At 41.0% G+C, this 72089-nt stretch overlaps 1 long non-coding RNA gene across 1 annotated transcript; it reads right to left on the reverse strand.

Annotated features, from left to right (window-relative positions):
• On the reverse strand, positions 19809-27278 carry LOC106505172. The gene is made up of 3 exons (XR_001299325.2): positions 25870-27278; positions 22904-23019; positions 19809-22073 (listed from the first exon to the last, which is right to left on the reverse strand). It is a non-coding gene; the product is annotated as an uncharacterized LOC106505172 (long non-coding RNA).

A 72089-nucleotide genomic window follows, 5' to 3' on the forward strand; every position in this document is an offset into this window, starting at 1 on the left:
CTCTCTGTCCCAGGCACAGGCTCCTAAAGGAGAGGGCAGAGATGTGTGATTTAATCTCTAGCTTGGCTACATTTGCTTCCCTGCATTCATGCTTATCCTCATTCTGACCCTTTCTGTACCCTCACACCCCTCCAACCATACCTGGCTCTAGAAAGACTTTATATCCATAAATCTCAGAGATAGCCATCTGCTTTCTTTTTTCCAGAAAAATGCCTAAAATGCTTTGATGCTTGCTCTGGCCTCTCATGCTCCTAGTTATGCCAAGTATTTCCAGAGCATATGTTGTATACCCAGTTCTTCTTCTATTAATAGAAAATTTTGCCTGATCAAAATGTTTACAGTCTTGGAGTTCCCTTCATGGCTCAGTGGTTAACAAACCCAACTAGGAACCAAGAAGATGCAGATTCAATCCCTGGCCTCGCTCAGTGGGTTAAGGATCCAGTGTTACTGTAAGCTGTGGTGTAGGTCCCAGACACGGCTTGGATCTGGTGTTGCTGTGGCTGTGGTGTAGGCCAGCAGCTTTAGCACTCATTCAACCCCTAGCCTGGGAACTTCCACATGCCATGGGTGCGGCCGTAAAAAAAAAGCAAAAAAAAAAAAAAAAAAATGTTTATGGTCTTCAAAAAATCCCATGGAAGTTGATGTAACTGAGAATAATTTTCTTATCATTACCCTACTCTCATATTTAATCACCATGTGAAGAAATCAAGCAGATTAAAAAGGTCTTTGAATCTAATCCCCTTACATCTTAAACGAAATGAGAACCCAGACAAATATAGATAGAACCAGATTTTTTTCCTCAGGGAGCTCCTGCTTTCCTAAGCCTGCTGTCCTGACATGATCCCATGGGGATTTCTTCATATTTGTGAGGGTCCATAATGCAGATTCCTGGCCACAAATGAAAATGCCCTCAGGACCCAAGTCTTGACTTTCAGCATATCAGTAACATCCTCTTCCTGGTGCTGTAAGCAGATGCACTTCAGGGAGGAAGGGTGAGGAAAGCAATGTCTTCGTATTTGTGATGTTAAAAGAAAATCTAAGGGGGTCATGAGGGTCTTTCTCTGATTCTCGTAATGTTCCATCTTAGGATCTGGATTGTGGTTAAATAGCTGTGTTCTTCACGAACACTCATCCACATGCACTTAGAATTTGCGCATTTTTGGGTACATTTTATGCTTCAGTAAGAAATTTACAGTTAAAAAAATCAATCTAATCTGTTGTCCAAAAGTCTGAGAAGCAGATGACATCCAGCCCTTGGCGAATGTACCTAGAGTTGTTCCAATATGGTAGCCACACATGGCTATGAAACACTTGAAATGTGGTTGGTCCAAGTTGAGGTGTGCTCTTAAATGTAATTATACACCCTGGATTTCCAAGACACGGTATGAAAAAAAAGCAAAATATATTATTAATGTTGTATAAATTATAAATTACATATATTGGGCTAAGTAATATGTATTAATAAAGTTAATCTTAACTGTTTCATTTTCCCTTGTTCTAAGGCTACCAGGAAGTTAGACGTTGAATATGTGGCTAATGTTCTCTTGGACAGCATAGTGCTGGGGCCTCCCCAGCTTCATATGGAAGGAAGTTCCAGGGCTAGTTCCAAGAATCAGAGCTACAACTGCCAGCCTACAGCACAGCCACAGCAATGCAGTATCCAAGCTGTGTCTGCGACCTAGCAGCAAAGCTGGATCCTTAACCCACTGAGTGGGGCCAGGGATGGAACCCACATCCTCATGGATATTAGTCCAGTTCTTAACCAGCTGAGGCACGGTGGAACTCTAGAGTCTTTTAACTCTCATACTGAGTATGAGGTGATTGTAGATCTGGGCTTTACCCACTCACACTTAACTTTTCCAATTTTCATTGAAATATCACAGAATATTTTATTTTCTAGGGAAAAAAGAATCATTATTTACTTTGATTTGTAAACTTGGGTTTAATATATACATATTATTCTTGGCCTTTTTGAAAATTAACACTCAACCAAATTGTGAGTTAATAGCAACAAATAGTGTAAAATGTTTCGGTTTTTCTTTTTTTTTTCTTTTTTTTAGGACCTCACCTGCGGCATGTGGAGGTTCCCAGGCCAGGGATTGAATTGGAGCTGCAGCTGCCAGCCACAGCCACAGCCACAGCAATGCAGGATCTGAGCTGCGCCTGTGACATACACCACAGCTCACGGCAGTGCTGGATCCTTAATCCACTGAGTGAAGCCAGGGATGGAACCCCCATCCTCTTGGATACTAGTCGCGTTCGTTACTGCTAAGCCACAACGGAAACTCCAAAATGTTTCAGTGTTACAAATAATAAAAGTAACATGTCTAAAATGGACAGATCTGCACAGTCATTATTCGGAGAATCATTAGTCCAGACCTCTATAGCTAAGGAAATATTACATCCTTTCTTGGGTTTATAGTCTTTCCCTTGGTCTACTATTTCTGCTTTCTGTTGGATTATTTTTTCTGGATTGATATTCAAGCTGTGAAAAAACGTTCTTCCATCAGCAGAATCTGGCACAATAGCAGGCTCTTCAGATAGCAGGGTTGGCATTTTCAAAATTCACTCTGGATTTGTTAAGTGGTTTGCAGCTGAGAGCCTGGATGAGCTGACTTTCCATTGTATGAATTTTAAAAATGCTCAGAGACAAGCATCTCCTTAAGAATTCAGATATTCTGTGGGCCATGTCATCAGCACATTATCACAATGTATGCTCTTTTGATTATTATAGTAATCTAAAAATTGCTAATTATATAATAGCATGCCAACTAAAACATAATTGCTGATAATACATTATTTGATGTGTATTCCTGCTATTGGCAAACTCTGAAATGAGTTACTTATTATTGCTTGTCTCTGTTTGCCCACCCTTGGAACTGTACCACCTAGCACTATAGCTGCCCAAATGTTAGACTCAGTCCAGGCTAGAATCAGTTAAGTAGGCAGGAAAATGATCATTTTCTTCCATGACAGCTACTGGGGAAACATCAATCTGTGAAAGTTTGGGAAAATTGGGTACAGTAAGCAGGAATGAGGGAAGACTTGCAGTAATTGCATTTTTTGTTTGTTTGTTTTTTTTTTGTTTGCAGAGGTTCTTATCCTTACTCTTAAACTGATTGTTCCCACTGGAAAGAGTTCACAGTGAGCACATTTGTTCTCTTTATATGTAACAAAAACCATTTTTACATTTGGTGGCCGTTGGAAAAATGAAAGACTCAGCAAATGTAGGACAAGCTTATTCTTTGAAAGCAGTGGGGCTATCAAACAAATTTCATTTGATATTATATTCCTCTACTTAATGTTTACTGTAAAGATGTTCAGAACAAAAAGAGGAGGGAAATAAGAGAAGGAAAAATGGGGGAAAGTAGGGGAGGGAGGGGGAAAGAGAATAGAATGGTCCATCTTCTGGAAGTCATGAAAATCACTGAGTTGAGTTTATCTAATGTTTTATCTCAGTGGTATTATCAAGTGTAAGCTCAGGCAAATTCTTTGGAAATTTGAGTGGAAAGAGCAAGAAGAATGATAAAACAGCTGTAGTTAAGTAATGCTGATTATTAGTCTTTAGAGCCTCTTAGGTTGGGAATCCAAAACACATTTTGATCATAGCAACCCAGAAGCCATCTCTTCTAGGCATTTATCAGCTGCCTCCCAAGTATACATTTCTTCTTGCCTTTGTTCTAATGAGACCCCAGCTTTCCCAGTAGCAAGGTTTAGATGTGACTGATCCCACCTTCAGTTCCAGGGTGAGCCCTGATTGGCTTTAAAATGTCCTATTTTCCAGGCCACAGGGCTTGGTTCAGGGGTAGGGATGTGATCCAGTCAGTACAGTGAGATACAAGTAGAAATGCTTAGGGGCTTTCTGCAGAAGAATTATGGGAACTTCCTATAAGGTACTTGCACTCTCCCCCAGTAGACACAATGAAACTAGCATTCCCAGTTCTAACTGGCAGAAGTCTTGAGACCACTATGGGAAATGACCTTGAAAACGAAGCTGACTCCATGACATACAGAGAGGAGACATAGCTGGATCCTTGGTAGCACCTCTATTTGTTAAATCACCTTTTTTTGAGATACAATTAACATAAGATCAAATGCACTCAATACATATATTTTTTAACTTTTTATTGTGAAATAATTTTAGACTTAGAGCAAAACTGCAGAAATATTCAGAGTTTCCATAGACCTCTACCCAGCCCCCTAACGTTATCACTGCTCATGAGGTTCTACTATCCATCTTTAACTTCTCACTGTCCACCTTCAAACACTTCACACAGAGTGTGATTCCACTTAACCCCTCCTATCCTTTGTGCCATTATCATCATATGCCAAGACCATCTTATCAGGATGGGGCTGAAGAACGGGTGCTGTGAAACTTAAGGAAAAAAGTTAACATAAAACAAAACACAGAGACTTTTATCTTAAAGGTGGGAACTGGGGGACTCAAGGTCTCAGGGACCAAGAGCACCGCCACAAGAAACCACACTGCTTTTATTGTGCTCTTTAGAATTACGCCAAGTGAGGAGGGGGCTATAGGTGGAGGATATAGGGTTTTTTAAAATTATTTTATAAGTTCTTTTATTATTTTAAAAGTCACATAGCTGGTAGATGGTTAAGCTTTTACTCTGGCCTTTAGGCATTTAACAATCATTAGCATTTGAGTTAGCTATCTATGCATAGCATTTCAGAGAATCCTCACTGTGCTTCCGCAAAGGGTGTGCTCATTTGCAGCACCCTTGGTTCTCTGCTAGTGCATATTCTGCTAACGACCGCTCATAAACCACTTGGCCACGAGGTTCCTCTTTCTCTTTTCTTTAGAGGACATATCATGCTTGTGCAAACGGCGTGCCAGTCTGCACAGGTCCGGCGTGGCTAAACCAACGCAGTACGTCCTCATTCAGCTGACCCTATGAATAGCTTATGCCTTTAGGTCTTTGTTCTTAAGCTTAAGTCATTTACCATCACTGTGACTGTTTTCAAGCAGGAAGATGGGGTAAAGTAAAGCAGGACAAGATGGAGTTTTCAGCAAAGAGGCTAAGAAAATATTGTAGAAAGATGTCTCTTGACAATCATACGCTTTATTTCTCCACATGGCAAAAACCACAGCTACATTCTCAGCGATTTTGTTTTGCGTAGTCAATTATTTTTAAAATGAGGGGAAATGGAGTTTCCTGGTGGCCTAGCAGTTAAGGACTTGGCATTGTCGCTGCTGCAGCTCAAGTTTGATCCCTGGCCTGGGAACTTCTGCATGCCACGGCTGTGGCCAGGAGAAAAAGAAAAGGGGGGAAATGTCATTAATATTTCCTCCCGTATTTACTACTTCCAATAGCCTTCGTATCTTTACATAGATAGGAGATGCTTTAGTTTTATAGAGGATCCTCCTTCAATGGCCTGAAGTATGAACTTGAATATGTTTTGTACGGCAGTTTCGTTGCCCACTTGTTTTCTGTTTCTCTGTTTGCCTGAGCATGTCTTTATTTTGGTCTTTTTGAAGGATGTTTTTCCTAGATCTGGAACTCTAGGTTAGCTTTATCCCCTTTTATCCCTGTAGAAATGGAGATCCTCTGTCTCCCAGCGTGCCTTGTTTCTGATGTTGTTGTTATTCTTTTTTCCTCCTGGATGTAACATCTTCCTTCTCCTCATACTGCTTGTACTATTATAAGTGTATCGCTGTTTCTCAACAGTTTCATTTTTTTTTTTTTTTTCATTTGACTACAAAATTTGGGGGCCGCTATTTCTTCAAACATCTTTTTCTTCAGATGACTTTTGTTTTCTCTTTTCTCTTCTTCTTCCCCACTCCAATCACATGTATCTGGACTTACCTGATTTTTTTGATCCACAGGATGCCTAGGTCCTGCACCCTGATAGTTTTGTTCTTTTCCATTATAATGTACTACGATATTGTTCCCTACTCAATTCAGTTTTTTTATCCTTTTTTTTTCTCTTGCTTCAGTTTGAATGGTTTCTTTTGCAGTATTTTTTTTAATTTTTATTTTTATTTTTTTTTATTTTATTCTTTTGCAGTATTTTTAAGTTCACTGATCCCCCCCTCTGCTGCCAATGCTATCCAATAAATTTTTATTTTAAATATCGTATTTTTCGCCTCTGGGAAATTCCATTTTGCTCTTTTTCAATATTTTTTTGTCCCTCCTCTTTATGTTCCTGCTTTCCCTTAGATACTTGAACATATTTATAAAAGTTGTGTTAAAGGGTTTTTCTGCTGATTCCATCACTTCTGGATCTTTTTTCTTTTTTTTTTTTTTTTTTTTTTCTATATTGACTGAATAATTCTTGGGTGTTGGATATTGTGAATACTATGTGGTTGAGTATATGAATTTTTTTCTTCCTGTGAAGGGTTTTGAACTTTGTTTTGACTGACAAAACAAAGTTATTTGCAAGTCAGTTTGATCTTTTGAGGCTTATGTATAAGCTTTTATTCAGCATTTATAAGCTAGTATAGTCTTTAATCAAGGACTAACTTAATTCTGCTATTAACTTGTGACCCTTCTGGGATCTCTGTCCGCTGCTCCAAGTGTTCAGCAAGGTCTCTGCATTCTGCCCAGTCCCAGAACCTCCCTATCCCTAGGCCTGCATGATCCCCGGGAATCGCTCAGCTTCTAAAATGTACAGATTTACACATTTCTGGAATGGTGTCTCTGCTGGTCTTCTGTTTGGCTTTCCCTCCCTGCACCATGGTCTGAAAGAAGCTACTAGTTCCAAAATGTGCTATCTCCGATAAACTGGGGAACCTATACCACAGCTACCAGTTTCCAAACCATACCCTCACTGTGGGCATCCTGACAAAGAGATGCCTCATCCCTGCCTCTCTCCTCAATCATGGCAGTTCCAGTTAAGCTGCATTATTGGAACCTAAATCGTACCTGGGACCTTAGTTGGACGAGAGTCTTAGTTTTTCACTGCCCAGCCTCAGAGCTGGGGAATGTACACCAGGAGCAGATTGGTGTGGATGTTGAGCAAACTGATACATATTTGCCACGTAAAATATGTCAAGCCATCAGAAAAACACAGAGTGAAATTCATTTAACATCTGTAACAAACCATCCGGTTTACCAAATGTTAATTGTTAATTGTTAAAACCCAACCCAGGTTCACTCTGCTCACCACAATACAGGCCAGTAAATTCAGAGGATTTGTTGTTGGGGCAAGGAATAATGGCTTTAATTGGAAAGCTAGCAGACCAAGAAGATGGCAGACTAGTGTCTCAAAAAACCATCTTGCCTCAGTTCAAATACAGGCTCCATTTATACGGAGAAAGGGGAGGAGAGGGGCCAACGGTCACTCACTCACTGTCTCCTTGCTTGGGGGAAGGGCTCATTACCCTTCTAGAACTCAGTGCCCAGAGAGCTAACATAATTGGCAACTGCTCTGTCTTTCGGAGCATTTATAGATTTTCCCGCCCGAGCAGACACCTGGAATGGCCTACCAGACAATATTTCAAAGGGGCTTAATTTAAATGTGCTTCTGGGAGCCACTCTGACCTGCAGCAGGGCAACCAGCAAGGCCTTATCCCAAGTTGCATTAGTCCCTTGACCTATTTTAGCAATGCTTCTCTTTAATGTATGATTCATTTTCTCGGTCTTTCCTGTTGCTTGTGGTCTCCAGGATGAATGTAGTTTCCAACTAATTTGCAGTGTTTTAGATACTTGTTGGGTTGTGCTAGAGACAGAAGCAGATCCATTAGCGCTTTGAAGGGAGTTAGGTAATCCAAATGGGAAATCGGGGGATAATTTCCTTCAGGAGAGCTTTAACCACTTTGGAAGCTTTTCCTGTCCTGTTAGGATATGCCTCCACCCATTCTGAAAAAGTATCTATAGATACTAGCAAATATCTGAAATTTCCTGCAGCTTGAGGCATTTGGGTCAAGTCTATCTGCCAGTCTTCCGAGGGGCAGGTTCCTTGGTGTTGGGTCCCCTCTGGGGAGGCCTCACAACAGTCTTTGGATTATTTTTAGCACAAATCATGCAGTTTTGTCATCCTTGCTTCAGATTATTTTTAAAGATATAAAACTTAACAGATGTGTTCAACAACCTGTATGTACTCCTTTGCAGATTCCATTCCCTCCCCCCAGGATAATCACACTTTTGAATTTTCATTTGTTTTATTAATATGTGCCAAGAAGATATACCAAGAACATGCAACATGGAGTTCCTGTTGTGGCTCAGTGGGTTAAGAACCCGACATAGTATCCATGAGAATGTGGGTTTGATCCTTGGCCTCGTCCAGTGGCATTCCCACAAGCTCTGGCATAGGCTGGCAGCTGCAGTTCTGACTTGATCCCTAGCCTGGGAACTTCCATATGCCACAGGTGCATCCCTAAAAAGAAAAAAAAAGAATATGCAACATACAAGTGTGCTATATCTCCAATGCTACATTTTCCATTATTTTTTATCAAAAAAAGTATTTTTGCGTGGGTGTAATCCCTCTGATGGACACTTCTTTGGTCTCCTGGTATGTAGCCCTAGCTCCCCTCTGAGAAGAGGAAATCTGGGGAAAAGACCTTCTCATTTCTCCAGCCCTGTCATTTCTCTCAGGTCCCTGAGTTTCACTGCCCACAAACCGTGAGAGGTTTGCTGCCTCTGCCCATCATTGTCTGAGGTGACCAGGTGACCTCCCACTGTCCCAGCTCTTCCCTCCCTGGACCTGCTCTGAGGTGAATATACATAGGAATCCATGAAGGTCAAAGCGGTTCGTTTGAAAGCCTATAGAGTCAGGATATACCGGCTGTCTGGGAAGGCGCTTTCACTCTGGGTCAGTTTAGACTAGACTATGTCTAAAATCAAATAACTCTCACCACTCAGGAGAATTGCTCCCTGAGCCTGCCCTACCTATGAAAAATGTCTGTTTCCACTGACATCATTTTGACTTGATTTCTTGCAAATGAATGCCTGGCTTTACAAGGCACAGAAAGCTTTCACTGCCCAGAGTTACTTCACAATGGAGAACCTCCAGTCCAATCACTCTTCCAATCCTGAGAGAAAGAGGAAGATGGACCAGCGATCCGGAAGGAAAATCTCAGCGCACGAATATTTCCCAAAGCACATCAGCAACCTAGACAGGAGGATGATCTGCTTGATACTCCAGATTTTTCTAACATGTGAATCATGGGACCTGCCCCCTCCTTTAAACTTTTTTTTCCGATATAATTCTATAAAGCATACTGTGTCAAGTGACAACCACAGCAGCAGCTGATAGTGTTTCTGTCAATAGGGAACTGTTGTAATTTGGTTGTGCTCTACAAAACTGGAGATATGATTCTAATTACCTCATTTTTCTCTCACTTTCTTTTCTTTGGTGACACAGTTATCTCTCCAGATCTGGCTTCTCCATGGAAGGAACTGATGTTGTGGTCCAGAGTGATTTTCTCTGTGTTTCTCTCTACCTTTATCTTTGTACGAGGCAATAGTTTGTCCACAAAAGTGCATTGCCCCCCTATTAAATTTGAGAAACCAAGACCTCTTAGAGACATCTAATATGTATCACTTATTTTCAGAGCTGCTTTATTCCTGAAGGCAAAAGGAGAGAGAGAGAAAGATAGCTGACCTATGTCCCCGGCTCGCTGGCCAAACCCTAAATGGTTTTTCTTTTCCTAATTTAAAAGATGGCAAAATGATTTTTCTTTTTTTAATTTAAAGGAACGTGATTTATCTGGGATGAATGGTCAAAAAATAAATGATCAGAGGCCATATACAGTCAACTTGCCCGAGAGTCTGGGTAAAGCACTGAACACGCACAGAGAGTGCAGAAGATTGAATCCTGGCTCTTAAACCGAATTTATGTCTAACTCTGGCATAATATTTTACCTCTCCGACCCTGTTTCCTCACCCATAAAAGGAAACAGTGTCTAACTTAGAGATTTGTAAGGATCATGTGAGATAAGGTTTAGATGTAGCTGGTGCATCTATTCTGTTACTCCCCAGTATTTATGTGTCCCGGAACATAAACTATTTTGAAGACTAATCTTGTACTAATGCCTACAAGGATTAATTTTTATCCTTTGAGGAAATGAAGTTGATGAAAAATTTGCAATAGAAATATTTGACATAGAATTCTTAACTCATTTTACCATTAGTGTTGAAATAGAAAAAAATTATATGTTGACCAGGGAGATACTCACAAAATATTCAAATACAAAATATTCAAATCCAGGAGTTCCCGTCGTGGCGCAGTGGTTAACAAATCGGACTAGGAACCATGAGGTTGCGGGTTCGGTCCTTGCCCTTGCTCAGTGGGTTAATGATCCGGCGTTGCCGTGAGCTGTGGTGTAGGTTGCAGACGCGGCTGGGATCCCGCGTTGCTGTGGCTCTGGCCTAGGCTGGTGGCTACAGCTCCGATTCAACCCCTAGCCTGGGAACCTCCATATGCCGCGGGAGCGGCCCAAGAAATAGCAACAACAACAACAACAACAAAAGACAAAAAAAAAAAAAAAATTCAAATCCAGAAGAAACCCAGGAAGTATTATTTTAAATGTTTTAGTATAACTTTTGCTGCTCCTAGCATGGGAAATAAACATGAAAAGAACAAATCTTCTCTTTCATAAACATTCGCCCAGGGACCTTGCCATTTAAAACTGCAGTACATCCTTCATCACAGGTCTCATGGAACAGCTTTTCCCATTGACTCCAATTATAATTTTAAGGAAATGAATTTGTAGCATTTCTTAAATTCTGTTTCGGGCACATTCTATTTCAAGTTCATGTCGCTCTGTGTTTAAGATTGGGCCCAAACAACCTTCTGTAGTTAGTTAGGAGCAACTGAATAAACTATTGTGTATCCACACAGCAGATGCCTAAAGTTGAAAAGGGAGTTCCCATCGTGGCTCAGCAGAAATGAATCTGACTAGTATCATGGGGAACAGGTTCAATCCCTGGCCTCGCTCAGTGGGTTAAGGATCTGGCATTAATGTGAGCTGTAGTGTAGGTCGCAGACATGGCTAGGATCTCGTATTGCCTGACTGTGGTGTAGGCCTGCAGCTACAGCTCCAATTTGACCCCAGCCTGGGAACCTCCACATGCTGCGGATGCGGCCCTAAAAAGACAAAAAATAAAGTTTAAAATGACCCCTATGGGCTAATATGGGAACGCTCACCCTAGTATTAAATGGCTTTTGTGTTTATACTTTTCTGAATAACTTGAATATCTATGTTTTAAAAACACTTAAACTATTAATAAAGCCTGATCAAAAAAAAAATCAAGAAAGCATAGGCAAAAAAAAAAAAAAAAAAAAAAAAAGAAAAAGAAAAGAAGAGGAAAAAAAAGGATGGAAGAGGAGATGAGGAAAAAGTGTGGCTCTAAACCTTTATCTCTTCACCTCTTACAGGTCTTTAACCCCCTTGCCTGATCTCACCAGTCTATTAACAGTGCGACTTACACCTCTTCCCTTCTGGTCTAGTCCCCTTTATCCAGCATTTCTATTTTGCTTTTCCATAGCACTTATCACCTTCAAACACACAATATTTGGAACCTATTTGTTTAAGTGCATAGAAGAAAGCCTGGCATTTAGGAGGCAGTCAGTAAATGTTTGTTGAATGAATAAATGACGTCTCTACTGAAGGTCAGTTCTCCACTTAAATGAATGATAGAACTTGCTTCATTATGTGACATCATTCATTGTTGCAGAAGGCTGAGAATTTTTCGCACTTTGAATTTGCAGTTCTGTACACAGAAACATAGCTGTGAAGTCTTTGGGGGAATGGTGCAAGAATAAGAAAGTTTATAAATACATTCTGTACATTATCATAAGTCTCTAAGGAAGTGGCACTTGAGCAAACAAGAAGGTTGAACCACCTGATCCCTTCTTTTTTGTTCTGTTTTCTTTGGGTCCTACCATCAGAACCTGCGTCCTCATGAGTGCTAGTCAGATTCGTTTCTGCTGAGCCACAGCGGAAGCTCCTCCAAAAGAGATTTCCATATGCAGCATTTTTTTGCTCCTGGAACCCATTTCTCCACAGATCATCTTGGAGGACAACTCTGCCATCAAGCACATTTTGGGAAAGGATAGAGGGGCCTGGTTCTAATTGGCCCAAAGTATCCTGCCAAGCAGTTTGGGGTTTAGGCCAGGGCTCTAAAGCCAAAGGACCAAGGTGCAGCCCAATCTTCCATGGAATGGCAGCATAGCAGATGGTCAAGCTGGGCTTGGAAACAGATGATCTGGTTTGGAAGGCTACCACCACTGCTTTCTAGTTGGGCGATTTGGGGCGAGTCATCTAATCTTCTGCAATCTTGCATTTCTTCATGAAATGGGGATAATAAAGCCCCCCTCTAAGGTAGTGGTGAGGAGTTAAATAACGTATTACATTGAAACCATTTAGCAGAGTGTCTAACAGAGTGAAATTTCAAGAAACAGTAGTAGTTGCATTTAATATTGGGAATGGTCTGTATTTTATTTGTTGGTGTTGATGTTCTTTGGGCTGGTCCAACTCTTCAGTGGGATAGGGTGTTTTACAACTGAATGGAGACCAGTTTCCAAATTTCTCTCTTGACCTGCAGGGTCTGTAATTGCAGACATCATTTCAGATCTCACCAGACAGTGGGCACAGGCTATTGCTTTCCTCCAGATCTGTGGAGAAGCTCAGGACTGGGTCCTGGTGGGCTTGTGAGTGCTGCGGGAGGCCATGGTTCACAGTTTCTTTATTCCTCCTTCCTTTTTTCTCCCTTCACATCACATGAGAAACACCAGCTGGGAGACTGACCTTTAGCCAATGTAGCCACAACTATAGTAGCACAGAGTTGAGCAGATGATTATTTCTTACACGTTGCCATTTTTTTCTCATCAAAATGTTGAGGATTCATTTTATTTTTTTTCTTTCTTTTTTTTTAAGTTAATTTTGTTTATGGTGTAATATGAGGGTTAAGTTTCATTCTTTTACATGTAGATATCCAGTTTTCCCGATGCAATTTTTTATTTCTTGTCCAGGGAGGGAAAGGCCCAGCCCTTTTTATTTATTTAGAGGATTCATTTAAAATAGCTAAGACTTTTTATAAATTCTGTAGAGAATATGCCAAGCTATAAAAATAAATAGTCCTATAATGTTGCTACATCCTTTTGGGCCCAGTGCCTTCGACTGTCTAACACCTGATGGGCTATTTATTAAGAGGAGCTCATATGACCTGCAATAATCATTACTGCAAACAATAGCTTTCTTAGCCTGGCCTAGATAACTTTGCATGGGGTTAGACAGTATAATAAATCATCCAACTTTACATGTTTCATTCAATCTAATTTTTCTTAATCTGCCTTATTCATTTTTAATGTGTGCTTACCTAAAAACACTTGCTTTTATATGCTTTTTCTGCTCATCATTGGGTGGTTTAGAGCTGTCTTACAGGATCCAGGCATATCCTTCTCACTGATTTGCTGTCATAAGGGACTGTCGGAACTACAAGACACTTCGAGACATTCTGTCCAGATTTGAAAGGAGCAGGTGAACACGTGACTTCCTCTCACATTTGCTTGTGAAAATTGATATGATAGGGCTTTTTTTTTTTAAATGAATATCCACAGGAATTTCCTCTTTTCTACAAAAACATCTTTATTTCTAGCTTTCCAGTTAATTTTTTAAAGTCTTTTTACCATTTAAATTGATTACAGCTTCTTTCTTAGAAGCTGTAATCAATTTAGAAAGAAAGAATTTGATTCAAATCAAATTACTTTGTCAGAAAGAAAATCCAGTTTGGATCCAAAGTCCCCTAAATTGTATGTGTTCTTTCATTTTTCACTCAGTCAACAAATATTTATTGAGCACAGACTGTTGTAAGACATGATGTAAGATGCCGTGAGTGAAATAAAGATAAATTAGTCACCATCTCTTTCCTCAGCAGGCATATAGCTCCATGGGTGAAACAAGATTTAGACACAAATGTTTGTAACAGCACTTACGAAGGATCATAAGGATGAGAGAAAAGGAAAGGAAATAAGGTGCCATCCATCATAACTCAGACAAGGAAGAGATGAATTCTTCCTGAGGGAGGATTTGCACATGCGGAGGCTAATCCTTTCCAGCGTTTCTGACTCTTTCAATCAATTCCTGATGATGCCTTGTTCTATGTGATCGTTGGGTTAAAAGTTAGAACCAGGCATCTCACAGGCTTACATGCTTCTGGAGAGCCCCCCAGTACACAATATATACAAAGACGTAGAAAAAAATACTAATCAAGGTGCTGATTTGGAATCTAAACGATTAAGGTCTTCTCGCACATGTACTTAGAAATAGCCCTTTTCAACAGTAATATCTACAAGTTTGACAGAAGCTTTGAAACACTAGGGAATTAATTCTCTTAAAACTTTCGAAGGCCAGAAGAAAAATGATCAAGGCCCAACCTGCACAGAGTAGAAGCCGCAGGAGTCACAGATAACAGTGCAGGCTGAAAATGTTTTGCAGACAGATGCCCTAGACCATAGCTTTGTCATGGAGGAAACTCGGAACGTATGAGTCACTTCCTCACTGAGAAGTGGGAAGGCCAACATCAGCCTGCTGATGAAGAGAAAAATTTAAAATAACCTTACTAAATTGGAGAAGTGGTCACAATCCTTTTTTAAGTGCACAGAAGATAAATGCTGGGTGGTAACTTCAGGAGAGGGAAATGAACTATACAAATAGAAGAGGAAAAGTCACTGGTTACAGGCAAGGATGTCTGAACAGAAGCCAGCAATGAAAATAGATAAGCGAGAGTCAGTCACAACACCAGCTTTTTAAAAACTGCATGCGGTTAGAATGCAAAAACAAGAACCTGGGGGGGCGGTGAGGTCATCCTCTCTTTACACTTGGTATTTGCCAAATGGCCTCGAGGACTGGGTCCATTCCTGAGTTCTGCAATTAGGTCACCAAGAATATGGGGAACATTCTATCCCTAATTTCAATGGGGATTAGAAGATAAGACCTGTGCCTAAAGAGTAAAGGTCTGAGTTGTTCAGAAGAGAAACTAGACTGGCATCTTTCACTGGAAAACTTTTATATGTGTGTGTGTGTGTGTGTGTGTATGTATGTACATATATCCTTACACATATACACACATGTATACATATGTGTGTGTGTATATCTATTATATATATATATATAATTCAGCTGTTCTCCAGTCTCACTAGGAAGGAAACAAAACTTTTTAGCTGCAATATGAATATTTGGGCTTAAATGTTCAGAGAACTGTCTCAAAGGGGGTTCAAACCCTAGTTTAGACATGTTTTTTCCTAAGTTGAAAGTCCTCCCTGCTTGGTGGGAGGGGGCGGGGGACCAAATGAGTGTGTCAAAGACCTACTTGGCAGTATCTTTCTTTTCTTGATATCAATTGCCTTGACTTTGGTAGAGATTACAAGCTATTTGTTCCTTTTATGATTTTTTTTTTGTCTTTTTAGGGCCGCACCTGCAGCATATGGAGGTTGCCAGACTAGGGCTCTACTCAGAGCTACAGCTGCCGGCCTACACCACAGCCCCAGCAACATGGGATCTGAGCCGCATCTGCAACCTACACCACAGCTCACGGCAATGCTGGATCCTTAGCCCACTGAGCGAGGCCGGGATCAAACCCACAACCTCGTGGTTCCCAGTCGGATTCGTTTCCGCTGTGCCACGACAGGAGCTCCTTCTTTTATGATTTTTAAGGCATTTTCCCCCTTCTGGTCTGCAGTAGGTAGGTTCTGTCTCCTGTCCGTGTTGATAACGATGATGCTCTGTATTTCCTGGCCCTAATCTAGGGCCCTGTCCCTCGCTGGCCTCCTCTCCGCTCTGGCATCAGCGAGACGCCCACCTCCCCTGTTCTCCTTGACCTGCTTTCATTCATCTTGACTGCACCGAAACCTGCTTCCCTCCCCCACCCATCCAGGAATACTTCTTATCGCCCTCACATTTCCCCCTTTCCCAGGTATTTTAGGACCAGGATGGAGGGCTACTGTCTTCCTTGCCCTTTTGCTTCTATTTCCATCCCACATTACTGTTTCCTCTTGCAAAAAAAAAAAAAGAAAAAAAATCCCCCTTTTATGACCTTCATGGTTTTCATCTCTATCTTCCCCTGTCATTGTCGTCTATCAGAATCCTGATGGCTCTCTTCCTTGTTATTTTTCAGTCTTAGCATCTGACCTACAAGCCCTGACATCACCCCCAGTCACTTCGGCACTCAAGTGACAATTATTTGACCAAATGCTCTCATTCCTCCAGGCCTCACCTCCAATACTCTACTCCAGGTCATCTCCTCCAGTGCACACGCATTGATTGGGCCTTGCCACCACCTACCTGCAGCTCCTCCACCTTCAGAGCCTCTGGCATCAACATTTTCTGCCCGTCCCTTGTCCCCTCTTGCTCCACTCCTTCCACTGAGACTCTTCCTCAGCCTCAACGAGACTTCTGGTTCCTTGCGCCAGGCCAGCCTCGGCCTCATAGGGTGTTGACCTCTTCTGTCCTGACTTCCCTTCTCCTCCAGCAGAGCCTGGTTCAGCGATTTTATAGCACTTTCCACCATGCTCCCGACTCCCTTGCTCTTTTGGCTTTTTTTGTTCCCCTTGTCTGACAAAAATCTCATCCTTGATGGACCCAACAATCTACATCCAGCCCCCAGCAGCTGAACCTTCTTGCCAAGAAAGTCACGCGAGAGCAGATTGGTTTTTCTGTCATTGCTTTAAAGCTCATCTCAGATGAACCCACTCACTACATTTCTGTGATTAACTCACTCTCCTTCTTTCCATAAAAACAACTGCAAAGCTTCTCCCCACCCTTGCTGACAGCTGCCCTCCCAGCACCTAGGCACGGAATGCACACCTTTGCTCCTGCCTCACTCTCAGCAGAAATCCTGCCTGCTCAATACAAAGGAAATTGAAGCTCTGACAACGAGGTCTCAGTCACTGTCTGGATACCACATGTTTGGAACTCCCCTTTTCCCACCCCCCACCCCCTACCCAGGAACCTTACACTCTCTAGTAACTTCTCCCTCAAGGAGAATCTCTAAGCTGAATCCTTTTGTCACCCCCAAGAGCCTCCCACGTCCTCCGCATCTTCAGCCGCTCAGCCATTTCTCCAGCTGTCTCATCATAGCTGAAGCACTTGAGTTTCTATCTTCACTGGCTCCCTTTTTTTCCTCCCATTTTCCACCCATTCCCCACCTCCTCCTTTTGGTGTCCCTCAGTTCTCCATTAATACCAGTCTTGCTAGGTCAGCATGACCTTCGTGTCCCCAGATTCAGGGGACATTCATGATCCTCATCTCACTCCTTTGCACAGCAGGGTCTGACACCGCGGATGCCAGTCTCCTTGTTTGGAACATGCTCTCTCCTGGGCTTGGGGGCTTCAGACTCTTGTCTTCTCCTTACTTCTCTGGCTGCCACCTCTCCTTCACTCATTCATCCTCCTGAACTTGGCCATTAACTATTCAATGCATAGTGCTAGTCCCTCTCTCGCTTCCTTTTTTTCACTCTGTGTTCTCTGCCTACACATACTGATCAATCACAGTCATTTTCAGATGACTTATGAATGCCTATCTCTAGACCAGATGTTTCATCAGAACTTCAGACCCATTCATGCACCTGCCAACTTGCCGTCTCCTTGTGGTTGTCTCCAAGATACATCTATGGTTCCAGAATTAAATTCACGATCTTCCCATCCTCCAAACGATGATCCTGTTCTGTTTCCTTTATTTCAGCAAAAGACACCCCTATCGTTCCCGTTGTAAAAGCCAAATATCTAGAAATCACCCTTAGCCTCCCTTCCTCCCTCACTCATGTATTGACTCTGACCTCTGGTCCTGTGTATTTTTAACTCCTAAATATCTCAAATCCATTCTCTACCTTAACCCAAGCCACTTCCTATCTATGTGACTTTGGTAGCCTTTCCCTGAAACTACCTAGATCACTGCATGAATGGCCCAGGAACCACACTGTCCCTCTCTCCTCCACTCAGAAGCCAGAGTGATCTTTTGGAAATGTAATTCTGAGAATACCATTCCTCTGCTTAAAACCCTTCCACAGCTTCCATTACTCTAAGAATAAAGACGAAAAAGATGAAACGCTTCAAAGTAATGTAATATTGCCTCATCAGCTATACTTGAAATTTTTTGTTTTTTTTTAAAGATAGAACTCTTTGTCTTGCTTGCTCAGACAGATGCCATGATGGCCTTTCAGGACATGCTTCTTCATGCCACAGGGCCTTTGCTCATCATGTTGCTTCCTCTGTTTGGGATTGTCACTTGCTTAGCTGACTTCCTTTGTGGCTTGAGGTCAAGTCTCCCTGCCATCAAATACCCTCAAATATTATGGTTTCCATTTTACAGTTATTGGTATGATTGTGTGACTAACGTCTTTCTCCCCTAAGTGAGGGAGCTCTGTGAGCAGAGGGACTAGGTTGGCCTGGCTCACCTCTGTCATGCTCAGTGGATGGTATGATATCAAGAACAAGGTAGAGCATCAATAAAAACTTGTTAAAGGAACAAATGAAGTTATGGATGCATGACCCTATTATTCTTTGTGTGAATCTGTATGAATACAAATTTACCGTCTACTTCAAAACTTAATTCCTGGGAAAAGGATAGTTTTCTTTAAAATCAGCTCTTAGAAAATAGAAGGAACGTGCAATAAATCCTGTCACCCATATGTTCCTCTTTGACAAGCAGAATTTTAAAATTTTTTGGCCACACCCATGGCATGCAGCATGCAGAAGATCCCAGGCCATAGAATGAACCTGCAACACAGCAGCAACCCAAGCCACAGCAGGGAGAATGCTGGATCCTTAACCTACCGAGCCACCAGGGAACTCCTAATTTTTAATTTTTTTAATCTAACAATTTTATGTCAGATTTCACTCATGGTCTATAATATTATTCCACTTACCATGGAATTTGAAGTAAAGGAAATATTTTGGTTTTCAGTTTGAAACTATTAGTTTCTCTTCTTTTTCCTTTCCTTTCTTTTCTTTTCACTCACTGATTTGCATTTAAGCTTCTTCTTTTCCCTCCTCAGCAGACTGCTTCCTACCCGGGGCTTTCTGGGATGGAAAGGGCTGCACTGGGGTTTGGAGCTCTGCCACCATGGTGATGGGCAGTTATAGTGGCTGCATTGTCCAGGGCGGTGCCTGTTACTGTCAGAGCCCAGGGCTCCTCAGCTCCAGTTCTGGTACACACTGTCCTCACTGCTGTTCTCTGGTGAGTTGTTCCTCTCATTCTAAACTTGGCTTTGCAGTCTTGAGTTATTCCTATCTTTTTTTTTTTTTTTTTTTTTTTTTGGTAGTTGATTTACAATGTTTCAGGTATACAGCAAAGTGATCCAGTTATACAGATACACATATATCTTCTTTTTCAGATTCTTTTCCATTATAGGTTATTACAAGATACTGAATATAGTTCCATGTGCTATACAGTAGGTCCTTATTGTTTATCTATTTTATATATAGTGTGTAGCTGTCCATCTCAAATTCCTAATTCTTTCCTCCCCCACCCTTTCCCCTTTGGTAACCAGGAGTTTATTTTTCATGTCTGTGAGTCTATTTCTGTTTTGTAAATAGGTTCATTTGCATCTTTTTTTTTTTTTTTTGGTCTTTTGTCCTTTTTTTAGAGCTGCATCTGTGGCATATGGAGGTTCCCAGACTAGGGGTCTAATCGGATCTGTAGCCACCGGCCTACACCAGAGTCACAGCAACGCCAGATCTGAGCCACATTTGCAACTTACACCACAGCTCACGGCAATGGCAGATCCTTAACCCACTGAGCAAGGCCAGGGATTGAACCCGCAACCTCATGGCTCCTAGTCGGATTTGTTTCCACTGCACCACCACTGGAACTCCTGCATCTTTTTTTTTTTTTTCAATTCCACATATAAATAATATCATAGGATATTTGTCTCTCTTTGTCTGACTTACTTCACTTAGTATGATCATCCCTAGGTCCATCCATGTTGCTGCAGATGGCATTATTTCATTCTTTTCATTCCTATCTTAAGCTCCCACCTGCGACATCACATCCGTCTGTATCTCCTGAGAAGGTTTTCTGTGATACTTTAAGCTGAGACAGACCTCGGTCCCCATGTGTAGGCTGGCCCCTCCTGCTCTGTCCTCCAGGAAAGGAAGGCGATGCTCCTTGTGGAGGTGACTCAGCCCCAGACCTGAGAACTCACCTGCTCCTTCCTCCTTCTCCCCAGTCAGAAGCCTGACATAGCAGCGTCTCTCCTGTCCGTGTTCTCAGGCTCTGCCCAGCCCTGTGTGGTTTCCTTCCCACACTCCTCTTCCCCGACCAGTGAAGCACCATTCCTCAGGCCACCACCTTCTATCTCCTCTTCGAACTTTGTCTCTTCTCCCTGGGGAATCTCTTCTCTGAAACATGCAGTGCCAACCCAAACCTCCTTCCTCATTTGTAGATGCAAGTATTCAACACCCACTTGCAGACTGAACCACTCACCACTGTGGTCATTGAATATAAAGGTGTGACAGGCAAAAATAGGAAGGGTGACAATTCCATAGGAAGCTCCTGTTCCCAAGGGGCTGAGATCCTTGCAGTGGCCTCTAATTACCATTATATAGGATGCATTTGACTGTATCACCAAGCTGGGGTTATGCTTCCCCTGCAGTGGGGACAGGCTGCAATAACTTTCCTCCTGTGTGATAACATCTTTCAGAAATGGTGATTCTTCTCGCACCTCCAGTATAGCCCAGGATATTAGTATGCATGATACACTCCTCTGTATATTCTCTCTTCTAAGGTTTAGAAAGAGGAAAAGTCTCTTTTCACTCTAGAAAAAATTTCCTCATTAATAATATCCATGGAGAAACCGTCATCTGAAAATCTAATGGGAGAAATGCTCAGGTTCTAACACACAAGTACATTTGATATTGAACATTGTTTTATAAATTACCTTTAAAATCAGGTACTATTTACAATTAAATGATTGCAGTGTAATTATTAATTATATAAAACATCTGTTTGCTTTGCAAAAGAAATATGATCCCTGGAAATCCTTGATTTGGTATTTAATTTAATTACTGAATTTAATGCATGTCTCCTAGATTGCTCATTTTACACTTCCTCTAAAGTAGGTGGCTAGCTTGTCAGAAAGAATTACCTACAAATTAGTTAATTAATTACTTCAACCCTTATGGAATGAGATTCACATGGAAATAGAAAAGGGCATTCTGAGGACATGAAAAAAAAATCTTCGTGGCCATCATATTTCTTGTCATCAGCCCTAAAGAAAAGTCTATTGCGGACATCTCGTCAGTAAAAGAACTGCTTGACTGATAAAGCAGGCTAACTTCAAGGAAAAAATACATATAGGAAATTTTATTATTTCTTACCTAATTAGAGCGTGAAAAATATACAGCAGCAAAAACTAACTTTTAAACATTTAATATAAAATGAATGTTCATGGATACGAACAGTGCCCACATATTACAATCGAAAAAACAGATCCAAATTAAAGACAACATCTATGCGAGGTTATTTGTATGTTTACCAGACAAAATAGTGGAAGCCTGAGGAATTTAAATCTTAATAGGCTACAAGGATTCAAAGAAGAGCTTCATGATGGCCTCATGAAGCATCTTCCTGCATATAGGGTCTCATCCCTCATTTTGAACCGTATCTAACTAAGCCTGCAATCCTAGACCTACCAATTCATGCCAGGGCTCCCCAGATCTAGAAGATGGTGCCACCACATTGTGTGTTACAGAGCCACACCACCTCCATCCAAATGCCCTTCAGCTCACAGTCAAGCAACTAAGACACCCACATTAAAATAACCCCAAAATTATTACTGGTATTGTTGCCGAAATATCAGCTACCTCTCTATACTGATGACAAATAGAAACGTGGAGACAGAGTTGGAGGAAACAGAAAAAGTAGCTTTAATTGCCAGGCAAAGAGGGCAGGCTCGTGCCTCAAGGACTGTGGCCCCCTTGGAGCGGGTAGTCAGGCGTCTGTAGTTCCAGGAGCAGGGCGTGGTCAGCTCATGGACGTCTTCCTGATTGGTGGGTGGCGAGGTCACTGGGGGTCAGCACCACCAACATCAACCTTCTGGTTCCAACCAGTCGGGGGTCTACATGCTTGTGGGCAGCATACAGTTGATTTTTCCAGCCATTGGAGGCCTCAGCATCTGGAAAACAGCTCCAAGGACATGGCTCAGGATATTCCCGAACATTCTCCGAAGAACTAACTAAAGGTCCTTAACTTTGGGGAGTTCCCGTCGTGGCGCACTGGTTAACGAATCCGACTGGGAACCATGAGATTGGAGGTTCGGTCCCTGCCCTTGCTCAGTGGGTTAACGATTCGGCGTTGCCGTGAGCTGTGGTGTAGGTTGCAGACGCGGCTCGGATCCCGCGTTGCTGTGGCTCTGGCGTAGGCCGGTGGCTACAGCTCCGATTGGACCCCTAGCCTGGGAACCTCCATATGCCGCGGGAGCGGCCCAAGAAATAGCAAAAAGACAAAAAAAAAAAGAGGTCTTAAACTTTGACTAAACCAGGGTTATGCTGTCTTTCTTGACTGTTCTCCTTTTTCTCTGTATTTGCTCACCTCTCTGATTAAATCGATTCTTTGACTAAAGTTTTTTGATAGATCAAAGGCAGGTGGAGGACATGAGTGGGATCCACTCTGGGAAGGCCTCACAGGGTCCTGCTTGGTTACAATTTGCCTACTCATCTGTGCACTCATTAAACTCCACTGGAATCCCTTTGAGGGAGCCCTGCCTTAGACTTTCGACATGCTTTATGGAAGATGCCTCATTATCAGAGGGTAGCAGGCAGACTCCTTACTTTGCATCTCTACGGAGCATTCACGCCCTGACTCCACTTCTGAGCCCATCTGGTAACCCGCCTTTCCTTCCAGCTGAGGGCTCTTCCCTGCACTTGAATGAATGCGATAATAGATTCAGCAATTTGTTGAAGAGCTGATATCACACGAGGGATAAAGATAGGACCTGGTTTTTACCTGCAGTTATGATCTTTTCAATCTCATTGCTTCAGACTCTTGTGGATTCTGGGCTGATGATCACGTAGTAGCATATTTCTGTTGCATTTCTAAGGATGCTCTCCCCAAGATCCGAGCTGGTAGAAGAATTAAATAGAGAAAATGTGATGGGTGGACAAATCGAAGTGAGTGTGATTCTGGCCTCTTGCCCGTTGCCGCTGGCACTCTCACAGATTGCAAGCTCTCGAATCAGCTATAGCTTTAAACTAAATATATTGCCTAGGGTTCCAAGGCACCTTCCTGTGAGACCCAAAGGGGAAAAAAATCAGGCCAGAATGCAACTTTCTGCCATCAGATTGTTAAAATATGAACTTTCAGAGTTCCCTGGTGGCCTAGTGGTTAAAGATTCAGTGTTGTCACCACAGTGGCTCGAGTTATAGCTGTGGCTCGGGTTTGATCCCTGGCCGGGGAACTTCTACCTGCCTTGGGCATGGCCAAAAAAATGAACTTTGCATGGATGCGGTTAGGAAATGTTAGTTTGGGGGTTAGCAGCAAAGCAGGTATAAGTCTTCTCAGCTCTGGGCCTTTTGTTTGTTTTGTTTTTTCACATCAGTAGGAGGGAAGAACCATATTTAGCTTTTGTGAGTTTAAGCAGTTCAATCCATAAAGATGTTGGAATGCTTTTAAAATGTAATATGAATGACAAGAATAATCCTTCAAGGAGTTTCCGGTGTGGCTCAGTGGTTAACGAATCCGACTAGGAACCATGAGGTTGCGTGTTCGATCCCTGGCCTCGCTCAGTGGGTTAAGGATCCTGTGTTGCCGTGAACTGTGATGTAGGTTGCAGACCTGCTCAGATCTGGTGTTGCTGTGGCTCTGGCGTAGGCCGGCCGCTATAGCTCTGATTAGATCTCTAGCCTGGGAACCTCCCTATGCCGTGGTGAGGCCCTAGAAAAGACAAAAAAAAAAAAAAAAAAGTATAAAAAAGAATAATCTTTCAAGACAAGATAAACAGAAATATAATGTGATGCTGTTAATTATATCCGTCCAAATGCCAGATTATATCAGCAAAAACTAGGAAGTGAAGAAACTGAATTGTCCTAAAATTTTTTATCAGACCCCAAAGCAAGTCAGTTATTCTTTCTATTAAAATATGATGTAATTATTGACATTAAAATAAAAGAAGGAGTTCCCATGTTGGTGAAGCAATAAGGAACCCAACTAGTATCCCTGAGGACATGGGTTCGATCCCTGGCCTTGCTCAGTGGGTTAAGGATCCCGAGTTGTTCTGTGATGTGGTCTAAAGTCCCAGATATGGCCTGGATCCCACATTGCTGTGGCTGTGGGGTAGGCCGGCAGCTGTAGCTCCAATTCGACCCCTAGCCTGAGAACTTCTATATGCCAGGGTGCGGGCCCTTTGGATAAAAAATAAATAAAAGTAAAATGAAAGAAGTCCAGGTATTTTTGATATACTGGAAGATGCTAGCAGAAAAATAAGCAGTTGTGTATAGTGAGCATGGAGGGCACCGCCCAGATCCCCTCCTTGGACGGGAGACTTTCATCCTCCTACTGCGGGGAGCACTGCCCACTGAAGGCTCAGGGCTGGGTCTCTCCCAGGAAGTGCCCTCAGCCAGAGGAGCTTCCTTACCCTTAGGACATGACCACATGGCCCCTCTCCAGGGACAGCTTCCATCCATGTATCCATGACTAGCCAATGCAGAAATACAAATGTCTACTCACCTGCCAACCCTCCCTCTCCTATCCCCCACACCTCAATTTGGAATCTTCTAGAAGGGCCACCCTCATCTCAGAGCTCCACATAGATTGGGCTGAGGCCTCTGCTGCAACTGCTCAGAGTTCTGCTTCTCCCTCAGCCCAGTCTCATGTTCCTCACGCTGTTCCTGAGTGCACTTTCTAGCAAACTTCCTGACTTGTGACCATTTGTGACTTCCAGATCGCTCTAGGGTATTAGAAGCAAAGTAAACATAGTCCTTACAGCTAAACCGAAATTTTTAAAATGAATCCCAAAATAATTATTATTTTTTAATTTATTTTTTATTTTTATTTTTTGCTTTTTTAGGGCTGCACCCACAGCATATGAAAGCTCCCAGGGTAGGGGTCAAATTGGAGCTACAGCTGCCAGCCTACACCACAGCCACCGCAATGCAGAATCTAAGCCCCATCTGTGACCTACGCCACAGCCCATGGATTTTTTTTTTTTTTTTTTTTTTTTTTTTTTTGTCTTTTTAGGGCTGCATCCGAGGCACATGGAGCTTCTCAGGCTAGGGGTCTAATCAGAGTTACAGCTGCCAGCCTACACCACTGGCCACAGCAACATGGGATGCGAGCCACATCTGTGACCTACGCTACAGCTCATGGCAATGCCAGATCCCCAACCCACTGAGCGAGGCCAGGGATCGAACCCGCAACCTCATAGTTCCCAGTCGGATTTGTTTCTGCTGCGCCACGACGGGAATTCTAGCACACGGATCTTTAACCCACTGGGTGAGGCCAGGGATCGAACCCGTGTCCACATGGATACTAGTTGAGTTTGTTACCACTGAGCCAGAATGGGAACTCCAAAATAATTTTTATAAAGAGTATTTTTTTTAACCAAAAGCATGAAATAATCTATCAAGACACATGTGTATGTGTTAAAATCTCCTCTACTAGAAGACAAACACTCCCCCAGTTGATCCAAAAAAAAAAAAATCTGTGTCCTATTTTGTCAGTGTTATTTATTTCATAGATATCAGCTGAGGTCATCTTGACCTTTTAAGATTAAAATTAAATTGGCTCAAGCCTTTGGTTCTATGTCCTGAGGGAATTCCAGTGCCCTCCTCTGATATTTCTAAAAATTCCTGGGCACTTACACTCTCGCCATCAGTTCTGTTCACCTCTGGACACTTGCTCTCATTCATGACTCATCGTGGTTGTTTTCCTCTCTTCACTCCCCCCCCGCCGCCCGCCTTGATTCTCCCACAAACCTCTCGCAAAGCAGAGGTGCACGGTCCGTTCCACTGGGTCGGAGACTGTTTTAAACCACAGCAACACAACTTAAAACTGGATTTGATATTCCTGTTGTTAGAGTTCTTCGATGACTAGAAGCAGCTCCTCACAGTTGTCTCCTGAGTACAGACAGTTCCTCCTCTAAGCAGAGCTCTTAAATCAACTAATATTTTTCATCCTAGGATCTTATTAGAAAAAAATGGAAAACTACTGAAATGTCCCACCATAGGTGAAGAGTTAGCTAAATTATGGCAGCTCCATATGGTAGGAAACTGGAAGAACAGTGTAATATTTCACTTTCAAATAACATTTAATGGCTTGGTAAAATGTTCTTAGCATTGTAAGTAAAAATAGCTGAAAACATATTGTGTGTAGACAACTGTATATTTTGTGACCCAAAATATATGTAATTTCATGTATATTAATAAAAAATTGGAAGGAAATATACTAAATGGTTCACTGTAGTTTCTAGTAGTGAGATTAATGATGCATCTATTTTATTTTTTATACTTTTCTGAATTTTTTTAACTTAAAAAAGTGAATACATGCTGATTTTAGAAACAGGCCAAATAAACAATGCTATTTTGAAATATTTATTTTGGGATTTACTGTGGGGATTAGGAACACCTTAATTATTTGAGGGATGAAGAAAAAGCAGTCATTTGTGTTAATTATATCATCCTCAAGGCTGTTAATTGTTTTATAAGGATGGGAAATCAGGGCCTTTCTGAAAAAGACAGCAGTATTTTCCACTGCTTTCCTCAGTTATTTGTTGACAGAAAACGGGGAGGGGTAAGAGAGAGTCCTGGAAAACAATAAAAAATTCATTGATTCTATGCTCTGTTATTCATAGATGGTAGGATTTTATATTAAATACAATTAACTTGTATTTGTAATACAGTTGTATTAAATACAAAGATTATGGGGGGGGGCGCAAAGGGAAAAAAAGCTTTGTTGTTTTGCCAGCCAAAGGCGGCCACAGCAGGCTAATGCCCTAAAGACTGTGCTCTCCTTTGGGAGAGATTAGGAAGTGGTTTTATTGTTTGGAAGTGGAAAATAGGGCCAAAGATAAGGCTCAGCGTAGATGCAAGCTTGCATTCTTCAAAGACTACTTCTTTACTATCACATGTGCAGTTGTCTAATCTTTAATAAATTCTCCATCAACTATTGGCAAATCATAGAATCTTTTTTAAACTGAAAAACCACGAATGTTGTTTTTCTAAGAGAACCTGACATCTAAATTAAGAAACAGGTATATTCACAGTGTGGCCATGGCCTCCTCAGTGGAATGGTGATAGTAGCAATGGATAATTATCAATATAAGACCAAGAGGGCACAGTGTTCCCCCTCAACAGAGAGGATAGGCCTTTCCCTCCGCATCACACATTTCCCTCCCCCACCCCACCATTCCTCACCACCACCCCCGCCCATATCCCCTATTAAAGGGGCTTTCCAGTAATAGAATCACACTGGGCTCAGATGAACCAGCCACTGTCCCGGGAACATGATGGCACTGATTGCGTCCATTGAAAGGCACTGGCTTCTAATTAATAAGCCAGTGTTCACTAAGGAAACAAAAGATGAATAATGGGCCAAAGCAGCATCTTGTCTTTTATAAAGTCTTAAGGAAATGGGGAAAGGAAAAGCATTTTTCCTAATTGGCTTCCACTTTTCCTTTCACTCACTAATGAAAATCTATTACAAAAGAGAAGAGGATTTCTTGTTCTGGAATTTTCCTTATCTCAAGCCAGCAATGCCTAAGGGCACTGTTGTTTCCTCAAGTGGGGTTTCAAGAACCACCAGAGATCCTAAATGCATATCACAGGCCTTCCCCCAGAAATTCTGACTCAGCAAATCCAAAGCAAGTCTGGGGATCCTGCTGTTTTACAAGCTCGACACTGATTCCCATAAGCATGAGAAGCAGAGGCCCTTGACACAGTGTCATTTTAGCAGACACTTGACAATTTTAAAGTGTGAAGGCCTGGTAACTTCCTAAGGCCCCTGGTTCCCAGGACCTCTGTTTGTATTTATCCCTTTAAGGAAACATCTTGCTTTCTCAACTGCAATCTTAGGAAACTGATGAGAAGGGCGGAGATCTCCAGAAATCATCTCAGACTGAATAGACGTTTGGCGCCGTCATAGATATTCGGGGCTATGTTCCGTTGGTTCAGATCCCTAGTGATGGTGGTAAATATTCCCAGAACACACGGCTTAATGAATGTCTTAGAATATCATGTGATGGGACGCTATAAATCATTACCAGAATTATCTATAATTTCTACACCTGTGCATGTATGTATATGTATGTGGCATCCTCAGACCCCAAACCAATGGTAAGACCTAGAACACACTTTGAAAAATACTTTTTTATGATTATGAGCATAATACAAAGTTAGACAAAATTTAAACATTACAGAAATATTTATGGTAGAAAGTGAAAATCTACCATAATCTCCAAAGCAAACAATCTCTCTCTCTTTATATATGTGTGTGTGTGTGTGTGTATCCAACTTTTTCTTTTATAAACGGAACATTCTTAACATAAATGGAATTCAATAGAATATAGTGTTATATAATTAGGCAGTACATGATGGACTTGTTTCCAAGGTAGCACTTCTTTCTACCTCCTTTAATAGCCGGATAGTATTCCACTAAATGGTTCTATTATGGTTTATTTAATTATTCTTGTGAGTAGTCAGTTTGTGCTGTTTTTATTATGAACAATGATACAGGAACACTCCCTTTCCTACTGAGTCTGCAGATCTCTGTCTCTTTTTCAGTATACTTCAGAGTTTCCATTGTGGCTCAGTGGGTTAGGAATCCAGCATAATGTCTGGGAGGTTGCAAGTTCGATCCCTGGCCTCGCTCAGTGGGTTAATAAGAATCCAGTGTTGCCCGGATCTGCGGTGTGGGTCACAGATGCGGCTTGGATTTGGTGTTACTATGGCTGTGGGGTAACCCCAGCTGTAGCTCTGATTCAGTCCCTAGCCTGGGAACTTCTATATGCTGCAGGTGAGGCCATAAAAAAGAAAAAGAAAAAAAAAAAAAAAAAAAAAGGATCTTCCTTGACGCATTCATTAAGTTTGCTTTGCTAATACATGCTTTCCTAGTACCACAAATCTCCACTGCTGCTGCCTGATCCAACTCAAATTTTACACATACTTGTGTGATTAATTGAATAAAGTCTGAGGCCTCTGCCAGATTGGGAGTGCCATGTGTTCAGGAGAATCTGCTCCCCATGCACCCCCAGTGCCCAGCATAGCGTCTGGAAAGTTGAAGGCTTATGATAAGTATTTTTCCTTTTTTTTTTTGGTCTTTTTAAGGCCACAGCCACAGGATATGGAAGTTCCTAGGCTGGGGGTCAAATTAGAGCTGCAGCTGCCGGTCTAGCTCACAAGCTACAGCAATGTGGGATCTGAGCCACATCTGCACCCTTAACACAGCTCATGGCAATGCCAGACCCTCAGCCACTGAGCGAGGCCAGGGATCAAACCCATGTCCTCATGGATAGTAGTTGTGTTTGTTACCGCTGAGCCACCATGGGAACTGGCTCCTCAAAATTATACCTGCCGGTAAGAGTGGTAACTTCCCAACTGGTAGAAGTTCTGTTTGTAGCCACTAAACTACCAGGCTTTACCAAGAGGTGCAATTAAGTGGGGGGTGAGCATGATGCATGATTCCTCATTCATTGCTTTTTTTTTTTTAAACAGCAATGCAGTAAATCTCTAGTAAAACAGAAAATGCAGCCTCTGCAAATAAAACAGAATAAGATTTGATAAGCCTTGACTTTATCACCACCCACTGCCCATCACAATTGGGCTCATCTTTGATTTCATCCCTGAACTTGATCAGAAAACTTACTTTTGTAAAAGTTCTCCTGGTTTTGGCCACCTTTCTGGGAATTCAGACCAGTTTGGCAACAAGAAGATTTTGTAGTTTCTTATAGCTGCCAGTATCGTCCTACTTTTAAGTTAATTATCAGGCTCTATATCCCCTATTTAGGCTAAGTGTGCCAATTGATCAAATGTGTTTTGTCTTTTAGTAATAACAAACTAGAGAGAACAAGCGAACTAACCACACCTTTTTACTAGGTAGAGAGGGCAGAACTTTTCTGGTTAAACCTTTTCAAATCTGAAGGTTTCTGCACAGCTAACTGCACAGTTAACTTCCCCTAGATTTTCAACTATTCTCCCCCATTTGAGAGAAAAGTTTCACTTTTCCCTCTCAGTTATCATCCCCTCCTTTAGCCATTGTTTTTCAGTCACTTCCCTTATTAATTCTTTAATAATGTGCACTCTTTAACCTACTTGCAATGCATACTTTCTTAATAGTATATGGTCATCACTCAAATAATTTTTTTTGGTCTTTTTTGTCTTTTTAGGGCCACACCCTCGGCATATGGAGGTTCCCAGGCCAGGGGTCTAATCAGAGCTGTAGCTGCCGGCCTACGCCACAGCCACAGCAATGTGGGATCTGAGCTGGGTCTGCAACCTACACCACAGCTCATGGCAACACCGAATCCTTAACCCACTGAGCAAGGCCAGGGATCGAACACGCAACCTCATGGTTCCTAGTAGGATTCATTAACCACTGAGCCACGACAGGAACTCCTCAAACTCCTCACTATCCTCCAAAACAAAACAAAAATAAAAATGTGTATTGCTTGTTTTCTCCATTCTTGCCATGCCATTAAACATTTTTAAATGTTAGATGCAGCTCTGGCTTCTAGGTGGCCTCTCAAGGAAACAATGCTTCTTTCCATTCATCTTTCATTCATTAATTCAAGAAACATTGACATCAGCTTTGTAGCAAGCACTGGGCTGGGATACCTCACAGAGCTTGCAAAATAGTGGTGAGATAAATTAAATAGCACAATGACAGCTGCTACTCTCAGCAGAATCTTAGATATCTGAGCTACCTTTCTGCCAGACCCAGCCAACTGTTCTTTCAGTCACAAGATCCCTGGGGCTCGAAACAGGTGCTGGGAAAACCAGTGTTGTTGCTAACATGTTTACGATACAACATATGTGTAGTTGATCCACTACATTCTTAAATTTTTTTTTTTTTTTGGTCTTTTTTGCGATTTCTTGGGCCACTCCTGCGGCATATGGAGGTTCCCAGGTTAGGGGTCGAATCAGAGCTATAGCCGCCAGCCTATGCCAGGGCCACAGCAACGCGGGATCTGAGCCGTGTCTGTGACCTACACCACAGCTCATGGCAATGCCGGATCCCTAACCCACTGAGCAAGGGCAGGGATAGAACCCGCACCCTCATGGTTCCAAGTTGGATTTGTTAGCCGCTATGGGAACTCCCACATCTGCGACCTTCACCACAGCTCATGGCAAAGCTGGATCCTTAACCCACTGAGCAAGGCCAGGGATCGAACCCACAACCTCATGGTTCCTAGTTGGATTCGTTAACCACTGAGCCATGACGGGAACTCCATTCTTAAAATTTTTGCTTCAAACACTTTACAAAGTGGAAACTTACCCCTAAAATTTTATGTTCCAATTTTTCTTATTTTAAGGTTTATTTCCTTACCCCACGTGGACTTGTAAAATTCATTTGTTGGCTTGTGTTCAATTAATGACTCAGAAAGCTTTTATAAAATAGGAAAAGATGGCTGAACCAGCAAATTTTCTTAGATGTAAAAGTTGTACAAGAAGCCTGGAGACATTAATATCCACAAAAATATCAACCAAAAAAAAAAAAAAAAAGGAATTTTCATTGCAAGAGAATGACCTGGTGTCATACAGCTGTAGATGAAAGAAACCTCTTTAATTTTTTACAAATGATCCACAGCCCCTATTTGTATGATTGAAGACTCTACTTCGGGCTCTTCTGTCAGCAGTAGAGACCCGATAAAGACTCTCAGAAGCAACCCCCTAAGAGAATCAGCGTGTACTTGAGAAATGGGAAGCGGATAGATATTAAGCCCTAGGCAGGTGGCAGTTGCGGGGAGAGCAACAATAGGCCAAATATTTTATTCTTGTTTCTTTGCTAATAGCCAGCCCCATATTAGAGGATGTTCAGCCATAATATGTGAGGTTAAATAGCTGCTGGGTTAATAGCTCCAGTTACTAAGGCATTTACATTGTGTATGAGGGGGAACTTCCAGGCAGCAGCCTAGCTGAACATTGAGATAGGAAGTTTGCCCACGAGAGTAGGATTTACCTTAAATGACTGACTCTTCAAATGTGTTCCCACTGTGCCATGTTCCCGTTGTGTACATGTTCTGTTCTTTTTTTTTTTTTTTTTTGGTCTTTTTTGCCATTTCTTGGGCTGCTCCTGCGGCATATGGAGGTTCCCAGGCTAGGGGTCGAATCGGAGCTGTAGCTGCCAGCCTACGCCAGAGCCACAGCAACGCAGGATCCGAGCTGCGTCTGTGACCTACACCACAGCTCACGGCAATGCCGGATCATTAACCCACTGAGCAAGAGCAGGGACCGAACCCGCAACCTCATGGTTCCTAGTCGGATTCGTTAACCACTGCGCCACGACGGGAACTCCTATGTTCTGTTCTTACTCTTCTTCCACATTTATCAAATTGTATTTTTGAAGAAAGACCTTAACTTATTGAACTGTAACCTCTGTCCCTCTGATTTTTTGTATCCCCAGGACTAGCAAAGTGGCTGATACACATTAGATATTTGATAAATGTTGACAGAGTGAAAATTTTAAAGTGTTGTTATTTGGTAATTTCCCTAAAACCTTCCCATTCAGTAGATGGAGATCCTGTGGGAAAGAAATTATTCATTTTTTGCTAAGCAATAAGACATTGTTTTTGACCAAGGAGAAAGACCAAAATTACACAAAGACACACAATCTCTGTGGATAAGTGTTTCATTTTTCTTTTGGATTACCTCGTGTTGTTAAAGATCATAAGATTTTTTAAAAATATAGATTACTAGTAAGGTAAAATACTTAGAAATGCCAATAATGAGTAATACTTACAATAGTAAGTCTTATTTGGCCTATGGAGAAAGTTTATTCTAGATCGTTTCAGTGCATATTTGGAAAGGCCTAGCTATTTTTAAAATATTATAATAAAGGAAAGCCTTTAAATCTGACTTTGTTTCAATCCAGAAATGGGTAGCACAGTGGCTATAACACATGTGGAGAACTTTGCCTAAAATGTCTTGATTCGTGTCTGAAACCAGGCATCTTCTGTTTCTTCTATCCCTCTCATTCCCTTAGGCTGGAATCGTGGATGATTTAAAGCCAACCACATGAGAACCGGGGTCCTCTATGCTTTTCTCAGAATCCTTTTAAGTGGTCTAATTTGGACAAGGCCTTATCCTGGTTCTGCGTGGGGTGGGAGGCGGTGCCTGTTTTCAAGGTTGTGACTCTGTGTCAGATAGACTGAACCCTTCATTGTCTCTCTTCTTCTAGACTTAAGGAGCCACAGGTCTGTAGACTTAATCTCTGCCAGGCATTGATTTGAAGGAACAGTCATCTCAGCACACATGTATTATTTCTATCCCAGGGTGTACGCCATGGTTGTGACAGCAGATCGAGCCTGCTGTCTCACAGATATCAGCATTACCGCCCCCTCCTGCCGTTCACTCCTGCCTTCCACATCTGTGCCTTCTCTCTGCAGGCTAAGAGGCAAGGATGTGTTCCTGATGCAGCCTTCAGATTATCTTGTTTCGTGCTTCTTAGGAAATTTGTACATTTTACAGAAAAGAAATGAACTTGTAATAAATCCACCTGCATTAAATGAGTGTGTTATCTTGTGCCATAACTGCCAGAGTACATGCTCAAAACCTTTCTTTTCATCCCTGTGTTTAATGATGTGTCAACTGCATTGTCTGGAAACTTTCATTCTGCTTCACAAGGGCAATCTATGTACTGTCCATTTTGTCCCTTTATCTTTTCCTATAATAAGTTCTTCCAGTGGCGCCAAAAAAAAAAAAAAAAGAAAAGAAAAGAAAAAATAAACCAAAAAGCTATAACCTTTCCAATATATCATTTGAACAAAAGTTCAGGACAAATTTAGAAAAATATTCAGATAAATTTGTGATACACAAATATTGGCTCAACTTCCTTTAAAAATGCTTTATTTCTGGAGTTCCCACTGTGGCTCAGTGGGTTAAGAGCCCCACTGGTATACATGAGGATGCGGGTTCAATCCCTGGCCTCATTCAGTGGGTTATGGATCCAGCATTGATCCTGTGTTGCTGTGGCTGTGACGTAGACCTGCAGCTGCAGCTCCAATTCGACCCCTAGCCCGGGAATTTCCTTATGCTTCAGGTACAGCCATAAAAAGAAAAAAAAAAAAAATGCTTTATTTCTTGGCCTGAATGATCTCTTTGCTTTGGGTATAGGCAGAGTAAGTGGTATGTGTGTATATAAAAAGTCACAAACAGAAAATATCCATAGAACACTACCAGTTAGACTGCGCAATCCATTTTGATTTTTCATTTAAAGAGTCAACAAAGCTTCTCTTTTCATAGAAGACACGAGAACTATCAGAATGCATTTATTCTGCTTCTAGCATGTCATTTTTCCAAACAGGGAACACAAAAATAAGGGCTCTTTCAGCCTGGACTATCACAATTCATCTGCATCCTAAAGGCAAGGGGCCTTCTCTGAAACAATCATTACATTGTCCTTTCAGCAATAATACACTGTAACACTTTTCAATTGTTTCCACAGAGTCAAGGGGATTCATCCAATAGTAATAGCTACAGGCAAAGCAGGCAGCTACACCAGTGTAAACACATCCTTGATAGCTTCTCATGGGGAAATGCAAAAATAGATAACACAGGCACAATGTGACAAATTATTACAGGCTATTCTGACATGCTTGAGATGTAGGTGGCACTTTCCAGAAAATTAGAATCAAATAAAATAGGTCCTTTCCCTCAAGAGCCTAACATCTATGCCACTAAAGCATGTGTTTATTTATTCTCACACTGAACTGCCCGTTTATAGTTTGCATTTCAACACATCCAGGAACGCCAAGAGTCCTCTGTCCCTGAGGAGAGACAAAGTGGCCTGTTCTGAAACCCTGGGTGGCTTGATAGCAGTTCAGACACCACTTTGCTACACACTGCTTCCTAATTCTCCTCATCCTATCTCCTATTCCTTCATCCAGACGATGGAATTGGGATTTGACCTCCTTTATCCTGTAGCAATGCACCTGATTGGACCAATGTGGGCAAAGACATGCTCTAAGGGGGGGGAGAAAGATCATAGCCAGACTTTGCATCCATGTATAGCCATAGCCATGGAATCTACCCAGTGTGACCTGGCTTTCTGAAAGGAATTTACCTCCCAAGGCTTCATGAGCATAGATACCATGTAATTGGATTGCTGAGATCATTAGCTTTCTGTAGGCTCCATCATATTTAGGCCTCAGTCCCTTATACCTATCCTCCCCTCCCCCTCCTAAAAACAAAACAAAACAAAAAAAGAACAAGAATCACAGGTTTGAGTTTGGGCACCTCATTCTACCTGCCGGGTCCTCACCTGTGGTTACACCTGCCCTTGTCCTGTTCACCAGCAGAGCTTGGCTGACACAATTTGACCTGATGATAAGGGCAGGGCAGAGTCAGACTTAAATAATGTCTTGTGGTGGTGAAGATAGGAACAACTGCGTTCACTTTTGTTTTGTTTTGTTTCCCAAGCTATTTCATCATTTTTTCAAATTGTCAGAGCAATATATACTCACTTTAGAAAATATAAAAAGTAGAGACAATTATAAAGAGACAAAGTAATGCTGGAGATAAACCTACCATTAGATTTGCCTGCTAGAATGGGTTTTCCTGGATCAAGAGTTTATCACCAATGGGAATGGCCAGTAAATCGTCACAAAGCCATGCTGCTACTTTTCTGCCTTTACCTCGACAACTCAAATTTAGTGGTGTTTCTCACACTTCATTGTATGCCTGTTTGTTTGTTTGTGCCTTGTCCTTAAGGGGGTGTCTGTCATATAGTAGTTGGTCAATAAAGTATTTTTTTTTAATTGAGGTGATTTTGGTGTATAACATTATATAGGTTTCGTATGTACAATATTGTATTCTACTTCTGTATACACTACAGCACAGTCACCACTCAAATTTAGTTTCCATCCCTCACCATTCAGTCAATCCCCTTTCCCATATCTCCCTCCCCCACAAAGCCCACACCTTCCCCTCTAGTGACCACTACTCTGTTCTCTGTAACTACATGTTTATTTCTGTTTGGTTTGTTCATTTATTTTGTTTTTTTTGTTTGCTTGCTTTTTGTATTTCACATATGAGTGAAGTCACATGGTATTTGTGACTTACTTCATTGAGCATAATACTCTCAGGTCTATCCATATTGTCACAATTGGTAAGACTCCATCTTTTTTATGACCGAGTAGTATTCCATTGTGTGTGTATGTGTGTATAAAAATATATATATGGGCACTTAGATTGTTTCCATATCTTGGCAATTGTAGATAATGCTACATAGGGGTGCATATATCTTTTCTAATTAGTGTTTTCATAGTCTTTGGATAAATACCCAGAAGCAGAATTGCTGGATCATATGGCAGTTGTATTCTTAATTTTCTGAGGAATCTCCATACTCTTTTCCATAGTGCCTGCACCAACTTAAGTTCCTACCAACAGTATACGAGGGTTCCTTTTTCTCCCACATCCTCACCAATGCTTGCTAATTCTTGCTTGTTTAATAATAGCCATTCTAATAGATATGAAGTAATATCTCAAGGTGGTTTTCATTTGCATTTCTCTATAATTAGTGATATCGAACATCTTTTCATGTGCCTATTGGCCATCTGTGTATCTTTGGAAAAATGTCTATTTCAGCTCGTCTGCTCATTTTAAAATTGGGTTGTTTGGTTTTTATTGTTGAGTTGTATGAGTTCTTTCTATATTTTAGATATTAACCCCTTATCTGATAAACAATATGTAAATATCTTCTCCCATTCTGCAGATTGTCTTTTCAATTTGTTGTGAAGAAGATTTTTAGTTTGACATAATCCCATTTGCTTATTTTTGCTTTTGTTTCCTTTGCCTGAGGAGACTTATCCAGAAAGATATTGCTAAGATTTGTGTCCAAAAAAACATACTGCCTATGTTTTCTTCTGGAGAGTTTTATGATTTCGGGTCTTCCATTCAAGTCTTCAATCCATTTTGAGTTGTTTTTGTGTATGGCGTGAGACAGTGGTCTAGTTTCATTTTTGTGCATGTGACTGTTCAGTTTTCTCAACACTCTTTATTAAAGAGATTATCCTTTCTCCACTGTATATTCTTTTCTCCTTTGTTGTAAATTAATTGTCCATGTATGTGTAGGAGAACAAACATTTCTTAACTGAAGTAAAATAAATGAATGTAATTATCTATCAGTGAATCTCTAGGCAGAATTGGAGGCCCAGAATCAAAAGTTTAGTTTTGGTTCACAGTTGAACCCAGGAGCAAGTCAAGTTTTATCTGCTCAGGAATATATATATTTTCCTTTAATGTAATATGTCTACTGTCTTACCTTGATTAGTTTGATGGAATTTTCTCTCTCTGATGATTCTGACATTTCATAAATATCCAAAAATAGAAACAGAAAATAAGAAGTCACGGAATGATCAGTATTTGGCAATTTCTCTTAGACTATTTCCCACTGTTAATACAAGTATATTATTTTTCAAGCTTTGTTCATAACTCTGGGGAAAAAAATCAAAAGGCAGCATAGTATATGATCGAGAAATCCAGATCTGAAGGTAGAGGAAGTGGATTTAAAATTTGGTTCTAACCTTCTCTTCCCCTGACTTTAATCAAGTCACTACACCATTCAAAATTAGGGGAACTCTTTTAGTTTCTTCATTAGTAAAATGTAGATAATGTCCACTTTACTGACTTGTTAGGATTAAGTGAAATAACAGGCAAAAGCACCTGGCAGAATGCCGCATGAACACACGGTAGGTGCTCAGAAAATGTTTTCTCAATCTGAGGGAGTATGCTCTCTTCCCCTGTCTTTCTTTCAAATTTAGGCTAATTTAATTGAAAACGTAGATGACAAGGACATTTCTGTTTTTCAAATTGCAAAAATTAACAACTGAAGAATAGAAACTCAGTGACCCCTGTTAACTTTTCAATTGTTCACTGTTTTTAAAACTGGCACAAAAGAAATTTCAAATACAATAGACAGACTGATGAAGTCTCCAGCTATTTTATGAAGAAACAACTCAACAGGAACACATATTTACAGAGAGTACAAAGAAAGGGACGTATCTTTCCCACTTATTATGATGACCGCAGGATCCTAGCCCAAATTTTATTTAAAATGGCTTTAAATAAAATTTCCTTCATGCATAAGGGGGCGATTATTACAAATAAAATATTAGGAAACTAAACCCAGTGGCATATACAAGGAGTCCTGTATCTTGTTTAAGTCTCTCAACTACTTTTTAGCTCGTGCTTTTCTTCCATTACATATCTATCTATTTATTTACATATTATTAGTGCTCCATGTGAGGAAAAATAATTTTAGGTTTTTAGATATAATGAGTAGATTAGGTAATTTTTATCCTTTTGGTTTTATAAATGGAACAGTATTCAGACTCAGCCATTAGAGTTGCGTCTACTTGAGACAACCATGCATATCATGCAGTATAATCTGGGTCAAAACAATTTCTACCTTTTCCTTTTAATATGTAGTTTTACAGAGAATTTCTGTGAGAGACACCTGATTGTCTTCCTACCTAAATAGCTGCTTAGGTCACACACACTTACTGCAGTGAATCAGTGAAAACTCACAGTTCTCATTCAGAGATCTAAGATGTTGGTGTACAAGTTTTCAACAGAGGTGGCCAGTCACATGTGGCGTCTCCTGGGGGAGGGACAGCTGATTGACCACCCAGGGGACACCAGTTCCAGTTCCCCATTGTCCAGGACACGGTCCACCAACCTGTTCGTTCCTGTCCCTCTGCAGGGCTGGCTGGATGCAGGGGCTGTCTCACTCTGCCAACATGGCAAGAGACGAAGTTAGCAAACCCACAGGCCAGTTGGTCTATTCATAATAAAGACAGAGTGAGCCAGTGGAGACACTGGCTCTCCACCTCCATCCCCAGCCAGTCTACCCGGGGTGAGCTTTGTGGAGCACCAACTTGTGAGAACTGTGTTTCGTAAGCCCAGAATCAGAACAAGAGAAATAAGTTGTACACTTCAACTGTTCAGCAGCACCCAGTGTTTGGATGGTGTCCATTTTGCTTAATTCTTTTGTTGCCTTCCAATGTCTCAGGTAAAATGCAGTCCTTTTAGGTGTTATCATGATAGTGATCTGGCCTGGGTACCATGACTGAATGTTTCCGTCCAGATTTGAGTGCCTGGAGTGGTCAGACCAGTTAACGACACCTCTCAGAAATGTTCACCTTGTTGGCCAGATTCCTTGAATTAAAAAAAAAAAGTTTAATTGAAATAAAGCAAGGGAGTTCCCACTATGGCTTAGTGGTAACAAACCCAACTAGTATCCATGAGGTCTCGGGTTCGATCCCTGGGCTCACTCAGTGGGTTAAGGATCCGGCGTTGCCGTGAGCTGTGGTATAGGTCGCTGATCTAGCGTTGCTGTGGCTGTGGTGTAGGTTGGTGGCTACAGCTCCAATTTGACCTCTAGCCTGGGAACCTCCATATGCCACAGGTGCAGCCCTAAAAAGACCAAAAAAAAAAAAAAAAAGAAAAGAAAGAAAAGAAAAAGCTTACAGTTTTGGAGTTCCCTTCATGTCTCAGCAGTTAACAAACCTAACTAGGAACTGTGAGGATGTGGGTTCGATCCCTGGCCTCACTCAATGGATTAAGGATCTGGCATTGCCGAGAGCCGTGGTGTAGGTCACAGAAGTGGTCTGGATCCTGCATTTCTGTGGCTGTGTTGTAGGCCGGTGGCTACAGCTCTGTTTGGACCCCTAGCCTGGGAATTTCCATATGCTACAGATGCTGCCCTAAGAAAAAAGATAAATAAAATAAAATAGCGAGAAAAGTAAATTGATCCATAATCCTGCCATGGTCCTTAAACAGGCACAGCTTAACCTGCCAGAGCCAGGTGAGGTGAGGTGCTTTGAATTGCCCCCCTTTAGTCTCTTGCTCAACACCTGTGACTGGAGAAACAGCCTGAAGAAGAGGGCAGAAGGGGAGAGGAAATGCCGGTGGTATAGACATGGCCTGGGGTGGCCTTGGGAACACTATGAGCTGAGGTCACCTGTCTCTTTGACTTGGTAAGGACATCAGACATTGCTGATGGTTCAGTTTCACTCCATTCATGTTCGTGTCCATCCCTCTCTTGGTGTTTCTACCTTCTAACAGAATCATCAGTGGAAACACCCTTCAAGGACCATTTTAAGTAGCATGTAAAAGCTCTCAGAATGACCAGAGGCTTCAAAGTAGCAAATTGTGCACGAGAAGCATCTCAGATCTAATAGAAACTCTGCCCCCAAGAGAAGGAGCAGGAGCCATGAATCCCAATTTAAAACAGGCTGGAAGTTGGCAGTATCAGTCAACATCATGATCAGTTTCTTTTGACTGGTTGGACTACTTTTTAAATCCCCCTTTCATGAGACCAGCATGAAAATGAAAAGAGTTTTATTCAATTTGTTGATTAGGACAGAAAAAGAACTCTTAAAACTCAACAATAAGAAGACACAATCTGATTGAAAAATGGGCACAAAATGTTGACTAGACATTGACAAAAGAATATTTAAATAGTCAAGGCAGATGGAAAGACGTTAAGCGTTGCCAGTCAGTAGTGTAGCATAAGTTAAATCCATTCAATCTCGCAACACGACTGCATATCCTCTAGAATGGCTAAATGTAAATGACTGATAATACCAAGTGTTGGTGAGGACGTGGTAGAGTTGGAACCCTCATATATCGTTGGCAAGGAGGTAAAATGGTACAGCCCCTTTGAAAACAGTTGGACAGTTTCTTTAAAAGTTAAGCATACATTGTTGTCACTTCAGTGGCTTGGATCGCTGCTGTGGCACAGGTTCAGTCTCTGGCCTGGGAAATTCCACATACTGCAGGCATGGCTAAAAATAAAAGTAGAATCATACATTTACCATATGTATGCACCAACATTTTCATTCCTAGGTGCCTACCTAAGAAAAATGAAAACAGATGTCCCTACAAAACCTTAGATGTGAATGCTCATAGTAACATTATTCCTAATACCCCATCCCACCCCTGGAAAGGAAACCACCCAAATGTTTGCCTAGGGATTAAACACAATGTGGTATACCTATACAAAGGATGCAGCTATTAAAAGAAATGAACTCCTGAAATACACAATAACATGAATGAATCTTCGTGGATACACAGTATTCACAAGTGAAACATGATGCTAAGTGAATGAAGCCAGATGCAAACTAATATATACTGTATGATTCTATTCATAAACATTTATTTATTTATTGCTTTTTAGGGCCGCACCCAAGGCATATGACCTTCCCAGGCTAGGAGTCAAATCAGAGCTACAGCTGCTGGCCTACACCACAGCCACAGCAACACCAGATCCGAGCCACGTCTGCTACCTATGTACACCACAGCTCACAGCAACGCTGGATCCTTAACCCACTGTGTGAGGCCAGGGATCAAACCTGCAACCTCATGGTTACTGGTTGAATTCGTTTCCTCTGCGCCACAACAGGAATTCCCCATTCATAAACATTTCTATAAAAGGCAAAACTAGAATGACAGACAGTCTCTCGGTGCCTCCCCAGGGCCAGGGGCTGGGGTGGGGTTGGGAATTGAGTCTCGAAGTGGTAAAAGTTTTCTCCAACGTGATTGTGGTTACACAACTGTGTACATTTAAGTAAAGCCACCAAACTGCAGGCTGACAATGGGCAATTTTATCATGTGTAAATTATATGTTGATCATGCTGTCAAAACTATTTCCTTCACGTTCTACAGGATTTCCTGAAGCTTGTCCTCCACACATTCCATTTTCTACAGTATCAGGTAGAGGCATATTTTTTATTGCTTTCAGTTAAAGTTTTTATTTCAGTTTGTGTGTGTCTGTTTATTCCATATATACTTTTTTTATTGAGAACTAAGGAAATATTAACTGCATTTATCTTCTCTTTCATGAGCAAACCTATTACATGGGGGCAGGGGAGAGTTTCTCAAAGCATTAATAAATAATAAATTTGTTGGTGAATTTGTTCACCATTCTAGTTGCTTTTTAGTTTCCCTCTCTCTCTCTTTTTTTTTTTTTTTTTTTTGTCTTTTTAGGGTCACACATAGCATAGGGAAGTTCCCAGGCTAGGGGTCGAATCAGTACTCCACAGCCATAGCAACTCCAGATCCAAGCCATATCTGTGACCCACACCACAACTCACTGGCAACACCAGATCCTTAACCCACTGAGCGGGGCCAGGGATCAAACCAGAGTCCTCAGGGATACTAGTTGGATTTGTTACCACTGAGCTATGATGGGAACTCCTACTTTTCACTTTGTTGTTTTTGAGCCTGATGTGTTGGTCCTTGAGGAGTATGTTGGGAAGCTGTTTTCCCAGGCTGGAAATCCGGGTGGGAAGCCTTGGGGTTGGTGGAGAAGAGGGTCTGTGGGACTTGGGATCGCAGGCAGAAGGCAGGAGAGGCTTGGGGCTTTGTGTGCCACCCCCTGTGTGTGGAGAGTAGAATTCTGACGGTGGCCTGAGAACAGGGAAGCGGGACAGTTAGTTATGTCCAAGCCCCTATTATCAGGCACAGAGCACAGAGAGTGGAGGCAGTTGAGGAGACCTGGAGCCACAGAGAAAGGCCAGTCAGGGAGCCAGGTGGGCGGGGCTGCTGTCATGTCCCCCTGAGGACAGAGAATTGGAAACATACCTCCAGAATCTGGAAAGGTTTCAGTTCTGATGTCACAGTAGCTCCTTTATTATGGGGAGACAGATGGGAGGCTGGGAGCAGAGGCTGAGAGCTCTCAGCCCTTAGCATCTTCCAGCCTTCCAAGGGCTCCCTGTTGTGGCTCATCCCAAAGCAGCATCCGTTCCCCCATGAGCCATCAAGATGCCAAGAGGCCTCAGAGGCTTTGTTTTTCAAAGGAGAGAAAATGTAAAAGCTTCCTTAGGTCTCTAAAGGAAACATGCCTTGGGTTCTCTTGAGGTGGGTTGTGGTTTTTCTTCACTGACAAACAATTTTCTGGGGTGTACCTTAGGAGTAACCACCATTAGAAAAGACTCGTTCAAATCTGATTCTTCTCTAAATTCCACCCTCCTCCTCCTCCTGCCCCCTGCTTCCGTTCTCATTTCTTGCACCAAACAGGTTCGTGTTTGCACCCCACCACAGGTCTGTCCATTGAGATGTTTCCTCTGCGGAACGGGGACCAGGTCACATAGCAGCTTTGTGTTTCCAGGGGTTGCTAGGACTGCTTTGCCCTCCGTGGCTGTTCGGAGCTATTGTTCAGTTACATTTAATTGAGCTGGAATAACCATTTGGGAAGAGGCGGTGGGGTGATGAGGACACAGAAGCCTCTCAATAGACCTTCAAAAGTAGGGAGAAAGAGGAATGTAGTAGAGGATAATTCCAGAAAGGAGGAGGGAACAAAGGACATGGAGAACAAATAGGCTCGGAGAGAGTTTTATGAAAGCAGCAGGCTCCGAGGATGACTACAGAAAGGAAGAGACGGGTATTATCTGAAGACTCAAAAGGACCGGCATGTCATTCTGGCCTGGCGCCAGGCGCACGTGATGATCTGGCGAGGATTATCAGAGCTTCTCTGTTAAAGCATGGATCACATGTGTGCTAAAAATGTGTTCTTTCCCTGGGCTTGAGGTGACAGACAGCCACATCACACGCCATCCCTTTTTCCATCCTGGTTCCAGCCAAGCAATAAACCCAATCATCACCCAGTCTGTCTCAACCATGTGGTTTCCCCAGCCAGCTGAACAAAATATTTTCAGAATGTGGAATGTAAACAAGGTTCCCACTGTTAGCAATTCTGTGTCATTTACTTGTGGTTATTTTATTTTACTTTAAGTCGCATTTAAATTCAAAAGAGTGCCAGCCTGCATGATGCATGTAAACAAATCAGAAATATAGATTAGAATTGCAACTGATTAGTTAGCTGTGAAAGCATCTGCGTAAATGGAAGAAGAGGGGAAACAAATCTATTATGCTCCTGGGGTATTGCTTCTCCACAGGAAATTCAATTGTGAAAAGGGCTTTAAAAGCAATGACTTTAGTCATCTGGGTTTTCTACACACTGGTTACAGTAAATGCTAATAGAATACCTGGGCAGAACCTCAGCCAGTGCTCACGTGACGCAGTCTCACAAAGGCAAACAGAGCGATTCCGAGATGGGGGGGAAGCATCCTGGGGATCTGTCTTCGCAGACAGTGATCACAATGTGTGTGTGGCTCTCGTGCTCCTGGAGGTGTTTTTCAAGAAAACACAGTTTCCTGGGTCTGTTATTTACTGTTTGAAAGTATATGTCTACTAGGTACGCTGATAAGTGACAGCGGTGCTATGACCCTTCTGCTACTCATGGAGAATCCAAATCAAGACTTGCCTTCCTTTATAAATGTCCTCCGAGACACGCTGTCTTCCAAATCGACAGGGCGCAAAGTGAGGCATAACAACTTTGTTATTTACCCATAGGACGATAGGACTGATGTTTTCCTGGTACAGTGCCATGAATTATACATTTTTCAAAAATTTTGTTGACGCTTTATAGTTACACTGCCCACCATTTTGACATTATTTGGGAGTTGGAAAGGTGAAGTGAAAATTAGCTAGAAAAGACGTTTCTTTGAATTCTTCATGGTGTCGTCTGAATTGGGTGAAGTTGCAATCCTGGGGTCACAGATAAGTCAGGCAGCAGCAGAGGGACCCTCGGGAGCTCATGCATTCCATCCTCCCCAGCTTCTTGCTCCTTCACTCCAAAGTCGTCAGTTTTCAGCCCATCCATTAGTCCCATCACACTTTCCCAAGTGATGGCAGCTATAGCAGGACTCACAGGAGACTCTTTCTTGGAACAAACTCAAGGAATAAGGTTGTGTGCCTTCCAGGATTAGGCACCTGAAGGGCTGGGGGAGCAATCACCTTGAACCACAAATTACTTGGATTATTTGGCAGAAGGAAAAGCAACCTCCTCTACCAGGTGAGATTTAAAGAAATTTTCATCTGAGAAGGAAAAATGGATAGCTCAAGAAGGGGGAGATGTAAGCCGTGCTGGGAGACATGGGGAGAGGATAATCCAGGTTTTGAGTAGATGCTCTGTGGATAGATTTGAGCCCCACACCTGAGTCATCTGACAAAACAGCGTGGAAGTTCATTGTTAGTACATAAAGCCCAGAAACGAAATAGAACCCTCCTCCCGTGGGACAAATGGAAGTTTCATCTTCCCAAAGGTTTCTGGTTCCTTTCAGAAGCATAAATTTCAACCCAGCCTCTTGTTCATTTGTTCTGAAAGCCAATCATTATGATCAGTTATGGAATAATGATTGTCAATCTCATTGGAATATTGTGTTCCACTTTTCTATGTTTTCTGTGTCCAAAAACTCCTATTTTTCCATTGCAGGCGCCCCTTCTAATTTTATACAGGACATGCATGGATGATATGAAGCCTGACTTTAATTAGGCATCTGCCTAAAAGCCACATCTTGAGCATTTTTGTGAGAACTGTTTTCATTGAGAATAATTCTTACTGAGAGAGACTCTTTCTTGATCTAACTTGAACCTCCTTGATCTAAATTAATACCATGCTTATCCATTTTATTATAAGGAGAACCATTTATTCCTCCCACTCATTATTCCAGTTTGACCCATAAAGGAAGGGGCATCTACCTACCCCCCCTAAAGAGGTGTTGGGGGGATAGTGAAGAGCTTGACATCCACCAGGCCACATTGCACTTATATGAAGGCTCACTCTGTTCTTCTGGACTGAATTCCCCCTTCCTGGAGGAATGAGAGGGACCAGCGCTCGCCTCTGCTTCTGTCCCCTGAGGGTGCCAATGTGCACTAAAACTTACCTCATGCCCCTCTCCCCAGGAGTACTCTAGCGCCTGCAAATCCTCAACGAAAGGAGTTAGGATCCTACCCTAGGCCCAGATTGTAATCACATTCTCTAACACATTGTCCTGTGTTGGAGGGGTGTGGTGGGGAATTACAGAGGAGGAACATCTTCGATCATTTTTTTTAGAGTGTGCCCATTGGTCCCCGTAAGATAGGTCTTATATAAGTGCACCTGCCATAGGCTGGAGGCGATACTGGTCTTAGGCTCTGCTAAGGTCTAAGTGTTTGTGACCCCGCCAGAAATTCATATGTTGAAGTCCCAATGTCTAACATAATGATATTAGAAGGCCGGTGTTAGGTGTTAGGTCAGGAAGGTGTTAGGTCAGGAGGGTGGAGCCCTCAGGAATGGCATTGATGCTCTTATAAAAGAGATCCTAGAGAGCTCCATAGACCTTTTCACCAAGTGAGGATGCAACAAGAAATTGGCAGCCTGAAAGGGGGCCTTCACCCAACCTTGCTGGCATCCTGATCTTGGACTTCCAGCCTCCAGAATGGTAAGAAAGAAATTTCTGTCATTAATAAGCCACCTAATATTTGGCATTTTTGTTTTAGCAACCTGAGAGGACGAAGGCCCCAACACTTCATATCCATGTATTCTCTGTAGAGATTATTATTCTTATAATTGTGTTACCTGCAAAAGAGGGCACTTGGAGTGACCCAAAAAGGAACATGCTCTGATCTCCATCCTCAAGAAGCTTTCAGATTTATCTCTACTGGTTGAATGATTCCAGAGACCTTACTGTTTCCTGTGGGCCTTGTTTTATAAGATGTTAATAAATAATTTTGGAGTTCCCATCATGGCTCAGCAGAAACAAATCTGACAAGTATCCAAGAGGAAGCAGGTTTGATTTCAGTGGGTTAAAGATCCAGTGTTGCCATGAGCTGTGGTGTAGGTTGCAGGTGTGGCTCAGATCTCACATCGCTGCGGCTATGATGTAGGCCAGCAGCTGTAGCTCCGATTCAACTCCTAGCCTGGCAACTTCCATGTGCCAAGGGTGTGGCCCTTAAAAAAAAAAAAGTTAGTAAATCATGTTATAGCTTCCCTTCTGGACATTTCTAGTTTCTAAACTGATTCTGAGAGTGCACAGAGTATGCTACTGAGGTCCCATCAAAATGAAATACTCCTTTCTGATCTTGCAGAGTCAAAGCTTTGCGTTTGGGTTAAGCTTTAAAAATAGCATCCTTGTCTAAACAATGGGCACCACTTTGGCTGTTCATGGAGCATCTGTGAGTGTACTGTGCTCTCTGCCAAGCCAACACTTCTAAAGTGTAATTAGCTGGGAGCAGCGCGCCCTGATTCAAACACAGGAGGAGCTGCATTTTAGCACTCAGCCATCCTCGCTTGCTGTTTGGTTCAAGAACCACACACAGGTCAGGGAGCCAAGTTACTCGAGAAATTAGATTAAATGTCATTGACCAGTTCGAAACTTAGTGCTGTAGAGAGGTTTGGTTATTGCAGTATCTCCAGACTTTTATCTTTCAATTTTTGGCAAAAAAAAAAAAAAAAGTCTTGAGTTTATGCTGATAGCACATTGTGGTATGACCTCTGTTCCAGCTTCCTGAAGCCTGCTTTTAAAATTTGATTTGTTCCTTCTATTAGTTTATCATTGGGTAGTGTTCTCTCAGGCTGAACTGATAGAGTATTTAGGATGGATGTAGGAAAATTATTTTTCCTTCTCAAAGGCAGCTGGCAGTTTCCCAAAAAATCCATCAAGGGACTCATAAATAAAATATACATTATTTTTTATTTCAAAGGGAACACACACTATTTCCATAGTGTTTAAATTAAGAGAATAAAACATTCTATTCAATAAAAACAACAAATATTAAAAATGTATACATTGGTTCTACATTATGGACTAATTAAAAGACCCAGAGAGAGATGAAATAGAAAATAGTCTATGACCATTGAAAAAAAGAAAAAGAAAAAATAAGAAGGAAGACCAGACAGAGACAGAGATACAGAAAACATATAAACACCTGAAAAAGAAAACAAAAAAACAAAAAAACAAAAAAAAAAACAAAAACAAGAGAGAGAAGCTCAGGACTTCCAGAGCATGCACTTTTTTTTGTTTTGTTTTCTCTTTTTAGTGCTGCACCCACGGCACATGGAAGTTCTCACTGTAGGGGTCAAATTGGAGCTGTAGCTGCTGGCCTATGCCACAGCCATGGCAACGGGGGATCCAAGCCGTGTCTGCAGCCTATGACACAGCTCACAGCAATGCCAGATCCTTAACCCACTGAGCAAGGACAGGGAAGAACCCACGTCCTCATGGGTCAGATTTGTTTCCACTGAGCCATGACGGGAACTCCCCAGTGCATAAATTTAATGTATAACTGGGTCACTTTGCTGTACAGCAGAAATTGACAGAGCATTGTAAACCAATTATAATAAGAAATTAAAAAAAAAAAGACTAACAGCAAACAATGGCTTTTTAATATATTGCCATTAAACAATAAAACACTTCCACAAATAGAGCATAAAAGAAGAAATTATCCTGGGGGCCATATTCAGAGCAGATACTTGAGGTAGAACTCAAGGGCCAGTGTTCTCCCAACTCTGCCTTTAAGAAAGAAATACTAGATGACCCAGCAGTTCCTCATGGGTATATATATCCAAAAAAAAAAAAAGGCACTAATTCAAAAAGAACCACCAGGAGTTCCCGTTGTGGCTCAGTGGTTAGCGAATCCGACTAGGAACCATGAGGTTGTGGGTTCGATCCCTGGCCTTGCTCAGTAGGTTAAGGATCCGGCGTTGCTGTGAGCTATGGTGTAGGTCGCAGACGCAACTCAGATCCCATGTTGCTGTGGCTCTGGCGTAGGCTGGCAGCTACAGCTCCGATTCGACCCCTAGCCTGGGGACTTCTATGTGCTGCAGGAGCAGCCCTAGAAATGGCAAAAAGACAAAAAAAAAAAAAAAAAAAAATGAACCACACTGTCCATAGCAACATTATTTACAATTGCCAGGATATGGAAGCAACCTAAGTTTCCATCAACAGATGAATGCATAAAGATGTGGGATATATATATATATATATTTCAGCCGTAAAAGAATGAAATTTTGCCATTTGCAGCCACATGGGTGGACTTGGAGGGCATTATGCTAAGTAAATAAGTCAGTCAAGGGCCAATACTGCCTGATATCACCTAATGTGGAATCTAAAAAAATACAAAAAATAAATAAAATAAAATACAGCAAATGGGTGAATATAACAAAAAAGAAGCAGACTCACAGATATAGAGAAGAAACTGTTGGTGACCAGTGGGGAGAGAGAGTGGAGAGGGATCATATGGGGGTAGGGCATTCAGAGGTAGAAATGATTGGGTATAAAAGAAGCTACAAGGATACATTCAGAGAATAGCCAACATTTTGTAATAACTATACATGGAGTATAGCCTTTAAAAATTGTGGATCAGTATATTGTATACCTGTAACTGATGTAATATCATTTTAGACACCAAGTAGGAGTTTGCAAGCAAAAAGACTAAGTCTCAAGGAAAAAGACCATTGCTGTCAGCTGGCTTCTGTACACCATGTAATCAGTGTTTCCCATCAACCTGAGGACAGAGCAGTGAAAAACAGTGGGAAACCCACACTGAAAGCACCATAGCAATTCTATCTGAGCCAGAGTCCTCCCCGATCCCGCAGCCCCTCTCCCCACCTTACTCTATACCTCCCACCCCCCCCCCGCACCCCGCAGAGAGTGACCCAGAAGCCCACAGGTCCTCCTTTCTGCGGATGTCAGTGTGGCTGAGGTATAATGAGGCGTGGAGGATGCTGGAGCCCGTTCATACTAACTTGTGAGAACCAATTATTACATTTGTAGGAATTCCACTAACTGGTTGTTAAATACAACCATTATTAAAAATTAGATATAAATGCCCAAGAAATAAATTATATTAAAATTAAGGGGGGAAATACCCAAAACTCATCATTTCCCAGTTACTGTTATCTTTTACTTTTCCCTCTACTCTTGGGGTTACTTGCTTTTGTTGCACCTGTGAGGGGGGGATGCTATAAGGATGCCTGTGTCTCTTCCCCGTTCTGCCCTGAGGAAGTCATCTTGGTAGCCTGAAATCAGCCACGTGGGAGTATTCACACTCCAGAAATCAGCAAATGTCACAAATCAGGGCTTTGTAGTTTTCAAAGAAGTAGTTGTTGAACTTTTACCAACACTCTTCTGGATGGAAGGGAGAGTCCAATGCCATTGCCAGATCTCCCAGAGGAACAGAGTGCTGTAACTACCGGCATGCAATTGAATGGTCAAACATATATTGGAACGACTATTAAGTTACGGGTATAAATCTGTTTTGTTTGTTCTGTCATAAATGTAAAAGTTTCTCTTTTGTATAAAGATGGAAAATAAAGACCAAAAAGGAAAAGATGAGAGCTAGCAGTGCCCCAGGTGTGCCTCAGTGGCTTTCCCAGTGTCTGCTGCATCATGCTGGCTGCTGCCCCAGTGGTCAAAGAGAGTCACGTTGCCAGGCCTGGAGTGAGCCCGGGTTAGATGTGAGCAACTTGGGACCATTCCTGAAAGGCACCCACTGCCCAGCCAAACCAGGAGTACTCACATCTTGATTTCCTCCATAGCATTTTCTCCAGTATCCTCCACCTGTGGAATGATACAGCAGTGAACTTTAAAAATGAAACCGACCATAAAAATCAGTTGGTGTTCATATGTGTGTATGTGCACACGTGTGTGTGTGTGTGTAAGTGATTTAGAGAGAGATAATTTCTGAAAATAAGGAAACTATGTAGAATGCTACTTAAAAATAGGGACTACATGCAGTTCTCTGTGGTCTAGCAGGTTAAAGATTTGGCATTGTCTCTGCTGTAGTACAGGTTTGATCCCTGGTTCAGGAGCTTCCACAAGTCTTGAGTATGGCCAAAAAAAAAAAAAAAAAAAAAAAGGAGTTCCTGTCATCATTGCTCAGTGGAAATGAACCTGACTAGTATCCATGAGGACTTACGTTCAGTCCCTGGCCTCACTCAGTGGGTTTTGGATCCGGCATTGCTTTGGCTGTGGTGTTGGTTGGCAGCTGCCATTCCAATTCAACCCCTAGCCTGGGAACCTCCATGTGCCACGAGAGTGGCCCTAAAAAGACAAAAAAAAAAAAAAAAAAAAGGGTACTACAAGATAATTAGGCACATTTTGCCAATTACATGTATTAGCCATTCCCTCTGGACATGTACTGTATTATTTTCAGTTTTTCTCCGTTTTTCTTTCTTTTCTTTTCTTTTTACAGCCACACCTGCAGCACATGGAAGTTTCCAGGCTAGGAGTCAAATCAGAGCTGTAGCTGTAGGCCTATGCCACACCAGATCTGAGCTGCATCTGTGACCTGTGCCATAGCTTGTGGCAAAGCCGGATCCTTAACCCATTGAGCATGGCCAGGGATCAAACCCACATCCTCACAGATACTAGTCAGGTTTGTAACCCACTGAGACACAATGGGAACTCCAGTTTTTCTCCTTTCTTTATTACTCAGCCCTTAAAAATTTATAGTTGACCAGATAGATAGATAGATGAGACAGCTTGATGATAGACTGGTAGAGATTCTCCTGGAATATAAACATTTTTTACTCAGTTTATCCCAATACAGTCAAACTTCCCAAAGAATATTTTCCCTTTTCCTATTGAAAAGCTAAACACAAGCACTGCACCCAGTAGTTTATGTACACACGGGCCTATAAGAAGGAAATCACCTGCCTATATGATGTATCTTGAAAGGTAGCAGGAAACCCTCTTTATTGCCCAAATACTCCCTCCCTTCCCTGAAACATAGGATATATGTTTAATAATTTTAAATGAACCTTTTGTGAATATGAGTGGGACTAAATTCAAGCCCAACAAAATGATGTATACCTAGGCACTTAGGATGGGCAAAAAGAGAAGCATCGGAAGCAGAGAGAAAAATCTTGGGAAAGAGATGGGAAGAGATTATCATTTTTTAAGGCAACCTTCGATTGTTTTAAAATGTAGCTGAAGTTAACTTTAAAAATAACTAACTAGTCTGTTAACTGACATGGATTTTCCTGGGGGGGAACGTGAAGCCTGTGGGATCCCTGGCGTGCCATGTGGATGACATCCTACCCGGGGGCTGCCATAAATCGTGCTTTGGTTCTCAGGAGCCTGCAGTTGTATCTAGTCACTGCCTAGGGCATTGCAAGGGTGTTGTGTTCTGGTCCAGTTGTGTTTTAGGGCGTTTAAGAATATCCGGCATTTATCCCACCCTCAACAGAAGTGCTGAATCAAGCAGCCAAGGTTCTCATTTCTAGGATCACCTCTTTGCAATGACTACAGCTCTCCTTTCAAAATAAAAATAACAACTTGGAAACTATATTAAGTTGTCTCTTTTTAGAAGTCTCTAGATTCTTGAAGTCTCTTCTTTCTTAAAATTTGAGAACCCTAACTTTAGTCAGTATTCCAAGTTTTGATCACTTAAAAGTGATACTTCCATCCATAAACTAGCCTCACTTCCTGCCCTATCATTGGAAAGAGGGTAGTGCAGGTTTCTGATGCAATCAACCTTTATTTTTAAAATCTGAAGACTGAGGCTAGAAAGTCCTTCCCCTAATAATGTCACCTCTATCTTTCTATTCCCTATTAAAGTTAAGGAAACAATTTTCTGAGTCTTTTTTCTTTTTTTTCCCTTTTTGTCACATTCATCTTGAATTCATTATAATTCAAGAAAGAGGAGTTCCCCTTGTGGTGCAGTGGAAATGAACTTGACTAGTATCCATGAGGATGCCGGTTCCATCCCTGGCCTCGCTCAGTGGGTCGGGGATCTGGCATTGTTGTGAGCTGTGGTGTAGGTCACAGACGAGGCATGGATCCCATGTTGCTGTGGCTGTGGTGTAGGCCGGCAGCTGTGGCTCTGATTCAACCCCTAGCCTGGAAACTTCCATATGTCTCGGGTGCAGCCCTAAAAAAGCAGGGGAAATAAAGAGATAGAGAGAGAGAAGGATTCATCTGACTTCTTTTGAACTACCTACAAAGAAAAGGGCTGTCTAAGTAAAAAATGAACACAATTACGAGGAAAACAATTGCCCTACCTAAGATAAGAGCTTTCAGCAGCTTTAAGAGAATACATTTGCTTAGGATTCATGTAATAAATATGAATGCATTGCTGATGGAATTTAAAATTATACAGACATGGTGGAAAACGGTTTGTCAGTTTCTTAAATATACACTTACCATGTGACCCAGCAATTTCACTCCCAGGTATCAACCCAAGATAAATGGAAACAAAGTCTTTCACACCAGTATTCATTGCAGCATTATTCAGGATAAGCAAAAAGCTGGAAACACTTCAAGAGCCCATCAGCTGATGAATGGATAGATATTATATGGCTAGACATCCATACAATGCACCAATGAAAAGGAGAGAACTGTGGATACATTCAACACATAAATGAACCTCAAAAGCCTGTTGCTAGTGAAAGAAACCAGACACAAAAGAATACATATTGTATAATTCCACTGATATGAAACTTACAGAAAGAGTAAAGGTATAGAGACGATACAGATCAGTGGTCCCTTGGGGCTGGGATGGGAAGGGGGATCATCGGCAAATGGGCATGAGAAGCTGATGAGATGAAGGCACTATTCTAACACTGGATTGTAGTGATGGTTGCTTAGCTATATATAGTTACTATCACTGGTCTAGCTGCCAAGGAAAATGGGTGAATTTTATACCATGTAAATTATGTCTCAAAAAAGCTGTCGTTTTCGTTTTTCTAGTTTTATTGAAATGTAGTTGATTTACAATGTTGTGTTGATTTCCGCTGTACAGCAAAGTGATTCAGTTAGACATATGTGTATTCTTTTTTATATTCTTTTCCATTATGATTTATCACAGGATATTGAATATAGTTCCCTGTGCTATACAGTAGGATGTTATTGTTTATCCATCCTATATATAATGGTTTCCATCTGCCAGTCCTAAACTTCCAATCCTCCCCTCTTTCATCCCTCTCCCCCTTGGCAACCACAAGTCTGTTCTCAATGTCTGTGTGTCTGTTTCTATTTCATAGATAAATTCATTTGTGTCATTTTTTACCACATACAACGTGATATCATATGATATTTGTCTTTCTCTTTTTGACTTACTTCACTTAGTATGATCATCTCTACGTCCATCCATGTTGCTGCAAATGACATTATTTCATCCTTTTTTATGGCTGGGTAGTATTCCATTGTGTATATAGACCACATCCTCTTTATCCATTCATCTGCTGATGGACATTTAGGTTGTTTCCATGTCTTGGCTATTGTAAATAGTGCTGCTATGAACATTGGGGTACATGTATCCTTTCAAATTATGGCTTTGTCTGGATATATGCCTGGGAGTGGAATTTTTAACTCTACTTTTAGTTTTCTGAGGAACTTCCATACTGTTCTTCATAGTGGCTGCACCAATTTACATTCCCATCAGCAGTGTAGGAGGATTCTTTTTTCTCCAGATCCTCTCAGTATTTAATTTTTGTAGGCTTTTTAAAAAATATTTTGTCAAAAGACAAAAAAAAAAAAAAAAAAAAAAGGAGTTCCCGTCGTGGCGCAGAGGTTAACGAATCCGACTAGGAACCATGAGGTTGCGGGTTCGGTCCCTGCCCTTGCTCAGTGGGTTAATGATCTGGCGTTGCCGTGAGCTGTGGTGTAGGTTGCAGACGCGGCTCGGATCCCGAGTTGCTGTGCCTCTGGCGTAGGCCGGTGGCTACAGCTCCGATTCAACCCCTAGCCTGGGAACCTCCATATGCCGCGGGAGCGGCCCAAGAAATAGCAACAACAACAACAAAAGACAAAAGACAAAAAAAAAAAAATATTTTGTCTTTTTTTGTCTTTTAGGACTGTACCCATGGCATATGGAGGTTCCCAGGCTAGTGGTCCATTTGGAGCTGTAGCTGCCACATATGCCAGAGCCACAGCAATGCAGGATCCCAGTCATGTCTGCAACCTACACCACAGCTCATGGCAACAACGAATCCTTAACCCACTGAGCAAGACTAGGGATCAAACTCTCGTCCTCATGGATGCTAGTTGGGTTTGTTAACCGCTGAGCCACGACAACAGGAACTCTGATATTTATAGACTTTTTAATGATGGCCATTCTGACTGGTGTAAGGTGGTACCTCATTATAGTTTTGATTTGCATTTCTCTAATAATTAGCAACGTTAAGGATCTTTTCATGTGCCTATTGGCTGTCTTGTATGTCTTTGGAGGAATGTCTACTTAGGTATTCTGCCCATTTTCCTATTGGGCTGTTTTTGTTGCTGTTGTTGTTGTTATTGGGCTGTATGGACTATTTGTATATTTTGGAAAATTAAACCCTTGTTGATTGCATTATTTGCAAATATTTTCTCCCAGTCTATAGATTGTCTTTTCATTTCGCTTATGGTTTCCTTTGTTATACAAAAACTTATTTGATTAGGTCCCACTTGCTTATTGTTGCTTTTATTTCTACTGCCTTGGGAGACTGACTTAAGAAAACATTGGTATGATTCATGTCAGAGAATGTTTTGCCTGTGTTCTCTTGTAGAAGTTTCATGGTGTCATGTTTTTTATTTAAGTCTAGGCCATTTTGAGTTTATTTTGTGTATAGTATGAGGGTGTGTCCTAACTTTATTGATTTCCATGCAGCTGTTCAACTTTCCCAACACCATTTGCTGAAGAGATTATGTTTTTTCCCATTGTATATTCTCGCCTCCTTTGTCAAAGATTAATTGACCATTAATTGAAGGTGTGTGGGTTTATTTCTGGGCTCTCTATTCTGTTCCATTGATCCATATGTTTGTTTTTTGTCCTGATAATTACTGCAGCTTTGTAATATTGCCTGAAGTCTGGGAGGGTTATGCCTCCTTCTTTGTTCTTTATCCTCAGGATTGAATAAAGCTGTTTTAAAAAAGAGCATATACAGTAACAGAAAGTAAAATTTGTGACGATCTATTTGCCTTTACAAAAATAAACCCAGAAAGGATAAGCCAGAAAACCACAAAGTTGGTTACCTATAAGGAGAATGTGGAAGAAGGGGGTTGGGAGGGAATGGCATTTATATGAAAATACTTTTCTGTAAAGTTTTTCTTTTGGAAGTATGATAACTTCATATTCAAAAATTAAATTAGTAAGGATAGGATGGGTAAAACAAAATAGAAAGCAAACTGAGGCAAATCAGCCCAATTAAATTTCAGATGAGTGGTATAGCCACACAGAAGGAAAACAGAAAAAGAACTAAAATGAGCAAAGTCTGAATGCAGCACCAGACTACATGTCCTTGGTTTGTGGTGGAGGAATAGGGCACAGAGGAAATTACAGACAAATCTGGAGCTCTTTTCAATAGGTTTGGTTTGTGTAGAGGCAAAGGTGAAGCAACTCTGAAATGATTTTAGATGTATTATGTGATGGAGCAAATAAGTACATGTGTTGTCTTGGGGGATCCAAGGTTCTCACTCAAAAAAAAAAAAAAAAAAAAAACCTCATACCCACATGGAATAGGAGAAGAAAGTAAAGATAAGCCCTACGGAGATGGACGGAGATTGAAGTTATTGCTATGAATTCTTGACTTCTGAAGCCTGTACATTTGTTTATGTGAAATTATTGCTATGAATTCTTGACTTCTGAAGCTTGTACATGTGTTTATGCAGATATGTATATGTCTATATATATATCTGTGTGTGTATTTATACATGTATGTATATGCAGACGTGTGTAAGCATATGTACATGTGTTTATGCATATGCATAAGTAGCCATTGGTTTTCTAGCTCACTCAGTTGAAATAGGTGTATATTTGTACATATGTGTGTGTATACACATATACATGTGTGTGCATATGTATATATACATGGGGATAACTTTACATGGATTTGCTAGTTCACTCAACTGAAAGGTGCAAGAAGCAAAGATTCCCAAAAGCAGGGAACACACCTCACCCCCTGATCTTGGTTAAAAAGAACCAAGATTCTTCATAGAAATGGCTGAATTCAGGACCGAGACAGGCAGATACAAAAAAAGCCTGGAACATCTTTTTATGCCCGATATGGAGCAAGTGTTCACCATGCTGGGGGAGGGGTATCGCATATCACAGGAGCACAGGAGCCAGCTTGTATGGGCTCCACTGGCCAAATCAAGGGTAGTTTGAGCATAAACATAATTACAGTAGGGGTCTATAAATCATTGAAAAAATGTTTTCATGAGGTCATACCTATAATGAATACATAAACAACTGAAAGCAATAGGGAGAGTTCCTGCTCAAAACAGAACACTACCTGCCAAATAGCAAATGGAGAGTGAGTGCTAGAATTGGAACATAACTTTGTAACCGTCATAGTGAAGATCAGTTCAGGAGTTCCCACTGTGGCTCAATGGGTTAAGAACACAACATCGTGTCTGTGAGGATGCATGTTCAATCCCTGGCCTCACTTGGTGGGTTAAGGATTCCACGTTACCACAAGCTGTGATGTTGGTCACAGACGAGGCTTGGATCTGGCGTTGCTGTGGTAGTGGCATAAGCCTCAGCTGCAACTCTGATTCAACCCTTAGCCCAGGAACTTCCATATCCTGGAGGTGTGGCCATTAAAAGAAAGAAAAAAAAAAAAAAAGATCGATTCAGCAGAAATTATCAATGGATGCTAAATCCAGAAGGGAATTTTGATGAGAAGCAAAATATTTGCATGTCTCTCCACGAATTGCATCCCTCAGTATCCATAAGGGATCGGTTCCAGGACCCCCGTGGATACCAAAATTTGCAAATGCTCAAGTCTCTTGTGTAAAATGGCATAGTATTAGCATATAACCTTGGCACATCCTCCCGTTAAATCATCTCTAGACTACTTATAATATCTAAAACAATGTATGCTGTATAATAGTTGGCAGCATGCCACAAATTCCAGTTTTGCTTTTGGAAATTTCTGGAAATTTTTTTTTTTCAAATATTTTCCATCTGAGATTGGTTGAATCTGATGAGGATGTGGAACCCGTGGATACAGGGCCAACTCTATATGAGAGAGAGAGAGAGAGACAGAAAGATGAAGCAAATGTGTAAAATGTTAATAGCAGGTGAAGCTGGGTAAACAGTATTCTTGGTAATCCTCATGCAACTTTTCTATGCTTGAAATAATTTCCAACTAAAAAGTTTAAAAATTGAAGGAAAGGTGTTCCATCGAGGCTCAGCGGTAACAAACCCGATTAGTATCCATGAGGACGCAGGTTCCATCCCTGGCCTGGCTCAGTGGGGTAAGGATCCTGTGTTGCTGTGAGCTGTGGTGTAGGTTGCAGATAAGGCTCTGATCCCAGGTTACTGTGACTGTGGCGTAGGCGTAGGCTGCCAGCTACAGCTCCAATTCAACCCCTAGTCTGGGATCTTTCATATGCTGCGGGTATAGCCCAAAAAAGACAGCAAAACTAAACAAAACAAAGCAAAATTGGAGGAAAAAACAAACAAACCCTGAAAGTAGCTTTAACTTCAAAGTCTTCTTCCCAGGAGTAGGTCAATGTTCACAGTTTTGTATATATTTCTAGATCCATCTCTGTGCATTTTTTATTGTGGTAAATATACATAACAAAAGATTTACTATGTTAACCATTTTTAAGTGTATAGTTCAGTGCATTAAGTACAAAAAGGTGGGATGCTTCTGGACCTGTGTGTCATTCTTGTGCAGAGGCCATGCCAATCTTCTCTGTGTGGTTCCAATTTTAGCCCACATGCTGCCAAGGCAAACCCTCTATGCATTTTTAAACAGGCGTGTTCCAACACTGTAAATGTAATAATACATTTACAAAGGAAGAAAAGGAAACACTGAAGGTGAAAGACAGACTTTCCTGGTAAAACAAAAACAAAATATTCATGACCAGCCCAACCGCAAGAATGTTAAAGGAAATCTTCAGGGCGAAGGAAAAATGGTAACAGCTGGAAAATTTAATCCCCATAAAGGAATAAATAATGCCAGAAATGGTGAATGTGTGGGTAAAAATGAAAAGTTCTTTTACCTAGCTAATCTCTTTAAAAGATATTTGACTATTTAAAGCAAACATAATAAAGTGTGTGGGGTTTTTAACACATGTAGAAGCAAAATGTGTGACAACAAATACACAAAGGAAAAGAAGAAGAAAGTAGAAGTATACTGTTGTAAGTTTCTTTCACGTTGCATGAAATGTTAAATATTCTTTAAAGGTAGATTATGATCACTTAGGATTAGAGCAACCACTAAAAAAAAAAAAGGTTTAGTTGCATGAAATGTTAAATATTCTTTAAAGGTAGATTATGATCACTTAGGATTAGAACAACCACCAAAAAAAAAAAAAAAAGTTTAAAGGAAGTATAGCTAGTAAGCCAATAGTGGGGATAAAATAGAATCATAAAAAGATCAAATTACTACAAATGAATAAAAAACAAAGGAAAATGAGAGCAAAGAATAGATGGGGACCAATGGAAAACTACCCAAGTGGTAAATTTAAACCCAATCACATCAGTAATTACATTGAATGTAATCATTTAAACACTCCATTATTACATAGATCCAATCATTATGTTGTACACTTAAAACTAATACAATGTTACATATCGAGTATAATGCAATATTTTTTAAAAGCACCTCATTAAAAGACAGAGGTTATCAGATTGGATAAGAAATATCAAGACTTGGAGTTCCCGTCGTGGCGCAGTGGTTAACGAATCCGACTAGGAACCATGAGGTTGCGGGTTCGGTCCCTGCCCTTGCTCAGTGGGTTAACGATCCGGCGTTGCCGTGAGCTGTGGTGTAGGTTGCAGACGTGGCTCGGATCCCGCGTTGCTGTGGCTCTGGCGTAGGCCGGTGGCTACAGCTCCGATTCAACCCCTAGCCTGGGAACCTCCATATGCCGCGGGAGCGGCCCAAGAAATAGCAACAACAACAACAAGACAAAAGACAAAAAAAAAAAAAAAAAAAAAAAAAAAAAGAAATATCAAGACTCAACTATAATGATGTCTGCAAGTAACTGACTTTAAATATAAAGACATGAGCGGTTTAAAAACAAAAGGGTAATTTTTAAATTATCCAAAAAAAGTTTAGCAAAAAAAAAAGTAAAAAGATAAATATATGCTGCCCAAGCAGTATGCAAGAGAAAGGGAATTGACTATATTAGTATTAGACAAAGTAGATTTTAGATTGGGGGTCATGATAAAAAGGGAATAATTCATCAAGGTGACAATGCTAATAGGGCTTAAAAATATACAAAGCAAAACTGATGGAAGTGGAAGAAGGAGACAAAATTATAACCGTAGATTTCAGCACTCCTCTCTCAATATTAAAATGATGTGGGCAAAAATCAGTGAGGATATAACCAACCTGAAGAACATATCAACTAGATTAAATTAATTGGCATTTATAAAACATTCCATCTAACAACAGCAGAATAAACATTATTTTCAAGTGTACATGGAACATTTATCAAGATAGACCATATCTGGGGCCATAAATTAATGCTCAATAAATTTTAAAGGATTAAAATCATTTATACCATATTCTCTGACCGCAATGGAATTAATCAGAAATAAATAATAGAAAGATATCTGGAAACGCTTCTATGTTTGGAAATTAAACAACACACTTCTAAACAACACATGGCTCAAAGAAGAAATCACAGATGAACTAGGAAATATGTTGAACTAAATGAAAACAAAAGCAGTACCTTTTAAAACTTGTGGGATGCACATAAAGTGGGTACTATTAAGGGAAATTTATTACTTTTAATGCTTACATTGAAAAGAAATAAAGTTTAAAATCAAATATCTAAGCCTCTAACTTAAAAAAGTAGAAAAAGAAGAGCAACTTAACCCAAAGTAAAAGGAAAGAAATAACCTGAAATCAATAAACTAATAAGGAGATAACAGAGGAAACCAATGAAAATAAAAGCTGATTCTTTGAAAATAAAATTGGTAAATCTTTAGCCAGGCTAAATAATAAAAATATATAGAGGACACAATTACCAATATCAGGAATGAATAATTCTACTACACTAAAAGAATAATAGGGAATATTATGAATAACTTTAAGCCAATGAACTCATCAAATTAGTTAAAAGAGAAAAATTCCTCAAAAATCCAAACTAGGAGTTCCGGTCGTGGCACAGTGGTTAATGAATCTGACTATGGACCATGAGGTTGTGGGTTCGATCCCTGGCTTTGCTCAGTGGGTTAAGGATCCAGCGTTGCTGTGGCTCTGGCGTAGGCTGGCAGCTACAGCTCTGATTAGACCCCTAGCCTGGGAACCTCCATATGCCGCAGGAGCGGCCCAAGAAATGGCAAAAAGACAAATAAATAAATAAATAAATAAATAAAAATAAAATAAAATATAAAAAAAAAATCCAAACTAAAACTCACACAAGAAGAAGTAACTTAAATATCCCAATTTATATTAAAGAAATTGAAGTAGTAGTTATAGCTCTTCCTGCAAAGGAAGCCCTTAAATTGGGATAGTAAACTCTATCAAATATTTAAGGGAGAAATAAAACCAATCCTACGCAAAAAAGTAGAGAGGAGAAGAATTTCCTATTTATTTTATGAAGCTAGTATTACACAACACCGACACTAAAAAAGGAAATTAAAAGGATGGAAAACTACAGGCCAGTATTCGTTATGAACACAGGTACAAAATCATTAACAACACTTAAATAAATCAAATCCAGCTATACTTAAAAAAAGGAACACATGATAACCAAGTGGGGTTTATCTCAGGAATGTGAGATTGAATCAAGATGAAAAAATTAATAAATGCAATTTGCCATATTAACAGACAAAAAAGAAGCTATATGATCAGTTCAATAGATGCAGAATAACATTTGAAAAATTTTAACACCCAAGCATGATTTTTAAACATCACAGAAATTCTCAGCAAGTTAGTAATAGGAGGAAATTTTCCCAATCTGAGGGAGGAAATCTACCAAAAACCTATAGCTAACATCATACTTAATAATTTAAAATTGAATTATTTTCCCCTAAGATTGTGAAGAAAGCAAGACATCCTCTTTTGCCATTTCTATTCAAAAGGAGTCCCTAGTCAATGTAACAATGATTTTTATTTTTCCCATTATAGCTGGTTTACAGTGTTCTGTCAATTTTCTACTGTACAGCAAGGTGACCCAGTCACACATACATGTATACATTCTTTTTTTTTTTTTTTCACATTATCACGCTCCATCATAAGTGACTAGACATACTTCCCAGTGCTATACAGCAGGATCTCATTGCTTATCCATACCCAAGGCAACAGTTTGCATCTATTAACCCCAAATTCCCAGTCCATCCCACTCCCTCCCCCTCACTTTCCCCCTCCCCCTTGGCAAACACAAGCCTGTTCTCCATGTCCATGATCCTAGTCAATGTTGTAAAGCAAGAAACCAAAATGAAAATCATGCTGTTTGGAAAGAAAGATGTCATTATCCACTGGCTATTGGGTTGCATATGTAGACAATTCTAAGAAATCTACCCCAAAGCAACTACAACTTAGAACTAAATTTAACAAGGTCACAGGATGCAAGGTCAACATATAAAAGTAATTGTATTTCTATACACTAGAAACAAACAATTGGAAATTGACATTTTAAAATACATTTTTACAGTGGCATCACAGAGCATGACATAGGTATACATTTAACAAAATATATGATGGTATATACATTGAAAACTAAGAATTTGCTGAGCTAAATTAAAGGAGATCTAAATAAATAGTGAGATATCTTTTGTTCCTAGTTTAATATTGTTAAGGGTCAATTCTCCCTAAATTGATCTGTTGGTTCAATGCAATCTCAACTAAAATTCCAGCAGAATTTTTTTTTTTTGCAGAAATTTACATACATATGTGAAAAACCTATGATAGCCTGCAGTTCCCTGTGGTCCAGTGGGTTAAGAATCCAACTGCAGTGGCTTGGGTCACTACAGAGACTCAGGCTGAATCCCCAGCTCTGTGCAGTAGGTGAAAGGATCCAGCAATGCCGAAGCTGTTGTGTAGGTCGCAGCTGTGGTGTAGGTCGCAGCTGTGGCTCAGATTCATTCCCTGGCCAGGGAACTTCAATATGCCATGGGTGTGGCCATTTGAAAACAAAAACAAAAAAAAAAAAAAAAAAGGAAAAGAAAACTAGGATAGCCAAAACAGCTTTGAAAAAGAGCAATCAGTATTTGAATTCAAGGCTTACTATAAAGCTAAAATAATCAAAACAATGTGTTGTTAGCAGAAGGATAGGCAGAGAGGCCTACAAAACTGAATGGAGAATCTAGAAATAGGCCTTAAATGGTCAGTTGGTTTTCAATAAAAGTGCCAAGATACCAACAAGGAAAAGGAGGTCTTTTCAATAAGTGGTTGAAATCAATTCAGAAGAGATATTCTCTTTAGCAAATGGTTCTAGAAAAAAAATTTATTTTTCATATGCAAAAAATGAATCTCAATTCTTATGTCATATCACATAAGAAAATTCACTTAAAATGTATTCTAGATTTAAATGGAAAATCCAGAACCATAAAACTTCCAGAACAAATCAAGAAAAAAATCTTTGTGATTTGGGTACCAGATGAAATGTCTTAGAACACAAGGTACAAACCATGACGTTAAATTAACAAACTGGAGATACCATACAAATTTTAAACTTTTGCTTCTCAAAATACATGGTCAAGGAAGTGAAAAGGCAAGCTACAGACTTTGGTATCCAGAATTTGCAGAGAAGCCACAAAACAATAATGACAAAGAATCTGATTTTTGAAACAGGCAAAATATTTGAACAGACACTTCACCAAAGAAGATACACTAATGGCAAATGAGCACATGGGAGGGGGGGAAATGCTTAACATTATGGATCATAAGGGAAATGCAGATAAAACCAAACAGCCTACCCTATACATCCTCCATGGTGACTAGAATTTTTTCAGACAGGCAGAGTCAAATGTGGACAAGGATGCAAAACAACTAAGAACTCGGCTGTGGAGGGGGAGGGGATGGGAGTCTTGGGTTAGTAGATGCAAACTGTTACATTTAGAATGAAGAAGAAATGAGGTCCTGCTGTATAGCACAGGGAACCATATCCAATCTCTTCATCTTCCATAAAACATGGTGGAAGATATGTGAGAAAAAGAATGTGTGTATATGTAAATACATATACACGATAAATATATATATGATATGTATACACAATGTACACAATATACACATATACGCGATGTGTGTGTATGACTTGGTCAGTTTGCTGTATAGCAGAAATTAACCACAACATTGTAAATCAACCACAATTTTAAAAATTAAAAAAAAAAAACCCACAACTGGTAGGCATGCAAAGTGGTACAGCCACTTTGGAAAACACTTGGTTAGCTTCTCATGGAGCTGAATGTACCTTCACCCTATAACCCACAATCCACGTCTAGGTATTCACCCAATGAGAAATGAAAACGGACATCCACATGAGGACAGCAATGTTCATAACAGCTTTCTTCCTAATGGTCTCAAACTGGAACCATAGCACAGGTCATCAGCAGGTGAAGAGAATAAATTATACCTCAGTCCCTGGCGGTGTAAAGGAACAAACTTCTGAGCTGTGTAAGGGCATGCCACTCTCTCCCTTAGCTGCCTCTACACACACACACACACACACACACACACACACACACACACCTGTCATACACCTGTCTCTTTCCCTTCATATTCCCAGTGCCTAGCACAGAGGCACTGGGAATATGAAGAGTGAGTGCCTAGGAATTATGTATCCGATGAAAGAATGTTATTGCTTTTCAATGTCCATGATGTTCTTATCTGTGCCAGATCAGCTTGTGCATTCTGGGGTGTTAGGCTCTTTTCTCGTGGACTCTGTTTGGCGAACACACACTCCACTTTGACTTCTGGATGACTGATCAGCCACGGTGACAAGGGCAGTAATGAAGCTTCTGCACTCCTGCTCCTGTCTTTCCTCTTGATCCTCAGGGGTTTGAGCCAAGGTTTCTTCCGTCCCTCCTTTGGGCTCAGACACAGCACCAGTCTCAGCCCCAGTGTTTGAATCCTATGCTCCTTTGGCCAAGTTTTTTTTTAATTTTTAATTTTTGCCTTTTGTCTTTTTAGGGCCGCATCCACAGCATATGGAGGTTCCCAGGCTAGGGGTCAAATCAGAGCTGTAGCTGCCAGCCTACACCACAGCCTCAGCAATGTGGGATCTGAGCTGCACCTGCAAACTACACCACAGCTCACAGCAACACCAGATCCTTAACTGGCATTAAGGTTAAGGATCAGGCCAGGGATTGAACTGTGTCTTCATGGATACTAGTCAGGTTTGTTTACCACTGAGCCACAACTGGAACTCTGTCCTTTGACCAAGTTTTAAGAGCCAACTTGCTGTTTGGCTGTTGCAGTATGTTCTGGCTCATCTGCCGTGATTTGGGCTCATTGATATCCTTGCACTTACAAACAGGAGGCCTGTCTCACCAGGAAGGCTGGGCAGTGGACGAAGGGCCCTTTCCTGGTCTCTCTGTGGGGTTGGTCAGGCTGCTGTGTCCACTGAGAATAGCCCAGATGTTTCTACAGGAATTCCTTAAATTCCTGTCCAGATGGAACAGATCTTTTGTCCTTGAGCTTTGGGTACTTTTTGGCCTCCAGAGATGAGTACCCTGAAGCCCATGTCACCTTGGAAGACACTGGCTACCTTATCACCTTATCCGGGACCCTGATTTGATTCCATTAAAAATCTGTTCCCAGGTCCAGTGTCCCACAGCAGCTAAGAATGAACACCAGGGCAGAGGGAAGTGTCCACGAGGGCAGAGGTTCCTATGGGGCCATGGGCCAGCAGCCAAGAAGATTGCTCTTTTGCTTTTTCTTGGAACAGGTTACTCTTTCTGCTTTTTTTTTTTTTTTTTTTTTCCTGGTTAGGTCTTAGGTCATGGACTCAATACAAGCATGCCTTTGCTTTCTTTAATTCAATTAAGCCACTTCCAAAAATCAGCACTCTAGCTCCTCAGTTGATTTCATTAACTGGTGTATATAGCACGTGTGTATGTGTGTACATATGTGTGTGCAAACAATAGAGGGGCCTGACTAAATGGGCCACACTTTCAGGAAGTTCCAGCACATAAGGGCCCTCCTGCCAGCTATCATCCACTAACAGTACTAGAATGTTTAGATTCATATTTATAGTATCTACTATGTGCCAGGCTCTGTGTTAAATACTTTTCAAGGTGTATCTCCTTAAGTCTGTATGATGACCATGTGAGGTAGGCCAGTCTTATCCTCACTTCGCAGAGAGGGAACCAAGGTTTATCAAAGTGAAGAAATTTGCAGAGTCACAATGCAAAAGTGATAGAGCTGATTTTCCACTTCAGCAATGACTTCAGAACTACGTGATTTAATGAAGCTAGAACACACCCTCACACCATGCACAAAAATAAACTCCAAATGGCTGAAAGACTTAAATATACGACAGGACACCATCAAACTCCTAGAAGAAAACAGAGGCAAAACACTCTCTGACATCAACATCATGAATATTTTCTCAGGTCAGTCTCCCAAAGCAATAGAAACTAGAGCAAAAATAAACCCATGGGACCTCATCAAACTGAAAAGCTTTTGCACAGCAAAGGAAACCAAAAAGAAAACAAAAAGACAACTTACAGAATGGGAGAAAATAGTTTCAAATGATGCAACTGACAAGGGCTTAATCTCTAGAACATATAAACAACTTATACAACCCAACAGCAAAAAAACCAATCAATCAATGGAAAAATGGGCAAAAGACCTGAATAGACTGTTCTCCAAAGAAGATATACAGATGGCCAACAAACACATGAAAAAATGCTCAACATCGCTGATAATAAGAGAAATGCAAATCAAAACTACCATGAGATACCACCTCACACCAGTCAGAATGGCCGTCATTAATAAATCCACAAATAACAAGTGCTGGAGGGGCTGTGGAGAAAAGGGAACCCTCCTGCACTGCTGGTGGGAATGTAAACTGGTACAGCCACTATGGAGAACAGTTTGGAGATACCTTAGAAATCTATACATAGAACTTCCATATGACCCCACAATCCCACTCTTGGGCATCTATCCGGACAAAGCTCTACTTAAAAGAGACGCATGCACCCGCATGTTCATTGCAGCACTATTCACAATAGCCAGGACATGGAAACAACCCAAATGTCCATCGACAGATGATTGGATTCGGAAGATGTGGTCTATATACACAATGGAATACTACTCAGCCATAAAAAAGAATGACATAATGCCATTTATAGAAACATGGATGGAACTAGAGACTCTCATACTGAATGAAATGAGCCGGAAAGACAAAGACAAATACCATATGATATCCCTTATAACTGGAATCTAATATCCAGCACAAATGAACATCTCCTCAGAAAAGAAAATCATGGACTTGGAGAAGAGACTTGTGGCTGCCTGATGGGAGGGGGAGGGAGTGGGAGGGATCGGGAGCTTGGGCTTATCAGACACAACTTAGAATAGATTTACAAGGAGATCCTGCTGAATAAATAGCATTGAGAACTTTGTCTAGATACTCATGTTGCAACAGAAGAAAGGGTGGGGGAAAAAACTGTAATTGCAATGTATACATGTAAGGATAACCTGACCCCCTTGCTGTACAGTGGGAAAATAAAAAAAAATATATTAAAAAAAAAAAGAACTACGTGATTTATCACCACATGTTGAGATTGATGGGTCAGCCCTTGTAATAACATCATCAGATAAAGAGAGTGGACAGCAGCCAACTCGAATTGTATGTGGTTGGCTATGAATGGGCTGGCTACCTTCTGCTTAAAGGTAAGGGCCAAGGTATCTGGACTCTGACTTAATGGCACTGGTTAGTTTTTTGCAGAAGAGACTGTTTGGTATTTCTCCAACATCCTCTAGCCTAGACCCACAGAAACCTGACTGAGGTTCCTTGAGGTGGGAAGTGGGTAGGGATTTTCAAGGGTCCTCTGAAGAACTATAACTCTGGGGGAAAGGGAGAGCCCCCCTGACTTCTGAGAAAGCAATGGGAGGAGCCATTCCTTTAACAAATAGTTTTAAGCACCTCTTTTGAGGGAGAGAGCAAGGCAGCAAATCTCTGCCTTCTCAGAGCTTTCAGAAGGCAGAAGAGATGACAGTTAAATGAGCAACTACAATAAGGTGTCATGAGAGCAGTGCTCCAGGATGTGCTGGGAGTGATGGGTGCATGGGCCCTGGAGGATGCTGAGAAGCAACAAGGTCAAACCATGGGGGGGGGGGGCGTGTGCAGAGGCAAACTCCAGGATCCGCCTAGCAATGAGAAGACAGAGAGTAAGGCCACAGGGGGCTGGGAGAGCCTCAGCTGTCCTCATCCCAGGAGGTCGTAAGTGACCATCAAATAATCTTGAACTGGAAACTCTCAGGAACACCAGAGCAAAAGACACGGGGAATCTCAGGTTTCTGGTGCTTCTGCCAGTAGGCGCCCAGAGCCAACACATTTCCTAATTCTCACCACTAGCGTCAACTGCCCCTAATTGGCTTTGATCTACAGAAGCTTGATTACATTCATTGCTAAAAGAAGTTTCTTTATTTCCCCCCAAACGTCATTTTTTTAATGTATATATTGGATCTGCCATCCTCCTGGGGAGAGTAATTCATTTCCTGAAGTTGATTTTTCTAAGAAGTAACTTCTCATCCACTTTGAAAGCCTACCATGAAGTGACTTGGCAGAACCCGGGGAACAATTGCAGTAATTAAAGGCAGCAGCTCAGATTTTCTCTGACTTTTCATCAAGTGCCCCCACAACAGAGGAGGCTCAAGCCCTGCCCACTGGATATTTGGAACATCCCTGCAGCTCTCGTGAATGTCTTCGAAGTTTTCTGTTTTATTTCAAAACGTTGTATGAACATTAGTGAATTTTTCGTTAACTCTGTAGCATAGCTGAGATCATTTTAAGTCGAAAGTAGTGTATTGCAGATGAAATCCTGCCATTTGTGACAATATGGATCAACCTTAAAGCTATTATGCTCAGTGAAAAAAGCCAGGCAAAGAAAGACAAACACCATGTGATTTCGCTCATATAAATAAATAAAAGAATAAACATAGGAACAAACCAAACCAAAACAAACATAGATACTGAGAACAGAGTTGTAGAAGTTACCAGAGGGGATGGGGTTACCAGCAAGGGAGGGCTACGTGGGTAAAGGAGTTCAACGGCATGGTGATGATGGGAACTAAACCTTGGATGATGAGCACATGTTAGTGTATATGGAAGTAGAAATACAATATTGGACACATGAAACTTATATAATGTAATAAATCAATGTTACCTCAATAAAAGAGAAGAAAACTGGTTTTGCCTCCAAATCTTTGAGTAGGGGATGCTCCAGGACAATGAGCAGGCTGCGTTCCCCAGAGCAAGAAAACCGTTTTCACTCTTTTTCATTACACAGTGCTTTTTTTAAAAACCATAAAAACCACGAGTAAGTACAAAAATTTATAGTAAAATTTGAAAATATTCCACAACACTTAACAATGGTTTCCTCCCCACTTTGGGCTGGTGATCCCAAATCTAAACCAGAAGGCTGCAGAGTTCCCAGGTGGCCTGGCGGTTAAGGATCTGGCATTGTCACTGCTGTGACTCGGGTCATTGCTGTGCCATGGGTTTGATCTGCTGCATGCCGGGGGCACAGCAAAAACAGCAACAACAACAACCAAAACCCAGAAGGCTGTAGTTCATCCTAGATCTCTTTGAATCTGTCTTTGTTTTTAATACAGAAAATGAGAGACAAAAACATTTGTCACATGAGGATGCTACAAGGGCTAAATTGAATTAACATATGCAAAGTATTAGGCAATAATGGAGACCCCATAGGAATGTTTCTAATAGGTGTAATTCAGTGCAATTTAGACAAAGTGCAAAGAAAAAAATCAATCTTGCTAAAGCAAGACTGAATTCTTTGTAGAATTATCTGAAAGGTGAAGTACTTCACATTTAAAACAGATGATTAAGATTTTGAAAGTTTGGGAGTTCCTGTTGCAGCTCAATGGGTTAAGAACATGACACGGTGTCCCTAAGGATACATGTCCAATCCCTGGCCTTGCTCACTGGGGTTAAGGATCCAGTGTCACTTCAAGCTGTAGCACAGGTCACAGATGCAGCTCAGATCTAGCGTTGCTGTGGCTGTGACATAAGGTGGCACCTGTAGCTCCGATTCAGTCCCTAGCCTGGGAATATCCATATGCCACAGGTGCGGCTATAAAAAGAAAAAAAAAAAGGTTTTGGAGTTTCATTTCTGTTTTCATCCCCCCTGCTGACTTTGGAAATTCATTAATTCTTTCCATGCTGTGGTCTTACCATCCAAAGGTTTCAGTATAAATGAAAGGATGAAAGAAAGACTTTACGAATACATCCGTGACTGCTCTGTGTACCAGCCTTGACCACGGTTTTCTAGGTGCATTTTGGAAGTTTGATGAGCACCATTCCTGTTCAAATGAGAATTAGTATTCTCCGAGGAATAGGTGAGAAGCATGAGGGAAAAGGGACAGGCAGACCATTGAACTGGCTGTTAGAAGTCCATTAATAGCCCTGATTTCCACATGTCACACGTCCCAGAGGCCAGCACATCTATACCGTTATTATGCTAGGCTAATGTTAGGCTGACCATTTGGAACAGATGATCAAAAACTCCCTGGGTGTATTTTTTACAAAATATATTACACAAGAAGATTGAAAAAAGGGAAGGAAAATATGTCATTGGACTTCCAATCTCTAACTTTTTTTTTTAAGTCACAGTATGAAATTCTGTATCATCAAATGACATTTAAGCGGAGAATCAATGATCATGGACCATTAAAATAAATATGTATTTTTCCATTGTTAAAGCGCTATGAGAACTAAAATGAGGTATGTAATGCAAACCTTGAATTTCGTAAGAATATGAAGGAGATAAAACTTCCTATTTTTTTGCACAGTAAATTGCAATGTGTTATGTCTTTCTCTCTCTCTCTCTCTTTTTTTTTTTTTTTTTTTTTTTTTGTCTTTTTAGGGCCGCACTGCCAGCATATGGAGGTTTTCAAGCTAGGGGTCAAATTGAATCTGTAGCCACCAGCCTACACCACAGCGACAGCAATGCAGTATCCAAGCCACATCTGCAACCTACACCACAGTTCATGGCAACACAGGATCCTTAACCCACTGAGCGAGGTCAGGGATCGACCCTGCAACCTCATGGTTCCTAGTTGGATTCACTTCCGCTGTGCGACGACAGGAACTCCCCACAATGTATTATTTTCTTGTAAACAACAAAAGCATTTTTAAATATTTAGGTGTCAATCACTGAGAATTATTTTTATAACCATACCCTTTTAAAAGTAAATATGCTAACTATAGCCATCTTAGATAAATGTTGCAAAAGATTTGTTAGTATTGAAAAAAAAAGAAAGAAAGGAAGGAAAGGAATCCCTTTGTGGCACAGTGGGTCGAGGATCGAGGATCCGGTGTTGTCACTCCTGTGGTGTGGGTTCAATCCCTGGCCCGGGAACTGCCACATGCCGTAGGTGAGGCAAAAAGAAACCAACCAACCAAACAAAAGGAAACCACACACATACACATACAAAACAAAAACAAAAAACAACCCTATTACTGAGGCAAATTCCCCTTCTTGCCTTGGTAAAAAGAAGAAAATGTTGCATAAAGTACTACAATACCTTGCAGAATTTCCCTGATAAATATGATAAATGGAAATGGCCTAGGAAACAATATGCTAGACATACAGGGTGACATTTTATTGTGTACGTAGAATTCCCATTAGTTGTGTGTTAGATGTATTTAGATCATACAACTATCATTGGCATTTTCCTTAATCTATTTTGTTCATTTACTGCCTTCGTAATAAATAACCACAGTGCCCTGCAAGTAGCATCTCACAAATTTAATCTTTTCCTATTCGATTGCATTTTCATATTTACAAGACTATTTGGAAAAAAGAAGACCAGAGGAAAACTTGGATGCCAGATTGTCACATGAAATTAAATCTATGTCCTTAAAAATGAAATGGTGCACTCAGCACATGGCTGTGCTCTTTGCAGAATTAGATCTAGCATTGTTTCTGGTTTTTCATGTTGCTAAGAACTACATCTCACTGCCTGGAAAATTCCTTTCTGAAATGATCTTGCCATATTTCATTTAAATTGCAAGACTGGATCATCTTCTGCGCTTCGCTAACATTTCTAGAACTGCTATGTAAATAGATACATCAGCCTA

This window comes from Sus scrofa, chromosome 10, assembly GCF_000003025.6.
Source record: "Sus scrofa isolate TJ Tabasco breed Duroc chromosome 10, Sscrofa11.1, whole genome shotgun sequence".
Lineage (NCBI taxonomy): Eukaryota > Metazoa > Chordata > Mammalia > Artiodactyla > Suidae > Sus > Sus scrofa.